The sequence below is a fragment of the Trifolium pratense genome, linkage group LG3, assembly GCF_020283565.1.
Source record: "Trifolium pratense cultivar HEN17-A07 linkage group LG3, ARS_RC_1.1, whole genome shotgun sequence".
In the NCBI taxonomy this organism is placed as follows: Eukaryota; Viridiplantae; Streptophyta; class Magnoliopsida; order Fabales; family Fabaceae; genus Trifolium; species Trifolium pratense.
In genome coordinates, this window is record NC_060061.1 from 49,061,438 (window position 1) to 49,122,385 (window position 60,948).

General features: G+C 35.0%; 2 protein-coding genes and 2 long non-coding RNA genes across 5 annotated transcripts; all 4 read right to left on the reverse strand.

Annotated features, from left to right (window-relative positions):
* Positions 1-13,577: 13,577 nt before the first annotated feature.
* On the reverse strand, positions 13,578-17,216 carry LOC123917321. The gene is made up of 3 exons (XM_045969012.1): positions 17,189-17,216; positions 14,539-14,770; positions 13,578-14,415 (listed from the first exon to the last, which is right to left on the reverse strand). The coding sequence occupies exons 2-3, from the start codon at positions 14,611-14,613 to the stop codon at positions 13,924-13,926; spliced, it is 567 nt and encodes a 188-aa protein (XP_045824968.1). The 5' UTR covers positions 14,614-14,770; positions 17,189-17,216; the 3' UTR covers positions 13,578-13,923.
* A 5,624-nt stretch (positions 17,217-22,840) lies between these two features.
* LOC123917322 lies at positions 22,841-25,150 on the reverse strand. Of its 2 annotated transcripts, none has more exons than XM_045969013.1 (2): positions 24,957-25,128; positions 22,841-23,611 (listed from the first exon to the last, which is right to left on the reverse strand). In XM_045969013.1, the coding sequence occupies exons 1-2, from the start codon at positions 24,957-24,959 to the stop codon at positions 23,228-23,230; spliced, it is 387 nt and encodes a 128-aa protein (XP_045824969.1). In that variant the 5' UTR covers positions 24,960-25,128; the 3' UTR covers positions 22,841-23,227. The 2 variants fall into 2 exon arrangements, 1 of the variants encoding a protein (XP_045824969.1); XR_006812432.1 differs by lacking the exon at positions 22,841-23,611 and adding an exon at positions 24,321-24,854 and having other exon boundaries at positions 24,957-25,150.
* Positions 25,151-35,839: 10,689 nt separating this feature from the next.
* On the reverse strand, positions 35,840-36,464 carry LOC123917103. The gene is made up of 2 exons (XR_006812358.1): positions 36,320-36,464; positions 35,840-36,219 (listed from the first exon to the last, which is right to left on the reverse strand). It is a non-coding gene; the product is annotated as an uncharacterized LOC123917103 (long non-coding RNA).
* Positions 36,465-49,970: 13,506 nt separating this feature from the next.
* Positions 49,971-50,723, reverse strand: LOC123917075. Its single transcript, XR_006812351.1, has 2 exons — positions 50,523-50,723; positions 49,971-50,418 (listed from the first exon to the last, which is right to left on the reverse strand). It is a non-coding gene; the product is annotated as an uncharacterized LOC123917075 (long non-coding RNA).
* Positions 50,724-60,948: the final 10,225 nt, after the last annotated feature.

A 60,948-nucleotide genomic window follows, 5' to 3' on the forward strand; every position in this document is an offset into this window, starting at 1 on the left:
AAATTCTGGAAACCATTATGTTGGTTAAATGGTTTCAGATAGTTATACACTGAAACCATTTGTATTGTAAAATGGTTTTATGTGTGTTTATATGGTTTTAAAAATTCTGGAAACCATTATGTTGGTTAAATGGTTTCAAATCACAATTATTGTTTGTATTCTAATTATAGGGTTGTACTCTAAAACCATCTTATACACTTAATGGTTTTGGAGTGCATATCTCTGAAACCATTCCCACAACAAAATGGTTTAGGCTAGAAATGTGGAGGGGACCAAAAAAATAAAATTGGGGGGCAAAAGTCATATTGGGGGTGCATGAGAAATTTGGGGGTGCATGAGAAATTTGGGGGTGCACAAGTAATTTGGGGGGTGCATGAGAAATTTGGGGGTGTGCTAGTAATTTGGGGGGTGCACTAAGTAACTTATGCATGGTGCATAAGGATAGCTTATGTATAATAACCAATCACATGTGAAGAGAGATCAGAAAGAAATTACAATCACACACACCACAACCAGTACACAATCATCACGCCACCACCAATGCACCAAAAACTACCTTGACTAATTAATGGTAAAAACAGGGTTGGTTATAATCCTCTTGTTTGGAAGTTTGACACAACAATTCTTTATGTCATTTCCTACCCCTTAATTAATGGATCTCTAACGTTCCTTCATGTGGTACTAGTGGTTGTTTTGCACCGGAAGATTATTTACAAGGGTAGTTTTCATGCTCCTAAAATTTTAACCAAGTTGAAGAATTGCCTTCCAAAGCATGGATCTCGTAAGCTTGTTGCTAATGTTGATTTTGTTGTGGCTATTTTGCATAGAAAACTGATACTTCGAGGAAAGTTGCCACCATTAAAGTCCTTTCCAATATTCAGTTTTGATACTGAAAATTCTTGTCATGAATATGTTACTACTAAGTTCAGATATTATTACAGGCGAAGTCTAACGTGCAACAGTTCCTAATGTCTTGCACCATGAAAGACCAAAATTCGCAATTGGATTAAAATGTTGCTAAAATATTATCCTGATCTGTCACACACCTGATTTTTTTTTTTTGCCATCACCACATTTTTTAAATTTTTTAATAAAAGATAAAAGATAATAATTATTTACTAGTTTCCATTTCACTTTCTCCTAATCGGAGCTCCGCCGCTGCCGGTGTCGATTGCCAGAACCCTTTCGTCGAAGACAATCTTTTTGGGACAAACTTTGACTCCTTCAAAGTTCAAACTTTGACAAGTGTTTCAACACAAAGATCAGGCTAGCAGATAGCAATTCCATTGCAGCTGAAGGCATTGGAAATGTAGTGATACAGAGAAATAATGGAAGGAAAGCAGTGATTGAAAAAGTTCTATATGTGCCTGGTATGAAATGTAACTTGATGAGTGTAGGTCAGTTACTTGAGAAAAGGTTCAGGGTAGTGCTAGAAGATGAAGCACTGAAACTCTTTGATTCAAAGAACAGATTAATTCTGAAAACAGCACAAAGCAGGAATAGAACCTTCAAGAGTCAAATCAAAGCAATTGAAGCTGAATGCTTAGTTGCAACTGCTGAAAGTAAAGACAGTGACTTATGGCACAAGAGGTATGGTCATTTGAATTTCAAAAGCTTGTCTATGCTTAATTCAAAGAACATGGTGTTAGGACTGCCTAGTGTTATACCTCCAGTCGATACATGCACTGTATGTTTGTTAGGAAAACATCCTAGATCATCTTTTAAAAGTAATTTGCCTATGAGATCTAGTGAAGTGCTAAATGTTGTACATTCTGATATTTGTGGACCAATTGATGTGTAATCAACTGGTGGAAACAAATATTTTATCACATTTGTTGATGAGTATTCAAGGATGATATGGCTATATCATATAAAGGCTAAAAGTGATGCATTTGAAGTGTTTAAGAAATTTAAAACACTGGTTGAAAAACAAAGTGACAAGTCAATAAAAGTGTTGAGAACTGATGGTGGAGGAGAATATACATCAAAGGAGTTTGAGAATTATTGCAAAGAGCAAGGCATAATTCATGAAATTACAGCACCATACACTCCTCAACACAATGGTCTTGCTGAGAGAAGGAATAGAACTATCCTGGATATGGCTAGAAGCATGGTAAAGCAGAAGGGTTTGCCACGTAGATTTTGGGATGAGGCAGTTTCTACTGCAGTATATATCCTAAACAGATGTCCTACTAAATGCTTAGACAAAGTGCCAGAAGCTATATGGAGTGGTTCAATTCCATCTGTGAAACACCTGAAGGTGTTTGGTTCCTTGAGTTACAAGCATGTGCCAGATGCAAAGAGAAAGAAGCTAGATGACAAAAGTGAACCTGTGATATTTGTTGGATATCATAGAACTGGTGCATATAGACTGTATAATCCCACATCAGACAAGATAGAGATCAGCAGAGATGTGAAAGTACTTGAGAATGAAAGCTGGGATTGGAAACAGAAATCTGTATCTAAGAAAACTTGTGAAGTGGACTTAGATGATGGATTAAGCAACATAGATGAACCAGTTACTTTTGTTAATCCAAATCAAGGTACTAATCATGAAGAAGATATGCACACCTCAAGTGATGATGATGATAGAGTTCATCCGACACCAAGACCTCACAGAGTTACTCAGATTCCAAGAAGGTTAGCAGATTGTGAAATGGTTCCAGATAATGCTGTAGACAATGAGGGTGACATTGTGCATTATGCTATGCTTGCAGACACTGAACCTTTAGATGTCAAGAGTGCACTAAAGAGTAAAGTGTGGTTAGAAGCAATGATTGATGAGCTGAAGTCAATTGAAAAGAATAAGACATGGGACCTGTGCAAGCTACCTTCAGAGAAAAGAGCAATTGATGTGAAGTGGGTGTACAAAGTGAAGCAAAATCCTGAGGGCCAAGTAGTCAAGTACAAAGCAAGACTTGTGGCCAAAGGTTTTCTGCAAAAGCAAGGCCTAGACTATGATGAAGTATTCTCTCCTGTGGCAAGGCATGAAACTATAAGGCTGGTTATTGCACTAGCTTGTAGCAGAAGATGGCCTTTATTCCATTTAGATGTAAAGTCAGCATTCTTAAATGGACCATTGGAAGAAGATGTATATGTCAAGCAACCACCTGGTTTTGAATTGAAAGGTAAAGAAGATAAAGTGCTGAAACTGAACAAAGCCTTGTATGGTCTGAAACAAGCTCCAAGAGCTTGGAACAAGAGAATTGACCAATTCTTTGTTGTACAAGGATTTGTGAAATGTAGTGTGGAATATGGTGTGTATGTTAAACACAGTGAGAACAAGCATATGCTAATCATATGTTTGTATGTTGATGACTTGTTAGTGACTGGTAGCTCACTAGCATAGATTGAAGATTTCAAATCACAGATGAAGAGTGAATTTGAAATGACCGACTTGGGAAAGCTCACCTATTTCTTAGGAATGGAGCTGTTATATACTGCAAAGGGGGTGATACTACATCAAGCAAAATATGCCACTGAGATTTTGAGAAAGTTTGAAATGCTTGATTGCAATTCATCAGTCACACCTGCAGACACAAGACTTAAGCTGGAAATAGATGAAAACAGTGATACTGTGGACCCTACTATATTCAGACAATTGATTGGTTCACTAAGGTACTTGTGTCAAACTAGACCTGATATTAGCTATGCAGTTGGCTATGTAAGCAGGTTTATGAGCAAACCACTGAAGCCTCATCTACTGGCTGCTAAGAGGATACTCAGATACATCAATGGCACAATACACTATGGTGTGTTATTTCCATATTCAAAAGATAGTGTGAAACTTGAATTAAATGGATTCTCTGATGCTGATTGGTGTGGAGACAAAGTAGACAGGAGGAGTACTAGTGGTTATTTGTTTAAATTCCAAAATGCACCAGTCTCATGGTGTTCTAAGAAGCAGTCAGTGATTGCTCTCTCTAGCTGTGAAGCAGAATACGTTGCAGGATCCTTGGCTGCTTGTCAAGCTAATTGGCTACAATCACTTCTCAATGAAATAAAGATCATTGACAACATCACGGTAATGCTGAAGATTGACAACAAATCAGCAATTAACTTGGCTAAAAATCCTGTTAGTCATGGTAAAAGTAAACACATTGAGACAAGATTTCACTTCCTTAGGGACCAAGTCAACAAAGGAAAGTTAAGCTTGGAGTATTGTTCCACTGACAATCAACAAGCTGATATAATGACTAAGGCTGTGAAGAGAGATCAGTTCCTCAAGCTCAGGAGGGAAATAGGGATTGTATGCTTCGATAGCTTGTCTTAAGGAGGAGTATTGGTTTGACTGGTAATTCAAGCTCTGAAGCACTTCAGAGTCTGAAGCAACATAGCCTCTGAACCTCACAACCTCTGAAGCTGATACAGGCTGTTGGATATTTGTGTGTTGGCCTCATTTTGCTAAAACAAATATACAAGCAAGATGTTGGACCAAATGTTTCAACATGTTAGGTACAAAAGATGTTGGACCAAATGTTGTAACATGTTTGGGTACGACAGTCAGATTGCCCAAATCTCGCGCATTTATTACACGTATCTGCTATATATGGAAATCCACTCTACGAACGTGTATATCAAGATTTGATCTGATCAAGACGTTATTAGTGCAGATATGTTCTTATCAAGACTTAATAGAATGATTCAACACATTGTTTATTTCCTAAAGAGGATAAACTATTTTAGGAAAGTTTTTATTAAGGTCTGATTTGCTTAGCTGGACGTGACTCAAAGACCAGCTGTGTTCTGAAGCTTATCTTGGAAGATCAGGAGCGTGCTAGCTCTGTCTATATAAAGAAGACTCAAGACCAAGATTTTATTGAACCGAAACCATTGTTCATCAAAGATGTAGTCTTTAGGGTTTCGTGTTTTTGAGCCACTCTCTAGGAGAGTTGGTGTAAGTGAACCACTCGGGTTGTGAGATGGTCACTATGTCCTCACTCAAAAACCTTTAGGTAATGAGTTGAGTATTGTAATATCTCTGAAGCTTTTAAGCAAGGAGATAGTGTTTGTATTTTTTAATTGTGATTCTTACTTGTGGATTCTATAACACGAGTTAAGAACTGAGTTTGTTATTGTGTAAGGTTACTCCTAAGCTTTGAAGTACGGAGTTAACTGTGTGTGATTTACTCGAAGCTTTTAAGCAAGAGTAAAGTTTGTCACGGGGATTGTCACCACATTTTATTCAACATTATATGAACAACACAGGTTGTGTTGGTTGTGTGGAAGTGAGATGGGATCTCATGTCTAGGAGTTCCTAGGCAGAAGTTGCATGAGTAGTGTCGAGGTCATAAGGCGTAAACCTAGGATTTGCTGGAGGTCTTAGTGTAAGACGTAAACCGAGGGTTTGCTGGAGGTCTTAGTGTAAGACGTAAATTCAAAGGGTTTGCTGGAGGTCTTAGTGACTAGAGCTATTAGTGGATTTCCTTCCTGGATTGGTATCCCCTAGAGTAGGCAGTTTGGCTGAACTGGGTTAACAATTTCCTGTGCAGTTTATTTACTTGTTGATTTTATTATGTTTCGTAAGATGTTCCAACATTAAGTATGTCATTCTCTTTAAGTTGAATGTTGGAACATCTGATCAAACATTATTCCTCAGTATCCGTTTTAATGTTATATGCCTTGCCGTGTTATTCATGTCAGACCAGATGTCTCGACATTTTGTACAACATCTGGTTCTGCTATACTAGAATTTCAATTGGTATCAGAGCAGGCATCCTGTTCTGTTTTCTGGATGAGATCTTAGGGAAGATACTTTCTGGTTATGGGCAAGTAAGGAATACTGAAAATTTGTTTGAACTTGGAGAAGTTCACATTGATTGAATGGTCCCTAGAAGTGGAGGATGGACTATTCATGATATGGTGTGTATTAGACCTATCTTTTGTTGTTCAGGCGTGTAGATCTTGTGATGAGTTGCTGTATGGTTTGATTTATTTTCAAACATGTGTTATTGTAGTGTGCCTGAAGTTTGTTGAGGAGTTTTGTGGTTTGAATTCCGCTGCATAAATATCTGATGGAAAACTCCTGGTGGTTTTGTTTGTTGAGGATGCACCACTCCGTTCAATGATGTAAGCCCTGGTGTGGTGATGCTCGAGGAGAGTTTTTTTTATTAACTTGTTAGAGATGCCAAAGATACTTGGGGGTGATCTTAAGTCCACTCATAAAGGCACTCATGTATGAGTTTGTTGAATAGGAATCTGAGGGAAGTTATGAGCAATTTATTTTTGCTTCCAACTCTCAAAAGCTAACCTCCATTGGCTTTGATAAAGGATTTCTTGGTGTGTTCCGTTAGAAGGGAACTGATGTCTTATCAGATGTTGGAACATCTGATGGAACATCTGAAGAGCAGATTCTACAGAATTTTGTTGGATGACAGTAGGGCATGGCAGATGCTTGGGTGCTAAACAAGTGTGTGTTGGTGACATATGTTTGGAACCTTCTCCTGACCTGGAAGAGGAGGCATCTGTGTCTGAGATGGTTTCTATGCTAGAAACATGTCTTAGATAAGTTTCTTGGGACACGATCAACATATGGTTGACCTCTTGGGTTAGTTCATGTCTGATCCAAGTAAGTGGTAGTTAAAGTTGTGTGCAGTGTTGATGTGTTATATGATGTTTTTAACCATGCATGTTATATTCTCGTGATAATATCTAGTTGCATGAATGCATGATTAAACAAGGAGGATTTATTTTTTGGGACTAAAGGATTATGGTTCTCTGGTATTTTTGGTGAAGTTAATTCTTTACCTTGTGCATTAAAGATATCTTTTGAATTAAGATTGACGAAGTTTTTACTTCCCTTCAAGATGTATGCTTGTGTTGAAGTGAAAGGAAGTATATGTTGCATCCCTCTCTCCATTGTCTGGTGCACACTAATCAAGGAAAATCCATCTGATGTATTTAATGCTTCCACTAAGGTTACAAGTGAGTTTGTTGATGAGTCTCTCAAAGAAACTGTTCCTGAAAAGGATGTTGTGCCAGACGTTGACACATCTGTGGTCCAACCTAAGGCTGATGTTACTATTATCCAGAAACCTGTTCAAGAAACTGCTGTGGTGAAAGTTGTTGGGACATCTGTTGACCCATCTGACTCATATGATGAAGAAACAGGATCTGATGAAGAAAATTCTACTGAGGTTGAAGAAGGGTCTCTCAGTCTAAAGAAAGTCATCAAACTGTGCCACTTAATGAAGAAGTGGTTGATTCTGAAAAGAATATGTATGAGGTTAATGTGCCTACTACTAAGAAGAAACAAAGTCTGAAAAGAAATGAAGCATCTTCAAGTGACTCTAAGTATAATGTTGAGGAGGATGTGCCAGACATCACACCCTTTGCCTCAAAGAAAAAGTCTGGTGGGAAAAAGATCCCTCAGAATGTGCTTGTTGCTCTCTGTGACAATGTTTCCTTTCATCGTGCTTCCTTTGCACAAAGATGGGATCATGTGTACAAGGGGAGTTTTTGTTAGATGGATGCTCCATGCCCTGATTGGAAGACCACGTGCTTTGATACCATGCTGGAAGAACCTGTGCTAGAAGCTGTGCTACCATATGTTGCAACATCTTTGCTAACATGTGACGTATTTTGTGATTGCTCTTATTCGCTCTGATACCACGCTAGATAAACATGATGAAACATCTTTGCTAACATGTGCTATGTGTTGTGCTATCATGTGATGAAACATCTTTGTTCTCAAAGCTCTGATACCATACCGGAGGAACCTGTGCTATCTGATGTGCTACTAGATGGTGAAACATCTTGGTCATCATGTTGAAAATTTTGTGCTGATGAAGTGTGGTCTGTTTTAGGCTATTTGATGATGACTCCACTGCTAATTTATATCTGATGAGGTATGTATCCCATGGTGTTGTCTTCGTTTGTAGTAGCTTTGTGCACTATGTTCCTGGATATCTCTACTATTGTACTCTTTGATTAATGCATGAAGACCCTATTTTGTCTAAACTTCTGACTAAAAAGAGAAGTAGTTTAGTAGTTGGTAGGCATGATATGTTTTGCTGATAATGTATGTTGTGCTACCTGATGTTGAAACATATGCATGCTCTTTTAGTTGTTGGATGTGTTATATTATATGATGTGGAGCATAATGTTGAGGACATTTGTCTTTTCTGTTGGTACGTGATGTAATGCTTCTGCTAATTCAAGACTATGGATTGCTAGATACTAATATATGGATCTGTTATGCTCTGATATTCTGCACTATGGATTTCTGTGATGTTCATTACTATTGCTCTTAATGCACGAAGTTTTTGGTTGGCATATTTTGTGGCTAAAAAGGGGGAGTAGTATGTTTGTTTGTGTTTTTCTGCTACTTTATAATGTTGTAGCCTGTCTATGAAGAAGTAGTAGTGTGTGTTGTGACATGCATGAATTCAGGGGGAGTAAGAACCGTTTTTTTTCTGATGGCCTGATGAGATGCACGAGCTGATGTATTCAGGGGGAGCCAAAGTAAAGTTTATCTGATCTGATATTAAGGGGGAGAGTAATGCAATATCAATTTCTCTGCCTATGTGTGCTTAATGTATGGATGTTATGATGCGCTACACAATGTTGAAACATCGTGATGCTGATGTGGGAATTTATTTTTCCCAAATGTGCTTGTGAGAGTTTATTTCTCTCTACTGAAGGATGAAGCTAAGTTGGTTATGATTCCGTTGCTGTGCATGCCTCTGATGGTTTATGGTAAAGTTTATTTCTTTACCCTGTGCGTTATTTTCATTTGAGGAAATCTTTTGGAAGTAACATAGAAGATGTTCTACCTTCCTTCATATTTGTGTGCTCACGTTGACTTGAAGGATTGTATGGTTTTTAAATCTCTCTGTGCTAATTAATGGGCTGAAGTTGTTTTAGCCAAAAATTGCCAAAGGGGGAGATTGTTGGATATTTGTGTGTTGGCCTCATTTTGCTAAAACAAATATACAAGCAAGATGTTGGACCAAATGTTTCAACATGTTAGGTACAAAAGATGTTGGACCAAATGTTGTAACATGTTTGGGTACGACAGTCAGATTGCCCAAATCTCGCACATTTATTACACGTATCTGCTATATATGGAAATCCACTCTACGAACGTGTATATCAAGATTTGATCTGATCAAGACGTTATTAGTGCAGATATGTTCTTATCAAGACTTAATAGAATGATTCAACACATTGTTTATTTCCTAAAGAGGATAAACTATTTTAGGAAAGTTTTTATTAAGGTCTGATTTGCTTAGCTGGACGTGACTCAAAGACCAGCTGTGTTCTGAAGCTTATCTTGGAAGATCAGGAGCGTGCTAGCTCTGTCTATATAAAGAAGACTCAAGACCAAGATTTTATTGAACCGAAACCATTGTTCATCAAAGATGTAGTCTTTAGGGTTTCGTGTTTTTGAGCCACTCTCTAGGAGAGTTGGTGTAAGTGAACCACTCGGGTTGTGAGATGGTCACTATGTCCTCACTCAGAAACCTTTAGGTAATGAGTTGAGTATTGTAATATCTCTGAAGCTTTTAAGCAAGGAGATAGTGTTTGTATTTTTTAATTGTGATTCTTACTTGTGGATTCTATAACACGAGTTAAGAACTGAGTTTGTTATTGTGTAAGGTTACTCCTAAGCTTTGAAGTACGGAGTTAACTGTGTGTGATTTACTCGAAGCTTTTAAGCAAGAGTAAAGTTTGTCACGGTGATTGTCACCACATTTTATTCAACATTATATGAACAACACAGGTTGTGTTGGTTGTGTGGAAGTGAGATGGGATCTCATGTCTAGGAGTTCCTAGGCAGAAGTTGCATGAGTAGTGTCGAGGTCATAAGGCGTAAACCTAGGATTTGCTGGAGGTCTTAGTGTAAGACGTAAACCGAGGGTTTGCTGGAGGTCTTAGTGTAAGACGTAAATTCAAAGGGTTTGCTGGAGGTCTTAGTGACTAGAGCTATTAGTGGATTTCCTTCCTGGATTGGTATCCCCCAGAGTAGGCAGTTTGGCTGAACTGGGTTAACAATTTCCTGTGCAGTTTATTTACTTGTTGATTTTATTATGTTTCGTAAGATGTTCCAACATTAAGTATGTCATTCTCTTTAAGTTGAATGTTGGAACATCTGATCAAACATTATTCCTCAGTATCCGTTTTAATGTTATATGCCTTGCCGTGTTATTCATGTCAGACCAGATGTCTCGACATTTTGTACAACATCTGGTTCTGCTATACCAGAATTTCACAGGCTCTGAAGCATAGGAGGCTCTGAAGCTCTGTTTCAAGTTCTGATACGCGTTTCTGTTGTACTTAGCCTTTTAGAGGCAGTTAGTTAGTTAGTTTGTACAGTTGTAATTCAGTTACGTTTTTGTTTGTCCTAGGTAGTTATGCAGTTACTTGCATTTTGAAGTAACCACCTATTGTATATAAACAATCAAGGCCCTTTGTGGAAGAATAAGATTTTTACTTTTCCTTTACTCAATTTCTCTGCTTATTCTAAATTCATTCTTCATTCATCTTTCATCCTTCAGTGCTCTTTGTTTTGGGTTAATCCCCAACACAAAATTCCATAACTCCAACTACCTATGCTCCGAAATGGGTTTTTTTTTCTCCTTCGCTTTGGATCTCGAGACCACCAAAGTTCTTTGCCGGCGGTTCATCGGAGCTGGAAAATTCATTGCCGGTCAGAACCCTCGTACAAGAAGTGCATGGCGAGTTAAAGAGAAGTGGCTTGGATTTTATTTTCACAAATCGAGAAGAAAAAAATGGTAAAGGAATTCTATAAGGGAATGGAAAATATTCAGTGTAGAGAGTGCATATTAAGTATGTTAGATCTCTTTAATCCAATGGTCAAAATTGTATTGTGCATGGTGAAAGACTTTGTTCACTATGTCATGTTAGACAAAGCCATTTACAAAGTCACAGTATCTGATTTTGGTCCAAGGGAGAGCCAGAAAACAATGATATACACGGCTATAAGCAGTGGCGACTCCAGGATTGTTAGGGAGCCTGGGCAAATTTTTGGAGGGAATTTTATCAACCCAAATTTCGAATATAGAAATATTTAAACTCTGTTTTTCAATATTTAATTTTGGAAGAAATTTTTAAACAAGAAATAACATGCAAGAGTATAGTCATGTTTCCAATATAATTAAGGCTCAACTAAATAAGAGACTACAATGAAAACTGAATCCACATCGACGTATATAATTATATTAAACTACTTATTTATACAATCAAAACAACTTAACAAATTTTAAAATTCAAAACACCATCAAGTCATCAAACAAAGATTATAGATTGAGAAGGTTTTATGTTGTTAAAAATTAGAATTAATTGCATATTTGATCTGTTATGTTTATTTTAGTTTTCAATTTGGTCCCTTATTTTTTAAAAGTTTCAAGTTGGTCATTTTCCTCAAATTTTAGTTTAAATCGTCGACTTTTCTAATGAATTTGTGTACGTAGACCACTTAGGAGAGTACTATGTGAATGTTTTAGAAAAATTAACTCAAAATTTAACAAAAAGTTAGAAAAAATTAACTCAAAATTTAACGAAAACGACCAACTTATGTTGAGGTCAATAACATAAGGAACCAACTTGAAACTTTTAAAAAATAAGGGACCAAATTAAAACCTAAAATAAACATTAGAGACTAAATATGTTTCGTACGGTACCTTTACGAAATGCGTTTCTTTCTTTTATTTTTATTTTTTCTTGTTTCTTATTATTACAAAAAAAAAAAAAAAAAAAACAGCCCAGGCATGTGCTGGGCTTGCCAGACGGCATAATCGCCACTGGCTATAAGGAATCTAAATCGGAATTCCAACTATATCATGCTTGCATTTCCAGTTTGTGTCAATAGAGAAAGTGTTCATGTTCCTTTACTTAAGCTTAAATGGAAGACTTTACCTCCTAAACACGGTACTTATATAATAGTTTATCTTATCTCTTTTTGGTACTGGATTCTATTCTAGATCGTTGGAATCCATACTTTAAGAACTCGATTCTACCGGTTTGTCCCTAGAATCTATTATTTATTGGTTACACCAAGCAACCGACGACGGCCAGCCACCAAGATTCAACGAGTGAAGCTCTCTGGTTGTTATTCCTTCCTCCTATTGCGAAGCTCTCTCTCTCTGGTTCAGAATAACCAAAACCGTCTAATCTAAAATAATATTTGTAATTTTCGTTTGTTTCTGTCAATACACCTTTTTATTTGTTAGCAAATGCATGTGGACTTAAACTGAGATTTCTATTGATTAATACTCCTTTTACTGTTAACAATGGAATGAAGTGGTTCTAGGTTTTTCGAGCGATGTTTTTTTGGTGAATACCTCATTTGTTTTGGTGGGTTACTATGTGTTTCTATAAAGGTTCAGTTTCTATATAACTAAATGTTGGAATCATCTTTAGTTATTAATTATTTTTATAAACTATCTTGTTTAGAGCCAATATAAGTTCGGTCTAAATTTTTATTCATTAACAGATGGGAATTCATGTGAAGCGGTGTACAAGATGTACAAGCGGTTCATCTTCACAAAGTCTAGTGAGAGCTGAACTAAACTTCCAAAAGTATATAAAAAAATGAAATGGTCTTCCTCTTGAAAGACAGATAGTAGTCTTGTAATGAATTAAACTAAAGAATTTGGTTTTGTACTATTGATGATATATATCTCAAGTAATTTTTAAATTGATTTTAAAATTATTTCGCAAGTAATTTTCTACTATTTAAGATATGTGCAGCTGCTGATGGGGATTATGATATATAGTTACAACTGTCAACCTATCCTTGTCTTCTTCTACTTTTCCAGCCCATAATTGTTTAGATGTCTTCTTTGCTATTTCTAATTGTTTATATGTTCAGTTTTGTGCAGGATATAGGGAGAAATTAGTTGAACTAAGACTACGATATTTAACTTTCTTCATATGTTGGTGAGTACTTTCACTACAAGAAAACATGCATTTACTGAGGGCCTTTGGCCCTCAGTAATGCACAAATTTCGTCTAAAATGCATGCATTACTGACGGCCTTGGGCCCTCTGTAATTAGCTCGCCAGTAATGGTTACTGACGGCCCAGGACCGTCAATAACGTTACTGACGGCCTGGAGCCGTCAATAATACACACCGGTCAATTCAAAAGGCCACGCATTTGTGACGGCCTGGAGCCGTCAGTATGCTTTGTTCTTTTCGCACATTGTGACGGCCTAGAGCCGTCAGTAATGGTGAACGATTAAAAAAAAAATTAATAATTTAATTATTTAAAAATCAGTATTTGATTTTTAAATAATTAAATTATTAATTTTTTTTTAAAAAAATTAATATTAATTTTTTAAAACAAAAAATATACTGCATAATAAATAATTAAAAAAATATTAAAATTAAAATTTAATAAAAAGCATAATAAAAATACTTAACATAAGCATAATTAAATATAATGATAATATTGTCATTACAAAAAGAAAACAATTAAACAAATAATAATCAACAACAGATTATTAAAATTACACATCAACGTTGGTCAGGCGGCTGATATAGTGGTCGCTTCCCCTTGCCAGTGTCTGTTGGCTGACGCGACCTTCCTCGGCTTCGGCCTCTACCTCCCTCGTGTATTACGACTCCGGGGAGTGACGTTCGCGAAGGAGGTCGTGCCACAGGCCTATGAACGAAGTTAATTGGGGCTTGATTTGGGAAGAAGTTGCCTTGGGGTTGATTTGGATGTGGGATTATGAAGTCTTGTTGTGGATTTAATGATCTCTGGTATTCGGTGAAAGCAGTTTGTTGATTATTTCTACCGCTTCCGTCACTACTGCTTCCACTTGTTTGCCCAGTAGGATCAAAAAATTGTAAATGAACTGGTTCATTAAGCATCTGACTCATATCCTCTATGCTCATACTCAGTACTGGATCACCCTCTCGGTACTCCGGCAGCTGATTCAAATTAACCATGCTACTCAAATCCGGTCGATATTCTTGTTCACCGGCATTTTGATTTTGTCGTGCCGAAGCCTGAGATGATGATCCAACCCCCCCCCCCCCGCCGGCGCCCTCTGCTGCGCAAAGAATTCCTGCAATATATGTTGGACCCGTAGGTCCACCCGGTCATCAAATGATGCTTCGAACTCATCGCGGAATTCTTCTCTATACGTGGCCCTCATTCGCGCTTCATACTCATCATCGGTTTCCTCTCTTTGAGTTGGACGAGAGCGTCCTGTACTCGATGAAGATGAAGATGTGTAAGTGACATCTCTCAAACCAGTTGGGTCACTTGCATATAGAGAAGATGTACACCCAGCAGCGAATTTGCGACCTCGAGTCGGACCACCAGCATTCTTAACAAAAGCCAACGACATCTTGTTTCGACGAACATCCTCATTATCTCGCCTATGAGGTGGTAGTCGTAGTTGGCTTGCATTATATTCTTCAACCCAAATTTGCGTCAACCTCTACAATAAATTAAAAAAAATTTATAATTAATTAATTATAATGTTTAGATATAATTATATAATGTTTAAAAAATAATGTTATACGAAATAAATAATAAATAATATATATAATTAAATACTTACCGACACTTCTTGCGCCCTTGCCCCCGTCCACTGACCGGAATCTGCATACCGGTGCATCATGTCATTCATCTCCATAAAGGTGGGTGGACGACCAAATTGTTGGATGAACTCAAGACGAAGCGTTCCGGCAGATTTAGACCCTCCAGAGTGTACGCACGCACGATTGGCTTCATCAGTATTTCTGTTGGCTTTGTTCTTTATACACTTTGCAATATACTCTTCCTCTTCCCATCTGCGGCACAGCATAGGGTATGAATTGCCAGCGAGCCAAAGTGGTGGTTTTGAAGGATCCTTTTTAATCTTTTTCCGCGCTTCAAAAAGTAAGGTCGACAGACGCTTGGTGGCTTTTTTGTTGAATATACGCTCAATAGCCGCTGTGTGGTGATTCAGCCAACAACAGTTCGTTACGTTTGCAATACAACCCTATGTCTCTCCTCGCGTTGTCATTATCTTTCGGTTTTCCTTTGACATTCATGACAGTGTTAAATATATTTTCAAACACATTTTTCTCAATATGCATAACATCAAGGTTGTGACGTAAAAGGTTGTCTTTCCAATACGGCAAATCCCAAAAGATACTTCTTTTTGTCCAGTTGTGTGTTTGTCCATAACCACGCGGTTTAGAGGCAACACCACCTACAACCTCAACCTTTGGAATATCTTTCACTTTGTTCCAGACTTGTCGGGATGTCAAATAATCTGGTGGATCACGAGTCTCGGTCTCACCATGAACAAAAGCATTTTTATTTCTTCTAAACGGATGATCAGTAGGCAAGAACCGACGATGACAGTCAAACCAAGTAGCCTTCCCACCGTTGTGTAACCAAAACGCTTTGGTGTCCATCATGCAAATAGGACATCCTAGTTTACCATGTGTCCCCCATCCAGACAACATCCCATATGCAGGAAAATCATTAATGGTCCACATCAAAGCTCCTCTCATATTGAAATTTCGTTTTTGGTTGATATCATACGTCGTAACACCGTTCCACAATCTCTTCAAATCATCAATCAAAGGTTGTAAATAGATATCAATACCAACAGTTGGACTAGATGGGCCTGGTATTACAGCGGCTAAAAACATGTAAGGTTTTGACATGCACATATCAGGAGGAAGATTGTACGGGGTAATCAGAACAGGCCAACATGAATATGGAGTGGCTGATACTTGAGTATATGGTGTAAATCCATCTGAGCATAACCCAAGTCGGACATTCCGTGGCTCCGAAGCAAAGTCGGGATAAACTTGATCAAAATGCTTCCAAGCCATTCCATCAGAAGGATGTCGCAACTCACCTGACATTTTTCTCCTTTCATAGTTTTCACGATGCCATGTCATTTTACTGGCAGTTTGCATCGATGCATACAACCTTTGCAACCTTGGTATTATGGGTAAATAGAACATCGCCTTTCTTGGGATTGGCTTCCTTCTGACTGACCGTGAATTTCTTGTTACACGATATCTTGGTTCTTGACAAAATTTACATTCAAGTAATGCACCGTCATCTACACCAAATTCGTTGCTATAGTACAACATACACCCGTTAACACAACAGTCAATTCTCTTCGCTCCGAGTCCTAACTTTGCAACCAATTGTCTTGCTTCGTAATAATTTTTTGGCAAATCAAGAGGACGGTCTATTGTTATATCCAACATCAGTTTCGTTATCAAGTCCATGGTGTATTCTGAAACAAGACATTCAGACTTGATACCCAAAAGTCTAATACACACCGTTAACTTTGAGTCTCGAGAGCCTTCACACAACGGTGTATTTGTCTCTTTCAAAAGATCAAAAAATCGTTGGGCTTCCTCATTTGGTCTCTCGACGTTAACATCAGCGTCATATTCATCATCAGCAGGGTCGTCGACATCATTTGGCACATAAATCGGCGTATTAAACCCAAGGGCATTAGTTATCATATTGTCCATCTCATTAAACGGATCATAATGCTGATGATAATATTCGGGAACAACAACGGGCTGAAAAACACTGCTTGAAGCACGATTTTGATTCACGGGAACAGTCGTGGAACATCCCTCGCCATGACTTGACCAAACCCAATAATTAGGTTGGAATCCCTTTTTATATAAATGAGACCTAATTTCATCTTCGCTCCGTATTCTTGTACATCGACAAAGTACACACGGACATCTAATTCCCCCTTCACGTATCACAATGTCATTATATTTTACTGTATTGATAAACATTTCGACCCCTATTTTAAATTCCTCTTTAACCCGGCCCCTCTTTCCAGGATTATGTCTATCGTACATCCAATTACGATTGGTAAAATCCATATCTGCGTATAGTTTAATTAATATATAATTAGATCAATATATGTATTAAATTTATTACTTTATTTTTCAAAAGTATTTTGGACATATATATATGTCTACTCAACAATAACATATAAACTTTTAACATTTTATTTTTAAAGTTTATGGTTTATTAAATCTAAAAAATACTAAGTTTTTTAGTTGACAAAACTACCGACTTTTTAACATATATATTATAATTTTTTAAAATATAATTGTTTTTCTTTTTTTAAATACATAGTAATAATAAAATGCTAGTAACTATTTCTAAGTGTACGGTAAAAATAAAACTATCACTAAATATTATAAATTAAAATTACATATATTACTTACTTGGGTGCCGGGTAGAGTCTTACTTGGCGCGCGCTCCTAACCACAAACTCCGCTCCTAACCCACGACCTCCGATGACCACGAGAATTTGCTAATAAAAATTGTAAATAACAAATTATTAGAACATATACATTTAAATAACAAAGTAAATACACAAACTGTTAAAAAATTTCTTTTATAAATTTTTTTTAAAAAAATTTCGTTTTTTTAAAAAATAATATAAATATACTGTTTTTTTGAAAAAAAAATACTTATTTAAAAAAAATAATTCTGTTTTCGAAATAAACAAAATTAAATATATTTTTTTAATTTTTTTTACAAAAACAATAACTTTTATACATAGTGATAAGAAAATATTAGTAATAAATTACAAAGTATTAATTAATAACTATTACTAAGTATACGATAAAAAAAAACTATCACTATATAAATTAAAATTACGTTACTTACTTGGGTGCCGAGTAGATTCTTACTTGGCGCGCACCTAGCCCACGAACTCCGCTCCTCACGAGAATAAGACTTGCTATTAAAAATGGTAAAACACAAATATTAGAACATATACATTTAAATAACAAAACAAAAATTTTAAATTCGTAAAAGTAAAACACAAACACTTACCACTTTTTGTATGGAGATTAAGTTGAAAGTATGAAATTAGAGAAAATTTAAGAGAGAAGTTAGATAAAATTTAGAGAGAGAATGGAAATGAAAAAATGAAGTGAAGGAGTAGTAATATATAGGAGTAGTCATAATTGACCGTTACAATTTAAAATTCAAAATCAAGCAATTACTGACGGCCATAAGCCGTCATAATTGTCCAACGGAAATGTGGTTACTGACGGCCTGGGACCGTCATAACTCACATGCGTTACTGACGGCCCAGGACCGTCATAATTGCTTAACGGCTAGTGCGATACTGACGGCCTGGGACCGTCTGAAATGGGCAGTGCAATACTGACGGCCCAGGACCGTCACTAATGCTTAATAGTTAATTTTTTAATTATTTCCGTTCTTCAAGACTACTTACTGACGGCCATAAGCCTTCAATATCCCACAAATGCATTACTGAGGGCTTTTAGCCCTCAATAAGTTTGGTCAGTAATATTATGTTTTCTTGTAGTGTTTAAATGATCATATTTAATACATTCATCACTTACTGTTGAGGAGTTTGATTGTTTGTGCAGCCTGATTCTAAGGAAGCATTGGATCATAGAAAAATTGCATTATATTGTCTTGTAAAGTGCTACATTGGCAAGAGATATGACATAGATAGCCTTCATAAATGTAGTGCAAATCTCAACTCTTAAGCTAGTCTTTGTGGTTGAGCACAGACCTCTCAAATTCTAATATGGTATTAAAGCCTATCCTAGATCCATTTGTTGTTTGTTGTGGAGACCTACCATACAAGGGTGTTCCGAGTTTTAGGAGGCTCTGTGCAAAATATAAAAGTGGTCTCTTAATAAAAAAATATAAATTTTTTTAAAAAATATTGTCGATTTAAATTGCATGTAATATAAAAAAAACTATTCTTATTTTTTTTCTTTTTGGCTTTCACCACCAGTTTCATCTGGTTCGGGAGTCAGTTCTGGCATCAAGTGGTTCCAGCACACTCCCGATCGCAGTTGCGTGGATCGAACTGTGGTCCTCCCTACCAAGTTCAGCGCCGATCACCACTAAATCACTAACGATTGGTAAAAAATCATTCTTATTCTTGTAAACATATAAATTATCAATATTAAACCAATTGCAGTAAATCAAATGAGACAAGAAATACAAAAGAATTATTTTTGTATATAACGTCAAAAAAGAAACATCCTAATCTAAAATTAAATTTTATGCAAAGACTAAAATGGACTAAAATTATATTTAGGAGTATAGATAACTAATCTATTGATACTCATATGATATTTTATGAACATTAATAATATATGTTGTTTCCGAGTTTAAAATTGTTAAAAATAATTTTCAGTCATCGAAGAGATTACTGGATTGAGTCGCGGGTCGATACGCTTTCTTTAAGACGTTTCGCGGTACTGCCCAAAATTGTGCAAGATAGACGATCAACCACAAAGTCCCCAAGATAAAACAGCCAAGTTCCACTGATACCGATAAATACTGCGATGTAGATATCGGGCAAGAATTAAACCCTCAATGATGGTACTTAAACCAGTGCGCTATGATTTTAAGTCCATTCTAATATGGTGCTATGATCATTCTAATATGGTACTGAGACCATTCTCTAGTAACTAAGATCATTCAAATCAAATGAAATATGAATATGGTACAATGACCATTCTTTTTTTTTTTGACTGGAAAATATCTCATTCATTGCACACAATAAGCTCAGAAAGTACAATAGATGAGACAGGATCAGGGACATTCCCAAACCATAAATGAGAACCTAAGTTCATAGCTACACCTACTAGGCTATGCGCAGCCATGTTCTTACATCTTTTAACAGCCAAAACACTAACATTTAACAAGCTAAATAAAATATCTAAGCAATCAGCCACAACAAGATCAATTTCAACAATGTTAATTTTTCCTAAAAAACAGTTAACAACATTCTCGGCATCCATTTCCACCACAACATTTTGAAAATTATGGTCTTTGATCCATTGAAGACACCACCTCAAGCCACGAGCTTCTGCCAACATTGGGGAGCAAGACATTCTTTCTCTTTTGGTTGCTGCAACCTGCACAACACCTTGATGATTCCTACCTATTAAACCCCAACAAGTGTAGTTGTTTTTAAAACATCCAGCATCAATGTTTATCTTAACAAAACCCACCGGAGGCGGTTCCCATTTGTTATCCACATCCGAACTGATAATCGGCTCACTGACAACATTAGTTATCAGATTACATGCTAAGTTAAATTCTTCAGCCATAATAGAAATATTTTGGACAACATTCATACAATTAGGGGACTTTTTGTTAAAGACACTATCATTCCTCATCTTCCAAATAGTCCACAGAGATAGACTAAACAATTGAGTTGCCATGAAGTTCGAATTAGACAACCAGTGCTCCATCCATTGGAAAAAATTCACATCTGTTGGAACATGCAATGCTAGAGGTGACAAAAACCAAAACCTTTGAATTACCTGACAGTGCATAAAAAGGTGTTCTTGTGTTTCTTCTCCATCATGACACAAAGGACAAATAGGATCCAAAACAACTCCTTTTTGTTCCAGCCTGCATCTAGTTGGAAGGATACGTTTAACAACTCTCCACAAGAAGTTCTTGACTCTTTGAGGCGCTTGAACTTTCCAAATTGACTTCCAAATTCCGGTGTTTCCCGCTGTTGAAGGCTCCGGAATATCTCTTAGAGTCTCCTCTTTAAGAAGATGGTAAGCTGATCGAACTGAGTAGTTACCATTTCTTTCCCAACTCCAGACCTTCTTATCATCAGGTAACCGCCAAGAGAGAGGAATATTGAGGATTTGGTTTGCCTCAAACTCATTGAAACTGTTCATAACGAGCTCTCTTTTCCATTTCTTTAAATCAACATCAATTAATTCTGCAACAACAGAATCTTCGTCTAGATTGCACACAGGGCTCCAAACTTTGAAACTTGATAACTCAGGAAGCCACGGATCTTTCCATATTTTCACTTGTTGCCCATTTCCAATTGTCCATCTCAGGCCCAGGTCAATCACAGACTTCGCATTATATAAACTTCGCCAAGCATAGCTGGGTTGGTAGCCACATTTGGATTTCAAAAAACATGATCTAGGGAAGTACTTACTCTTGAATACTCGAGATAGAAGAGAATCTTCATTTGACATCAGCCTCCAACATTGTTTACCCAAGAGAGCTTTGTTAAAATCGCTGAATCCTCTAAATCCGAGTCCACCTTTGTTTTTAGCTCTCCCTAAAGGATCCCAGCTCATCCAGTGAATTTTATTTTTCTGATCTGAGGAGCCCCACCATAACTTAGAGAGCATGGATTCAATATTTGCACAGCTTCCCTCGGGAATCTTATAGCAGCTCATGATGTAACTAGGAATGGCTTGGGCAACAGCCTTGATTAGAGTTTATTTCCCTGCCTTGGATAAACATTTTTCTTTCCAACCCTTGACTTTCTTCCAAATCCTGTCTTGAACAAAAGCAAACACTTCTTTTTTGGATCTTCCAAAAATCACCGGAAGCCCCAAGTATCTAGAATGAGATGTCACAGCCTTTACTTCAATCTTGTTACAAATAATGTTTTTCTCTATATCAGGCACATTTCGGCTAAAAGACACTTCAGACTTTTCATAGCTAACCATCTGACCTGAGGCTAACTGATACTTGTTAAGAACTTGGATAATAGTATTGGCTTCATTTTGGTTGGCTCTTGCAAATAGGAGACTATCATCCGCAAACAGGAGATGTGTGATTTTGGGAGCATTCCTAGCCACTTGGATACCGTGAATGGCTTGGCTTTGAGCCTCTTTATGCAGCAAACCAGACAAGACATTAGCACACAAAATAAAAATATATGGAGAAAGTGGGTCACCTTGGCGGATCCCCCGATTAGGAGAAAAACTCGAGCTAGGTTGGCCATTGATGAGAATTTGGTAAGACACGGTAGAGATACAAGACATGATAAGTTGCAAAAACCTTTCAGGGAATCCCATGTTATGGAGAACACCTCTGATGAGAGCCCACTCCATTCTATCATATGCCTTCGCCATATCCAGCTTCAGCGCCATAGTCCCTCTTTTCCCCTTAACTTTCTTCTTCAACCAGTGGAAACATTCCATATTCTTAAATTTGAAGGAACTAGTGATACTTTGACCACTCTCAAAACAAAATTGATACTTATACTATAATTAGTATTGCACAACACATGAAATAAACATATTCATCTCTAATTAGCAATTAGGAACAAAGTTAATACGACTCTTCCTAACTCGCATAACCAAATAGAGAAACCAATTAATTTGTCTTATTGGTTCAGTATAATTCTAATTTATAAATCTGTCTAACTGGTTCATTCTAAATTTTGATAAATATCGCATAATTTCATGTTAATATATAGTAATTGATTATGCTAGTGCACTTGGTAAAATTTTATCAAAATTGAAATTACGTGATAAACCACCATGATTAATATTCCACTACAACAATCATGGCTATGATGATCTACTCTAAAGGAATATGAAACTTGAGTGAATATGATAAATATACTTAGGCTTAAATATCAAATTGATCCTTGTATGTTTCAGTTTTTTGGTTTTAGTCCCTGTATTGTTTTTTAGTTTAAAAAAGTCCCTGCATGTACAAATCATGTTGGTTTTCGTCCCTCTCGTCAACTGCCTTCCTAAAAATACTGACGTGGCTAACGACTTGACATGTGGCTACTATGGTGTGACAAATGAAGGACCAAAACCAAAAATTTTAAATTAATAAAGGACCCAAATAAAAAAAAATCAAATTTTTTCTTAAAAAATATATTTAAAATCCATATATATATATATATATATATATATATATATATATATAAAAGAGGTTCATGTTTTTTACTTTTTTTTTAATTAAAAAAAAAATTCTATTTTTACTTTACTTAAACAGATCTATACATCTATATCTATAGACTATACTATATATAGAGAGAATACATGAGTTTTTGTGTGGACTTTTCATAATACCAACAACACCCTTATTTTTTTTAATAGAAACAATTTTTTTTTTGAAGAAGCCAAAATGAGATATATTAACACAAGCAGCCTCCCCAGCACAAGACGTACCGAGGTAGACTATACCAGTTTACAAAAGAGTCAAAAATATACAGTCGTAATCAAATCATACAAGGCCCAAACACAACAATCGAGTAGACCACCAGCTATGGTAGTTTGAAGCTAACGTGATACTCGTTGTCTTCAACCACCGAAATGAGAAAAGCTTGATCTTGTCCAACAAAAGATGAGGTGTGCATGTTGAGCCTTTGAACAAACGATGACTTCTCTCTGTCCATATCACCCAAACAAAAGTAAGCCAAATAAGCTGCAAAAGGACCGACACGCTCGAGATCCACCTGCTGAGGCTGTAAACTAGACAAAATGATCACGCAAAGTAGTGAAATCCACCAAAGAAATGCCAATCCATGCACGAACTAAGTCCCAAAGAGATCCAGCAATACTACAGGAGAGAAATAAATGATGGGCCGATTCGGCCGCTCCACATCCAAAAACACAAGTGCCAGCTGTAAAAGGCAAAACACCCCGAGTGACCAGGTTTACTCTCGTTGGCAACCTGTCATGCAATAAACGCCACACAAAGATGAAAACCTTCAAAGGAACCTGAGAGTGCCATATAAGGTTTTCCGCATCACCTAAAGTAACAAAGGCATGAGAAGTCAAAAGCTGATAAGCTCCCTCGACAGTGTAGCCTATGTCAGGGTCTGGATGCCACTGCCACCTATCAATAGTCTGATCCTGCAAAAAAATGTCAAGAAGTAAAGACTGACATAGAAACAAAATTTTTTTATTAACAAACTCACTATAACTTAAGTCACATCGAAAAACCAACACGATTTACACATGCAGGGACTTTTTTAAACAAAAATACAATACAGGGACTAAAACCAAAAAAACGAAAACATACAGGGACCAATGTAATATTTAAGCCTTAAATATCACATTGGTCCCTGTATGTACGCACTTTTTTGGTTTTAGACCCTGTATCATATTTTTTTGGTTTTAGTCCCTGTATGTCTAACTCTTGTTGATTTTCGTCCCTCCCGTTTGCGTTTGTAGCTAATTCGTAGCTAATTGGCTATCAATTAGCTACAAACGCAACCGTTTTTTAACGGGAGGGACGAAAATCAACAAGATTTACACATACAGGGACTAAAACCCAAAAAATATAATGCAATGACTAAAACAAAAAAAACACATACATACAGGGACCAATGTCATATTTAAACCAATAAAAAATTGAAAAGTAAGAGAAATATAAATCGTTGTGTGATAAAAATAACATGTGTAAATTATGATATAGTCTTAGAAGTAACATTAAATTATTTTTAAACTTAAATATTAAATATATTCTGATTGGCGTTAGCGTAGGAAAATAAATTATATGCCTGAATTGATAACATATATCTCTTTTTTTTTTTTTAATAATGGAAATATATTTCTCTAATTAAAATTGAAAGAGAAGAACATATATAACGTATATAATACTATCTTATTTTATTTCATTTCATTACAACCAATTTAAAATACAAAGTTCTTGAAATTAGAAAGAAAAAAAAAAACTATTTCACAATAAAAAAAAATGACGCACATCCTAAATATAGAATTATTTGGGTACATTACCTAAAACATCATAATGTGCTCTACATCTAGGATTTGGATTCTTTCTGTTGTCAGTTTTGCACTAATTAAAATCAAAATCGATAACAAAATACATTAGAGTAGAAGAGAATCTAATTCTCTGATGTAGCTATAACTTATATATATCAACCCACTTGATTGATCTGGTGATATTGACTTGAAATCTGAGAATGTGCTTCTTCTTAATGCCTCATGTTTGATTATCTCTATTATCAATTTGGATGAACTAATTTATTTTCTTAAAAATAAGCACATTTACAACGGTGTTTGACACACATCGGTTGATAAGGCGGGTTACAACGCAGGCCTAGACAATCAAAATTTGATGTACATCTAATACCTGTTGTAATTTAGAAAGAGAAAAGACAAATGTAATAAAATTGGAATAGTATATTGTGTAAGAAGTAAGCAATAGAATTTGAAAAGGAAAAATATGACTTACCATTTACATTCGTTGAAACAAGAAATATGAAAAGAAAGATAAACATAATATAGATAAATTTGACAATTTTAAACATTTTTTTTTCTTTGCATGCGACAAATTACTTTATTATTACTTTCTAATTATAGATCTTATTATCTCCTTACGGCAATTATATAGATTTTAACTCTTGCGAGTTCTACCCTTTCGTAAATAAAAAAAAAAAAAACTCTTGTGAGTTCTAACTATAAAAAAAAAAAAAAAAAAAACTCTTACGAGTTCTAAAAAATCATTTTTATGATTATAAATAATTGTGATTAAATGACTCTTAAATACTTTAATACGTTTTGTTTGTCTTTTACTATACTTCCTCTGACCTTATTTATAAGCAAAAATTGCTTTTTAGATTTATTGAAAAATCAATATATCTAACTTAATTATAGGCTAGATACATTGATTTTTCAATGAATCTAAAAAATAACTTTTGCTTATAAATAAGGTCGGAGGGAGTACTAATAAAGAAGTTGTATAAATCTTTTATCAATCATATAAGTTCATTATTATTTTTACTGAATTTTTATTATTTTATAACCTTTCAAGATAGAAAAAAAAACATATGATACAAATATTGCTTACTTCTGGTATTGATATTGTCAACGTTGATGAATATATGGTCTTGAATACTAATACAAGTATTATACAAGTATTTATTTTTTACTAGGGTAAAAGCCTGCCATGTGAAAAATAATAATTGTGATAAATATAATTACATATAGTTAAATGATAGATACTAATTTAAAATATTATTATATTTAATATTAGTATATGTATAAAAATATAAATAAAAAGTCGTTTAGGAATTAGATTTTTTATTGATTTATATCGTAGTTTTATATTTTAATTTAATAGATCTCTTATAATATTTTATAAGTTCGAAGTGTTAAATATGTTTGGATCTCATCCCCAAAAGCTAGCTCAAAAGGTGGGGTTGCCCTCATATATATATATATATAGCGAAGCGCCTTTCACGAAATCATCACGAAGCGCCTTTTTTTTTTTGGAAATTGAAAAATTGCTTTTAACACTTCATTGTGTTTTGAGAAATGAACTATGCTCCAAACTCCATCGCTTCACCCTCAAAATCAACTTTGCAGTTTCAATTTTGCAATTCTGAAAATGAGTTTTCTGAAACTCTGAATCTCTTAGAGCTTTGGATGTCAGATTTTCCGGCTTATATATTCAGCGAGATAGATTATCTCTTCCATAGCAAACAATTCCTCAATGATCTATATGGATACACCCTTAAAATAAAGACTTTCTAAACCCAATTTGTTATCAAAATCAACAATTTAAAAACACAATCTTGACAGTTCTTTCAAGGAAAAAACAAAACCTAATGAGAAATTGGCTTGTCTTGAGAGGTATTGGGAAGAGACCTCAACTGGTTACAAAAGCTTGACAAAGAAATTATGGAAGAGAGAGAAACGATCGGGCAAGAAAATTTTGGAAGAGGAAATTGCATAGAAAAAACAGGGTGTTGTGTTGTTGGGTGGAAGATGAGATGAGAGACAATAAAAAAAGTGAAGTTTGGTAAAGCTTTAAAATTGCTAGAAACATAATTAAAGCTATTCCCTTTTTCAGGACAAATCGAAAATAAGAGAGCAATTTTATGATGGAGCTTTTTTTTTATAAAAAAAGCGCCATAGCCGTGAGTTCAGGAAAAGGAGAAGAAGAGATGTGATTTCTTTTATCCACTAAGGTGTCTTCACCTGAACAACTAAAATGAATAAATGTCAGCCGTTAATATGAAAAAAAAGGACGGATAGGATTTCAAATAGTGCTATGGAAGAGATAATCTATCTCGCTGAATAGTGCTTACTTTTATGAGTATATAAGCCAAATTTCTTTTATCATATAAACTTCCACTTTTTTTGTGGTAAGAAAGATGAAATAGATTAGAGATACTTTTCTTTTTAGTCTTTGATACTTTCAATTTGAAATTTGAGTTTCTTTTGTTTTTGTATGCTTAATTACTCTTTGGCAAATAGACATATGAAAATAATGCATTATGGTGCATTGGTAATAATGATGTTCAAAAGCTTGGAACAAGTGTTTTTCCTAAAAATTTGAAGGCTACTACTATAAGTAAGACAATATATATAGATTTATTGATATATCCTTATGTACTGTTTGACCTAACTTTTTTATGACTTATTTCTAACTAGAATATCTACCTGTGCAGTTCACAGGTCTGATTAGCTGTAAGATATATAATGATTAAATAAGATATGATAATTCCAATAATGTAAGTGATGACGTATCGTCACACTCTCATATCCATGCTTATTTAAGGAACATTAGACTTGTTTAGAGGTTTTTAGTGAATAAAACCAAGAGAAATCAACTCAGAAGCAAGATTACTTGGGTTACAAGAAAGCAGGAAATTATGTTTTTACACTACGCTGGGGGCGTGAAGCATCACGCGCAGCGTAGCCAGCTTATCAGAGAAGATCTCTGGGGACCTGTCCACGCGCGGCGTAATACCTGCACCAGAAGATGGTTTGCCTCTGTCAACATCACGCGTGGCGTGATAGGAGAAATGAACTACGCCGGGGGCGTGGAACCTATTGTGTCGACTATTGAATTTTTAAGAGGTAGTATAGCTCTATTTTGGAAATACGTTATATCGTTCATGTTTTGTAAAAGTTGGGGATATGTGCTTTCAACGATAGAAGCAAGAGGATCACCTGAATTTGGAATCAATAAATCTGATGGAATGTCAAGTTCTAAATCATCGTCGTTGTCATCTCCAATTTCTCCATCGCCAACACCCAAAACTCATTCAGAAAACAATCTTCTTTGTTCAATGTCTGCACTTGAAGCACCACCGAGAAGCCTCATGTTTTTACTCAATGTTAAAACTTCGCAAAAATTCCAAAATACCGAATAATTAATAGTAGCATGAACAACTTCTGGCCTTGTACCTTTGGGTATTACTGGTAGAATTTGTCTAAAATCTCCGACAAAAACAACAACTTTTCCACCGAAGGGAATGTGTTTATTTTTTTTATCAACAGACTTTAGAATATCTTTTAAAGTTCGATCAACAACTTCGAAATAGTGTTTGTGCATCATTGGTGCTTCATCCCATATAACGAGCTTTGCTTTTTGTATTAATAGCGCCAAATGACTTTTAGGAACTATGATACATGTTGAAAACTCGTCAACATTTAGAGGAATACAAAACCTTGAATGTGATGTTCTACCGCCAGGTATAAGCGATGCAACGTTCCCACTTGAGGTAACTGTTAAAACTATCTCACCTTTTGAGCGTAATGCGGCAGACATGGCCCTCCAGATAAATGTCTTCCCTGTACCGCAATAACCATAAAGAAAAAACACACCAGGTTTGTTTTCGTTAACTCTTGTCATGATTGTGTAATATACTTTACGTTACTCTGAAGTCATTGTTGACATCAATATAACATGTTCCTCAGCTAATGATTGTCTGTTATAATTCAATTCGTCGTGTATTAAACTATTTTGTATATCAGGAACTAATGATGTGTCTGCTCTAGGCATTGGAGGATAATCTTTTAAACTCTTCCCACAACTACGTAACATCATCTCAATATCTGCTAGTGCATATTGTATCAATTGATCATCGGTTAATATTACATCTGCAATGTTAAAATCAAAATAATGAATGTGATTAGTGACATGACTATGGTTGTGTTTGGTTGTATTGCAAAAAAAAAATATTAGTTTAGCAGAATTGAGTTTGATAGATTTGATTTTGGTTAAAAGTGAGTTAAACAAAATTGATTTATGTTTGGATACATTAACGTAAAAATAAAGAGTATTTATAAAAAATATCAATTCTTTTTCCTTTTTTTTTGACAAAATTCTTTTTCCAATTTTAAAAAACGAAAATTTAATAAACTGCATAATAAATAATTTAAAAAGTGATATAAGCAAGGTTATATGAGTAAAAAAATAAACAACTAATAAATATGGTTTTATAGAAATAGGTGAAAATATTTTATACCTAGAGCACCAAACAAGCGTCTCTGTTTGTGCAAAATGTCATCAATCAAAAGATGTGAAGTACTTGTCCAAACTATTTCAGGCCTGGTCAGCTGATCTGACACCAATAATGTTGCAAACATTATCCTTAAAAAAAATCTTTGAACCCCAGTGGCTTGTCTCTTTTATTGCCTCTATATACTCCTTATCATCATCCAACAAACCCCTTGTAAAACAGGCTTCCTTGAAACTATCATATTTGAAATTATCCACTGTTTTTAATTCATCAAAAGAAGTAGGACCTTTGCTGTAGTTTAACAACGTCCTCAAATAAAACCTTTCACCCGCACCAAGTAACATCAAAGTGAACTCTTCCAATTGAAAAACCTCTTTGTCTTGGAGCCCACTACTGATGCAAATTTTCTTTCCACACAAACTTAGTTGAGAATTGACTATATGTTAAATTTTTTGCATCTGGAAATTTCTTGTTTGAATCCATCCATGCCAAAAATTTTGATGTACGACTCTTTGGTTTGTTTAGAAAGTCTTCAATACGCTCGTTATCTTCAAATAAAACAGTGTGTTCATCTTCAAGATGATAATTAAGCCGCTCAACCGTAGGCTCTCTATAGTGTATATCAAAAGAAAATATCCTCCAAGCAGCTTCACATGCCGACAAATATCTAGTCATAATACATCTTTATTTCATCAAAACCTTGTGACTTGTCGCTTCCATTGTCAGATGTATAGAAATTTATTGTAACACAATCATTGTGACTTGTCACTAAATGCAAAATTGTGTCGTGTGTGAAAATCCTAATATCAATACTCGGTATCATAGTTTTAATAGAAATAACAAATAAAATAAAATTAAATATAAATAATTGAGAATTTTGGTGTAAAAAACAATCTATTAAAAAATTTGGAACTATACTAACTTCGGTTACGCAAAACTCAACGCAGTAGGTCCGATATCTAATTTGCAATTCATTAACCAACTTCTCCCGATCAGATAAAGGATTGGAATTCAAAGGATATTTTTAAAGTTAACATAAAGTTAACTTTATATATATATATATATATATATATATATATATATATATATAAAGTTAACATAAAGTTTTAAAATAATATCGATTTCAAGAATAAAGATAATAAACCACAAAACAGAATGAAAGTTTATACACACCTCTAAGTAAATTAAGTCGAATTGTGGTGAAATTGTTAACATGAGACATTGAAATGTGAAAGATGTTTTTTTTTTAATAGATTTCAATATTGTTGAAGGTGTTATAGTATGAGAATATATATATATATATATATATATATATATATATATATATATATATATAACTTTCCAAATCACACGTGATAATAACTTTCCAAATCTCACATGATAATTATTCTCTAAATTTATGATCCGGTAGAAAAAAATCATTGATCAGGAAAGACATAAAAATATTTCGTGATGAATAATATAGTCAACAATAATTTTGATATGATATACTTTTAAAATTGATGGTGCTTATAAATTATTGCACATAATTTTGATTACAATTGGTATACTTGTCATAGTGGTTTGAAATATTGCCTTGCATTGAATGGTTGTGGGTTCGAATCCTAGTCAAGACAAAATTGTATTATTTTTTAATAAAAATTGCATGATAAAATGGAGGGAAAACAGGAAAAACAAATTAGGGTTTAGAGTTTGCTTGTATATACAAGCTTATAATATAAAAGATTTTAAGGAGAAGTTCGAACAAACACAAATTATCATAAGTTCTTTTTAAAAATAAGAACTTTTTTTAGTAAAGAAAACAATGGATAACGAGCCAAAACAAAAAGCTACAAATATCAACTTTTTTTTTTTTTTTTTTTTTTGATAAGCGCTACAAATATCAACTTAATTGTACTTCGCCTCCTTTTTTTATTGGTTTCTCCTTCGAAACCCAGCAGCATCCATTTTATATTTTCATTTTACTAATATTTTGCATGTTGGAATTTTGGAAACGCCACAACCATTAGCTAATGATATCTTACTTTATCATTACAATTTTTATTTAATCTAATGTTTTTAATATCTATTCTAATGTTATAGTAATGGATAAATATCAAAAAGAAAAAGAAAAAAAAGTTAAATGTTACAAAATAATTATTAATATTTTTTTTAAGAGTAACTGATAACTATTAAAAATATTATCAAAGAGATCGAAGTTCGAACTCTGAATTTCTCACTTCTTCATATTTATAATGTGTAAATTTAGCCTCTAAGCTACCGAACTAAACAAAATATTTAATAATACTATACTTTATGAAGGCTTTGTCTAACATGCACCACTTAATCAAGTGGTGCATGATGCACAAGTTTTCGATATTTTTATAACGAATACGAATTTTATAAAATCTACCGTTTGATGGAAAGTTTATAACGTTTAGATCATTCATAAATTTTTTTAAATTTTTTTGAAAATCATTTGATATGTTTTTGAGACTCATCAAAATTAACGGTTTATGGATTTTTATTGAATACCGTTAATCTTGATGTGTCTCAACAACATATCAAATGATTTTGAATTTTTTTTAAAAAAATTATGGATGATCTATACGATATAAACTTTCAATCTAACGATAGATTTTGTAAAATTCGTATTCGTTATAGTGTTTTCGATGACTTGTGCATGGTGCACAATTTGGTAGACTTATGCACATTAGACTTTTCCCTTTATGAATATCTTTAAAGTAGCTTTTATGTTTTATTTTTTTATAAAATCCAAACAAATCTTTAAAAGTAACTTACAAATTGAAAAAAAGTCAGGCCAAACACAACCATATTAAGGGAGAATGCACTTTGCCGCCTAAACATGCAGCCCAATTGCTTTCATTTTTTAAATTTTTTAATTTCCACAAATTAAGGATAGTATTAGTAAACGTCGTTGCTATGTTAATTTCCAACATTAAATTTCCACTATAACACTATGTTTGTTTTGATAGATTTATGAGAGAGAGAAATAAAGAAGAGAGAAATAGTAAAGAAATAAGGTATTTCTTTAGTTTGGATAAAGGGAGAAATAAGGAGAGAGAGAAATTTTTTAGGTGGGTCCCATGCCAAAAGAAATCTCTCCTCAATAGGTGAGATTTGTGAATTGAAGGAGTGGAGAGATGCATTTTCCCACAATGTCCTTCTCCTTATTTTATTTTTTTTAGTTTTAATATTCAACTTTATTTTTTATTTTTTTAAATATGAAGGATAAATTAGTCTTTTTCATTTTTATTAATTTCTCTCTATTCATATTTCTACTCATCCTCTTCTCTATTTCTATTCATCCAAACAATATAGAATTTCCACTCAACTTCTCTCTTATTTCTATCGTTTTTATTTCTCTCTTCACTATTTCTTTCTTTCCTATTTCTTTGAACATCCAAACACAGTGTAACCGTTCTTCTTCGAGACTAGCAGAAGAGAAGAGGAAGAGACAACCAAAGATTCGAACCATTAAAACAACAGATTTATATAAATGGAAAGAAACTGGAGAACCATAGACAGAGAAAGAACAACAAGAACCGGAAGAAATAGGGGAAGATGAAAATTGCACAAAGAAAAAAATGGGTATTTTTCTAATGTATCAATCAAAGATACGAGAGAATATAGAAGATCTGATTTGGTGGCTGCTGTGCTGTTTGTTGTGATGAATACTCTCTTTTTTGTTTAGCACTTTAGGGTTAGGATAAGTGGGTTTGGAATTGGGCCTAAGTAAAAAAAATGCAATTGACTAAAAACAGCCCACTTATCTTCTTTATAAAAGCTATTGTTTTATTTTCAATAAAATATCAAAATATATATTTTTTTTTTTATGCTTTTATAAATGTGAAAAATGAAACTAAAAAAGTATTTAAATATGAAAAATGAAACTAAAAAAGTATATAAATATGAAAATATTTTATTTTTATATATTATTATTATTATTTTATATACTGTTTAAATATTTATAAATATAAAAATTATATTTAATTAATACCGGTTGAACCCCGGTCCAACCCCGGTCCGACCTTTGAACCTTGAACCAGTGCCTTCACCGGTTCAATGTCCGGTCCGGTTCTGACAACCTTGGATACAGTACTTACAAGATGCCTAAAGGAAAAAGTCATTAGAACAAAACTTAATTCCCATTTAGGGAATAGTTCCAGTTCTTGAAGGTAGAGTTGGACTGCATATTCTAAATTGTTTCTAATATTAACTACAAATAATCAATGCTTAAGTATCCTCTGATGGACTTTTGAAGGTAGCGTTATCTCACTAGTTTTCAATCTAGACTTTCAGAATTTGCCTCTTGTTTCATTAAGTATGCATTATGGTTCATTTTCACTGATTAACATAATCTCTGTAAAAATTAGTCAGTTTTAGTAGTGATGTTCATTAAATGATTCAAGGTTGCTAGGGAAAGGTGTATAAGTTGAAGTTAATAAGTTTTTAATACCAATCAGATTAAGTTAATAAGTCTCTGTAAAAATTTCTTTAGCACCCATCATAAGTATTGTTTTGTGATATATTGTGCATGCAGATTTGCCCTGATGCAAGAAAAGGTACTAATTATGGTGGTTGTTAAATTACTTGTGCTACTTTATTGACTAGTGACATGTTCTGGTGATGCTTTTAGCATCTTGCAAAACTGTATTGAATGACCTTTAAGAACATCCAAATTGTTTGATGGACCCTTAGGGTATTGGTGTAGTTATCTTTCAAATATTATTTCCGTTTGGTCCATCATCATTTACTTGTTTTTTACAGTTTTTTTTAAGGGTAATTTAGTTTATCTTTTTACTATGTTTAAAAAAAAATTGGATCAGAAGGATATTGTGGTTTATGATATTGTAGTTTATCTTTTTACTATGTTTAAAAAAAATTGGATGTGTTTTTTCTATTTGTATGAAATTTTTTATGTGTTGTCTTGGTCAACTTGAATGTGTTTTATGTGAATTGTTCTTTACAAACTAGCCTATCACATATATCTCTCCATTATACAAAACTATAGTAAACCAATTAGCTATAAAACATCTACAAAATTTAGTTTTAGGACCCTTCACAATAGAACAATATCTTTTAGGACCTTTTGTAACTAATAAATTCCACATTTTAGAATCAAGAGAATCCTAAATACCTTAATCCCACAATCTCTCATTTTGAGACCTATAATATCTCATTTTGTATACCCCATTTTATGGATTCCCTTGGGATCAAGGTATTTATGTGGCCTCATTTATGTCCCTCAAAAAGATTTTGGATCAGGTCATAGAAAGGATACAAATTTTACGAAATTCATCGTTGGATTGAAAATTTATACCTTGTTTTCAAATCTTTTTTAAGGATCATAATTTCTCATTTTGTACCCCAAATCTTTTTTAAGGCTATAATTAATATCTCCTTTCTTCTTCTGATTTTGAGGTCCACAATATCTCATTTTGTATACCCCATTTTTTTTTTTTGGTACAATGAGGGAAAAGAAAGGAAAAGATACAAAAAGAAAACTTTTTAGGAAATAATGTTCCACTGCCATCAGCTAGTAGGAAAAGACTCATTCCAGTAGGCATAGTAGCTATGGGAGAATAAGTTTCAAGATTGTGAACACTAAGCTTGGCTAAATAATCTTTACAAGCATTACCCTCACGACAGGTATGAACAACTCTTACCATCCAATTTCTCCAAAGGAGTTCCATTATATTGTGAATGATATCCGCATAGTGGTTCCAGGCAAGGATCATAGCATAGTCTTAGAAGTAATATTAAATTGATATCCCTGAATTGAAAACATATATTTCAAAAAGTGTAAATAGGTTTTTACCATTGGAAAGTAGGCTAATTTTGGTTTACCCCTTGCAAAAAAAATTGGATTACCCCCTGTAATAATGTGAAGATTCTCTGGTTTACCTCCCTCAAGGAAAATGTTGACTTAAGATTCCGTCTTTTTTGTCCCTGTAATGTTAGTGAGTTTTTGTTTACCCCCAGACTGACTGTAACAGCCCAGGGCCCTATCTTAGGCGGTCCCGACACTACCGCCTCACAACGATCTTCTCCAACCCCCTCTCTAATTGCCTTCCGTGGGAATCGATCATGTACTTGGTGATAAATTACATGTTCAATCCATTCTGATCCCCCATCTTAGGAGGTCCCAATACTACCACCTTACAATCTTCTTCACCTTCCTCTCTAATAGAGTTTTTGTCTTCCGTGAAAATTGAACCATGTACCCTGAGTTTAAAATACATGTTGAATTCCACATTTTAGAATTAAGAGAATCCTAAATACTTACATCCCACAATCACTCATTTCATATACACCATTTACTATTGCTACTATTCTATAATAGGACCTTATTTTCATGTGGCCATATGCCATGACCTCCTAAGTAGCACAAGCATATAGGTTCCGATAGAAAAAATATAAGACTCTACAAACACACCCTAGCTAATCTCCTCTGAATGGGAAAGATAGGGTAGAAAAACACAAGTACCTATAAGAATATATTTAATATTTAAGTTTAAAAAATAAACTGAAGGATTAGCGACGGTTTATGACAGTCGGAAAAAATGCGACGCTTTGCTGGGAAATTAGCAACGGCTCCAAAATCACCGGAAATTTTATGCAGGAAATTCAAATTTCAAAAAGCCGCCAGAAATTCAAGTGAATCACACATTAGTATAAACTGAGCATGGTTCTCCAAATGTTTTTGACTTGAAGATGACACACAAAAATAAAAAATTATAAAGGTAAGAGGAATATAAATTGAGGTGTGATAAAAATAAAATGTGTAACAACTTTATGACAACTATAAAATCATATAGTCTTATAAGTATGCCTGAATTGAAAACATATATCTCTAAAATTAAAAGAGAAGAAGATAAGATACTATTTGCTGTCTTATTTCATTTCACTACCAGTGATTTAAAGTACAAATCCTAAAATACAAGTTTCTTGGAATTAGGAAAAAGAAGAAAAAAAATTATTTTATACGCAATAAATAAATGATGTACAACCCATAAAATATTGAAGCATGACATTCATATACACATGGATCGATCTTAGGAGTAGTTTAAATACTGAATTATTTTGGTACATGACCTAAAACATCATAATGTGCTCCATCCACATCTTGCCAATACCTCAAGTCAACACAGTTACAACGGGTTTTGATACACCTCGGTACTTTAGGCTCGTAACAGTGCTTGTCTACACAAGCTGCATGTGAATTACATCTATAACCAGCTGTAATTTAGAAAGAGAAAAGAAAAATGTAATAAAATTGGAATAATATGTTGCGTAAGAAGCAAGGAATAGAATTTGAAAAGGAAAAAAAATGGTTTACCATTTACGTTCGTTGAAACAAGAAATATGGAAAGAAAAGTAAATATAACATGAATAAATTTGACAATTTCAAACATGTTTTTCTGTTTTAATTGCATGTAAAAAATAACTTTAACACTTTATAATTTATAGATCTTATTTCTTGAACAAGAATTTATAGATCTTATTATCTCATTATATCAATTATTATATAGTTTTTTTTTTTGAGCAATTATTATATAGTTTTTAGCTCTTCAGGAGTTGTAAAATATCTTTTTTTAAATTATAATTGTGATTAAATGACTCTTAAATACATCAATGCCTTTTGTTTGTTTTTTATTTTTATTTTTATCAAGTAGTATAATAATGGACTAGAAATTTCACTCTTAAAGTGAATAACAAGGATGAGCGGGGTTCGAACTCCCGCCCCTATATATATAATGTAATATCCTTGCGAGCTGAGCTAAACTCACACGGAACGTTCATATAATTAAATTTATTTATTTACTAAATTTTTATTATTTTTTAACCTTTCAAGATAGAAAACGTAAATCAGAAGGAAAAAAAATTATTATACACTCAAAGAGAAACGCTATAGTCACACTCTCTATCACACTCCACTAGCACATAGAGTTAGATGCGACATCAACTTTTTTCTCCTCTTTAACTTGCTACCGGTTCTATTACCAGTAATTATTATTTGGATTAAAAAAAAAAAAGAAAAAAGAATGTTTTTGATCTTAACTGTTGATCAGAACAGGTAGGAGGCCAGCTGGAAGTCCGTTGAGCGGGTGGTAGGAAGCAATCCGAGCAGATGATCCACGGAGGGGGGGGTTGTACCTGCAGGTGCTCCGATGCCAAAGTCAGACAAGGAATATAGAGAGCAAAGAGGTACTTAGAGAGAGGTTAGAGAGAGAGAGTAATTGCAATAATGAATAGTGTCTACCTTGCTCTCCCAAGAGGGAGAGTATTTATAGCCCCCAGCTCTGGGCCAAAGGTCCTCTTAGTGGGCTGGACTAGCCAAGGCCCATTAAGAGGGACTGCCAAGATATCACCCTTAGATAGTGGGTAGAGTAGTAATTTTACCCTATCTTGGTGGAGAGGTTGTGCCATGCTGACATGGAGGTGGCTGAGCAAGCCATGTGGACTTTGTGAGGGTCTAGGTGGACTAGCATTAGTCTAGTCCAGAACAGGAGCCCCCCAAGTCGTTGCTCCTAGGCATAGGAGTGATGACTTTAGATGTGTGCCCAAGTGCAGAAAGAAATCTCCTTGCAACCTCTCTTGAACAAAAGTGGACGAGGAAGTTGCTCGTCAAAGACTTGCTCGTAGCAAGTATCTGCAGTGTTTTGCTCGAATCGATTTTTCGAGGGTGTTTAATATCCTGCTCGTAATTATGGTTACGAGGAAGTATGTGTTGCTCGTATCTCCTGCGAGGAGATATTGCACAAGATGGAACAGTTGCTCGTTGCTATAGCGAAGAGATAACAACGAGAAGTTTTGTTGCTCGCAATGATGACGAGGAGACGATTTTTCAAGAAAGAATTGTTGCTCGTTGCTATGACGAGGAAGTTAGCAACGAGGAGGTTTTCTGCAAAGCGCAGCCTTTTGCTTGAGGAGTTGCTCGGGTGAAATTCGAGCATCCTTTTTTTATTGGGGATGTGAAAGGGTGCATTTACTGCTTTGATTTTTACGAGGGAGTGTAAGGACCATTGGATCAAAGCGTCTCTTCACTCCCCTGGCCTGATCTATATAATAGAGGAGAGTGAATTTTACTTTTCACTCTCTCTCTTCAATTGCGAATCTCTCTGAAGTTCCAATTCACAAGTCAAATCGTTCTTCAGGTTTTCTTCATATTCAAGGTAATTCTTTCAAATTTTCCTCTTTAGATCCATTTTTTGTCATTTCTGCCCAGTTTTGGGCGTTTTTTCATGAAGATTGTATGAATTTATGAACATTAGGATGAATGTGCCGGGCACCATATGAACTTGGTACCGGGGAGATTTCCTCCCCTTTGAAACTCTAGGTTAGATAACTAGTGACGGGGAGCCTATCTCCCCGTTTCAAACTTTAGATAGTTTATTTTAAGATCCGGGGAGCCTATCTCCCCGTTTGAAACTTTTAGATAGTTTGTTTGGGTGACGGGGAGCCTACCTCCCCGTTTGAAACTTTAGATAGTTTAACTTCGTGACGGGGAGCCTATCTCCCCCTTTTTTGACTTAGCGATTTTTGCATGAAATTTGCTGTTTAAACTTCATGCCGGGGAGCTTATCTCCCCGTCTTTCACCTGGACTACCCTCCTCGGTTTGATTTTGTTTGCCATTTGAAAAGGGCTTTGGTCGGGGACAGCGTCCTCGTCCTATCCTGCGCCCTTTCACTTGATTTGCGGTGAAAGGGTGGATTTGATCATCGAATTCACTTTGTTTTTGCTGCATTTCAGGTTGTAAAATGTCAGAATCCGAGGAGGTTGTGGAAAGCCAAGGTGCGGAGAAGTATACATTGGTCGACTGCATAACCGATCCTGCGCTGGATTGGGTTGCTCCAGAACCCCGGGGGATAGCCTCGGCGCTTACTTCCCAGGACCCAAGATTACATATGATCGTCGAGCAGCAGAGAGCAGACGGGCTTCAGAATTGGTCGACCCGTATACCCGGGGAGGGTGAACGGGTGTGCTCGTCCTTTGCCGGGCACGACTTTGCTATGTACGAGTTTGTTTTTAAGGAGATGGGGCTCAGGCTGCCGTTCAGCCCCTTTGCGGCCAGCGTGCTTAAAGCCTTGCAGGTGGCTCCGTCGCAGCTGCATCCGAATTCATGGTCTTTTATCATGGGGTTCGAGCACCTCTGCACGTATAGGAGTGTTCGTCCCACTCTTCCTCTTTTCTTTAGAATTTTCAAGATTCAACGTAAGCCGACGAGGGAGGTTGGGCGTGCCCCTCGTCAGAATTGGGTTTCCTTAAAGCATCACGAGGATGTCAAATTGTTTAAAATGTTTGTGGATTCTATCAAGGACTTCAAGGAGAGGTATTTCATCATCCGGCCAGAGTCTCCAGCTGCTCGGGAGAGTTTGTTGGAACTGGAAGAAGATAGGGACGAGCAGGGTGTTGTTCGTAAAGATGACAACGGGCAAGTTATCTTCCGAGCAGTTCCTAAGTTCCCCCTTAGTTGGTCGTATGATCACTTCCGGAAGGAACCTAAGGAGTATACTACCGGGGACGCAGACTTGTCTCCCGAGGAGATGGCTGCCTTTGAAAATTTGAAGGCCTTTGTGGCCGGTTTTACTCCGGGCATCTGGACGACTCGTAAGGGAGTCACACTAAGGGACGAGCATGGGAAGGCGAAGGTCTCTCCCCGCTTTATAAATACTAGGAACCTCCTCAAGTGTAAGAATGCCGGGGAGGTTAGGCTGTGTTTGGGTATTGCTTCTTTTCTATTTTTAACTTAGAAAAATTTCTGCTATTGTTGTGTGTATTCCTCGTGCTTTACTAACGTGTTCGTCATTTATTTGCAGACGAAATGGAAACCATTGCCGAGCGTATGCTGAAGGCCAAGCAGGATGAGAAGGCGAGCAGGTCTGGCCGAGGAAAAAAGAAGATTGTTGCCAGAGCTTCGCAAGAAGTGAGGCCGGGGACCCCTTCCGTGCAGGTGATTGGGACCTCGGGTGTTGGTTCGGGCACCCCTACCTCAGCTCCCCGGCCTCCTCCAGCGAAGAGGACAAGAGAAGAAGATTCCCCGGTTGAAGATGCGGGCATGGGAGGATGCAGAAATTTTCCAGTTCCTCGGTGCTTTACCGTGGATAGATTTTTTGAGAAGTATCCTCCGGAGGTCTTTGAAACTGAACGGGCTGCTATTCTTGACCAGGAACCAGAGGTTCGTCGGCAGCAGCATGCTCGTGACATGGCTGCTATGGTGCGAATGGTCTCGAGCAGCCTTGTCCTTGGTGACGAGCGGGAAACGTTAGTCAAGCAGCTGGACACTGCCCGGACCAAGCACGAGCGGGCCAAAGGTCGGATCAACCAGCTCGAACTTGTTGTGGATGACCTCAGGGAGAAGCAAAAACATTGGGGTGACCAGCTGGACGAGCACCGTAAAAGGGGAGAGGATTTGGATGCTGCTCGGGCTGAAATTGAAAGGCTTAATGCTGTCATGGCTCCGGGCGAGAACGAGCATAAGGCTGCCGAGGGGTTGACCACCCGAGCAGACTTGGTCAAGGTGATTGCTCAGCTGTCCCATGACTTTGTAGAGGGTACTGAGTACGCCTTCGAGAATGCCGTGCAGCAAATCAAGTGTCTCAATCCTGATGTGGAGCTGGTGACCCGAGGAATGCATGTGAACGGGCAGGTCCAGGATGGCCAGATTGTTATCCCTGCTGGCCTGGCCGACTCTGACGAAGAGGAGGATGATGCTGAAGCGGTGTTCGAGGAGGGTCATGAAGACGGGCAGGATGACGTGAATGAGCAGGAAGATAGGTGCGAGGAGTAGATGTCCCCGGCCTTTGTAATTTATTTTTGTCTCTTTGATTTTTGGGGCCTTTGAGCCATGGTTTGTAATTCTTGAACAAGTGGGCTTTTGTCCCCGTATGATTTTTATGACAATTCCAGGCAGATGCCCTTTTTATTTATCTAAGCTTGTTTATAATTGCTCGTCTATATCTGCTCGTATGTACGTTTACATTTTCTGCTCGAGGAGGGTCATAACTTGGAAAAAATTTCATGAAATTTGTTGTTTAAAATTTCAACCGGGGAGCCTCCCCGTCTCATAACTTAGAAAATTTTTCATGAAATTTGTTGTTTAAAATTTCAACCGGGGAGTCTCCCCGTCTCATAACTTGGAAAAAATTTCATGAAATTTGTTGTTAAAAATTTCAACCGGGGAGGTTTGTTTCCTCCTTTTTAACTTAGCCAAATTTTATGCTAGTTTATTGCTCAAAACCTGAACCGGGGAGCTTGTCCCCATTTTTAACTTAACGAAATGTGTTGTTTAAATTTCGTGCCGGGGAGATTACCTCCCCGTTATTGAGGTGCTCGTCTGGCATGCTGGTATGCTCATTCGAGCAAGTTGGTGTGCTAAGTTTTGCCTGTTTATTTTTATGCCTATTTTGTATACTTATCATATTTTTGCATGTATGAATGCTGCGCTCGTTGTTATTTCGCCGGGGAGGTCTCCCCTGCTAGATACTGAGCATGTTTTATTGAGGGTAGTCTCCTCTGTTTTGACTTAAACAGTTTGGGGAACTGTATAAGCACTTAGAGTTGTTTCTAAGTTACGCGAATACAAGCACGCTAGTGTACCCTTCTTCGCAACCTGAACCTCCCATCGCGAGCTGGGTGTTAGGTCGTGGCACGGGGACGATGGGCTCGTTTCGAGAGTTATCCTCGTCTAGCAGGAGTTCCATTTCCCTTATGGTGAATTAGTTCCCCTGCTATGGTTTTAGATGAGCACGTGTGCCATGGTGCCCTCCGTTGTCTAAGGTGCTCGGTTCGTTGTGTTCTGAAGTGCGAGCAGCCTTTTAGTGTGGCAATAACTTAGCTGTAATATTGTTTCAATTTCTGGGCATTCCAAGGTCGAGGAAGTTTCTTCCCTCGAAGGTCCTCGAGATAGTATGCACCATTTTCTGTTTTGTCAATGACGCGGTATGGTCCTTCCCAATTGGGTGCAAGTTTGCCATCCTGGGAGTCTGCACTGCGTCTTAGGACGAGGCTGCCCACCTCGAATTCTCTTTTGATGACTTTGGTGTCATGACGGGCAGCTATTTTCTGCTTCAGGGTGGCCTCCTTTAAAGAAGCTCCTGTTCGAATTTCTTCGACGAGGTCAAGCTCCTCTCGAAGTGCTTCGTCATTTTGCTCCTCGTCAAGAGGCTGCTCAGTCCGACGAGATGGTTCCCCAATCTCTACGGGGATAACTGCTTCCGTTCCATATACCAATCGGAAGGGGGTCTCTCCAGTTGTGGAGTGTGGGGTTGTTCGATAGGCCCAGAGTACACTGTCAAGCTCTTCGACCCATTTCTTTTTGTTTTGGTCAAGTCTTCTTCGTAACCCTCTCAGGATTACTCTGTTGGCTGCTTCAGCTTGCCCGTTGGTTTGGGGGTGCTCGACCGATGTGAAGTGCTGCTTGGTGCCCAGGGCAACAAGGAATGCTTGAAAGTCTTTGTCTGTAAATTGTGTTCCGTTGTCTGTGACTACCACCTGTGGTATTCCGAATCTAGCTAGTACGTTTCTTTTGAAGAAGCGCAGGACTCTGAGTGATGTGATGTCGGAGAGGGGTTCGGCTTCCACCCATTTTGTGAAGTAGTCCACTGCTACTATTAGGTAGCGATTTTGATAAAGTCCTTTGGTAAAAGGACCAAGTAAGTCCATGCCCCACCAGGCGAAGGGCCAGGGGGAAGACAAAGATTTTAGTTCTCGAGGGGGAGCTAAGTGCATATCCCCATGCCTTTGGCATTTGTCACATTTTCTTACGTGGTCTTTGGCGTCCTGTTGCATGGTAGGCCAATAGTACCCTGCTCGTAGAGCTTTCCTGGCAAGTGACCTTCCTCCCAGGTGTTGGGCGTTAATGCCCTCATGGACTTCGCGCAGGATGTAATCTGCTGTGTCCTCGTCCACACATTTTAGGAGAGGAATGGAGAATCCTCTCCTGTATAATTTTCCATCAAGGATGACATAGGAGCAGGCTCTTCGTCTGACTATAGCTGCTTGTTTCTGGTCGTCAGGGAGAGTTCCGTGCTCGAGGAAGTTGTATACTGGAGTCATCCAGCAGTCTTTGTCGCCAATGACGTTTATGTCCACAACCTTGCTTGGTTTTTCTATGCTTGGACGAGGGAGTATCTCTTGGATGACAGATTTGTTTCCGCCCTTCCTTTTTGTGCTTGCCAGCTTGGACAGGATATCTGCCCTTTTGTTATGCTCGCGGGGAACATGTAATATTTCAACAGAGTTGAACTTGGTGATTTTTTCCTTTACTAGCACCAGGTATTCAGAGAGGTTATCATTCTTGGTCTGATACTCTCCTAGCACCTGTGAGGCGACCAGTTGCGAATCTGTGTAGATTTTTATCTCCTTGGCTTGCAAGTCCTCGGCCAAACGTAGTCCGACGAGGAATGCTTCATACTCTGCTTGGTTGTTTGAAGTTGGGAAGGATAGTGCTAGGGAGACCTCGATTAGTAAGCCATTCTCATTTTCAAGAATGATACCTGCCCCTGCTCCTGTGGCGCTTGATGCTCCGTCCACAAAGATTGTCCATTTATCTGCCCCGTCCACTGTAGGGGAGGAGCTCGTCATCTCTGCGACGAAGTCAGCTAGGATTTGGGCTTTTAGAGCTTTTCTGCTCTCGTAACGAATGTCGAATTCTGAGAGTTCGAGGGACCATTTTAGCATCCTGCCCGCCATATCTGGTCGGCCAAGCAAGGATTTAATTGGTTGGTCTGTTCGGACCACAATTGTATGAGCCAAGAAGTAATGTCTTAGTCTCCTCGCAGCGTAAACTAGTGCAAGAGCTATTTTTTCAATTTGTTGGTACCTTAGTTCAGGACCTTGCAAGGCTTTGCTTGTAAAGTATACTGGTTTCTGCCCTTCGTTTGTCTCACGAATGAGAGCTGCACTTACAGCCTCTGAGGCGACGGAAAGGTACAGGTATAATACCTCCTCGTCACTTGGTCGTGAGAGGACAGGTGGCTCTGATAAGGCCTTTTTCAGATGTTGGAGGGCTTGCTCGCACTCATCTGTCCATTCGAAGACCGCTTCTTTCTTTAGTAATTTGAAAAAGGGAAGTGCATGTTGTGCTGATTTGGATACAAATCTGGAAAGCGATGTTAGCATTCCGTTAAGAGTTTGTATGGACTTCTTATCGCTCGGGGTGGGGAGCTCGGCAAAAGCTCTGCACTTGTCAGGGTTGGCTTCAATTCCTCGCTCGGTTAGGTAAAATCCCAGGAATTTACCTGCTCGGATCCCGAAGGTGCACTTCTCTGGGTTGAATCTCATGTTGTGTTTCCTGGCCTGCTCGAACACCTTTCGAAGGTGCACGACATGGTCGAGTTCCTCGGGGGATTTTACGATCATGTCGTCCATGTATACCTCGAGCATGTCTCCTATTTGTCCTCGGAAGACTTTGTTCATCATTCGCTGGTATGTAGCTCCTGCATTTTTGAGACCGAAGGGCATTACTTTGTAGTAATAGTTGCCCGACTCGGTCATGAAAGCTGTTTTTTCTCTATCTGCTACTGCCATTGGAATTTGGTTATAACCTGAATAAGCATCCATAAAAGACAATAATTTAAAGCCAGAAGAATTATCAACAAGTCTATCAATGCAAGGTAAGGGATAAGAGTCTTTAGGGCAAGCCCTGTTAAGATCGGTATAGTCGCAACACATCCTCCACTTTCCATTAGATTTTTTGACGAGTACAACGTTGGACAGCCAGGTTGTATACCTGGCCTCCGAAATAAAATTTGCCTCTAGGAGGTCTTTTACACATTTTTCTGCAGCCTCCGATTTCTCAGGAGACTGCCTACGCCTACGTTGTACAACGGGAAGTGCAGTGGGATCAATAGTCAGCTGGTGACATGCTATGTTGGGGTCCAAGCCGGGCATCTCGGAAGCGTGCCAGGCGAACAGATCAGCATTTTCCTTCAAGCAGGCTTCAAGTTGTTTCCTAGCAAGCTCGGGGAGCCCAGTCCCAATTTTCACTGCCCTGTTCGGGTCTTCTCCGAAGGGCATCAGCTCAAACTCTCCATCCGGCACTGGACGACGGTGCTCTTGGCTCGCCTCGTCGTCTTCCTTCATCTCCTTGCGGAGCTTCTTTTCATCCTTGCTTTCCTGCTTGGAAAAGCGGCTGTCGAGGTCAATAGAGCTGATTTCTGGCAAGGGCAGTGAAGCTGCTGCCTTGGACTTCTTTGGTTCGGGGAGCTGCCCGATGTACTCGTTTCCCTTGGAGGAGGCATTGAAGACTCTCCTTGCTGCTTCAATGTCTCCATGTAAGGTTGCAACTTGGCCTTTATGCGTGTAGTACTTCATTTTGAGATGGGCGGTTGATGGGACAGCCATTAAGTCAGCAATGGCTGTCCGGCCCAGGATGCATTGGTAGAGAGACGGGCAGTCCACTACCAGGAATTTCACCTTGATTGTTTTTGCAGTTTCTTCGGAGCCAACGGTGACTAGCAAGTCTACGTAGCCCCATGGCTTGGTTGTTGCCCCATTGAATCCAGAAAGATCGGATCCAAAATAGGGAGTGAGGTAGGTTTCATCCAATTGCAGAGTTTTAAAGAGTTGGGAATACATGATGTCGCAGGAGCTTCCTTGGTCGACCAGTACCCTGCGGACGTCCATGTTTGCCATGTCCGCTCTGATGAGCAGGGGTATCTGGGAGTTTGCAGCTCCTCCGGGCAGCTCTTCCATATAGAAAGATATGGGCCTTGACTGCCCTTTTGGTTTGTCTAAGGTTGCACTCATGTTAGAGGAGCCATCCAGTAATTCTTCAAATTTCCTTTTGATTGATCCCACAGTCTGTTTGTCAAAACCCCCAGCGGAGATCACCATAGCGTGTGCAAGTGCGTCCCATTTGCTCAGCGTGGGAGCAACATAGGTATCGTCCAAGTAGTCAGGGACAAAGAAGTCTTCAGTTCTGGAGATGGCAAGGGCAACTGGCTTGTGCCCGGATTTTTCTGGTGCAGCTTCTTCATTGTTGCTGGTCTCAGCAGCTTCTGCCCGGGGAGCATTGCCCCTCTTCACGTACTGTTTGATTTGCCCATTTCTGATCAAAATTTCTATGGCGTCTTTCAGTTGGATGCAGTCGTCAGTCAGATGGCCGTAACCTTTGTGATACTTGCAGTACCTGCTCTTGTCTTGGCCAGGCTTTGTGGGTTGTTGTCTTGGAAATTTAATTCCTGCTTTAGTGAACTCAGCTGAGTTGCACTCTTTCCAAATTTCTTCCTGGGATTTGCTAAGGGGAGTATAATTGCTGAACGTGCTAGGAGGTCCACGGGATTCTCTAGGCCTTTCGCCTCTTCGTCTTCCTCCTCCTCGGCTGAACTGTTCAGCATTTGAACGAGGAGGAGGTTGACTGTTTCCTGCTCGCCCATAACGGGCAGCATCTGCAGCTTGTTGCTCTTCATATTGGATGTAGGGTTGAGATTTGAGGAGGAGGTCGCTAAAGGTGCGCGGCTTTTCGATTCCAACGGCTTTTGCAAAGTCAGAGTTTGGTCTAAGGCCCCTTTGGAGCAGGTATTTCTTCATGTCATCAGTTGTTTCAACTTGGACGGCTTCTTTGTTGAACCTTTCTATGAAACTGCGGAGAGATTCATTATCAGCTTGGAAGATGGCGTCCAGGACTGCTTCGGTCTTCGGTTGCTTGCGGGAAGCGGTGAAGTGCCTGCGGAATTGGTCGGACAGATCCATCCATGAGGTTATGGAGCGAGGAGCTAGGCTGTGGTACCAAGCCATAGCTCCCTTTCTCAGAGTAGTTGGAAATATTCTGCATCTAATTGCTCCACTGACCCTCAAGAAGTTCAGGGTAGCATTGACTGATGCAATGTGTTCATCTGGGTCAGAAAGTCCATCATAAGCTGGGAGAGGAGGTGGTCGCTCACATCCCTTTGGAACGGGTGCTTGAAGTATGTCGTGAGATAAAGGGCAGCGGGGGTCATCCTCGTCACTCTCATGTGAGTTTAGGGGAGGTGAGCCCTCACGATCAGGAGTTGGGCTCCTAGAGAATTGGTCAGTGTGATGGCTGCGGCTAGCTGGCTGCCCTTGTTTGGTCATCAAGCTGAGTCCCTGGGGAGAATGACGACGAGGAGGTGTTCGGTCCACAATTTTTCCTTTTTTCATATTCGGAGAAGATATACCCTCGCGGGGAGGGGAGACATGGTCTCTTTTCCTGCCAGGTTGCTCGATCCTCTCAAGGGCAGGTCGTCGTTGTCTGACAGTTTCCTGACGAGGAGGGGATGGAGAAGTAGGAGCTCTCCTCGGGGGAGAGTTATTCCTTGAGAATCGCTGGTTCCTTTCTAAGCGATCAAGTCTCATATTCTGCTCGTCCATTCGGCGATTCTGGCCTTGGAGAGCTTCGGTGGTTTGCTTTAGGGCAGCTATGAGTGCTGCTAGTTCAGCATTGGTAACTGAAGCTGTGGACACGTCGGTTTCTGCTGATCTGCCCTGCTCGGACTGAGGGCGCTTCCCTGCCTGCTTCTCAGTCAAGACGACCAGGTCGCCGTCCTCAGAAGTCCAGGAAGTTTCCTGCCCGTCTCTAGGGTCAGACTCGGGGAGGGCCTGGAGGTCAGTGATGAGAACAGGAGGCAGACGGGGAGAAGAAGGAGGAGCAGCGTCCTCAACGTCATTGTTGAAATGAGATGCACTGGCCATGATGAAAAAGTGATTGATTGGTTTTGTTCTTTGGTTTACTTGCTCGAAACAAAGAAGGGGAGAACTCAGATCCCCACAGTCGGCGCCACTGATCTTAACTGTTGATCAGAACAGGTAGGAGGCCAGCTGGAAGTCCGTTGAGCGGGTGGTAGGAAGCAATCCGAGCAGATGATCCACGGAGGGGGGGGTTGTACCTGCAGGTGCTCCGATGCCAAAGTCAGACAAGGAATATAGAGAGCAAAGAGGTACTTAGAGAGAGGTTAGAGAGAGAGAGTAATTGCAATAATGAATAGTGTCTACCTTGCTCTCCCAAGAGGGAGAGTATTTATAGCCCCCAGCTCTGGGCCAAAGGTCCTCTTAGTGGGCTGGACTAGCCAAGGCCCATTAAGAGGGACTGCCAAGATATCACCCTTAGATAGTGGGTAGAGTAGTAATTTTACCCTATCTTGGTGGAGAGGTTGTGCCATGCTGACATGGAGGTGGCTGAGCAAGCCATGTGGACTTTGTGAGGGTCTAGGTGGACTAGCATTAGTCTAGTCCAGAACAGTTTTCTTCTACGACCTCTCTCTCTCTGTACTTCAAACCATATCTTCATTCTTCAAGTTCAACAATAGAACCTGTTAAAAATTACCATCGATAATATTTTCCATGACAAACATTCCTTTTAATTTGCTAATAAATTGTATAGAACAAATTTTTTTGTTGAACGGCAAAATTTTATTAATAACGCATTTGAGCGCTAGACGAGCACAGTGCACAAAACAAACACATTACAATCACATCACTAGATAAAAAGTAAACTAAAACGGCACCTAAATTTACTGACACCCGTAGCGAACCTTACACCAAAAATCATCAACCCCACCCATCCAACTCAACTTCCATCACCACAATAACAATTTTAAAAGTTCAATTTTCAATCCCCCACAATTTATCTTCACACATTTTTCTTCAATTCATACATTAAAGTTTGAATCTCTTCCATTAAACCCATTAAAGGGTTCTGATATGGGATCTGGCGGTGTCTTATTTGCATATGGGATTTTGGTAAAAGTTTAAATTTTGCTTCCAATTTGATGAGTAAATGGGTTCTGTAAAATCAACAATGGTGGCTAAGGATGTTTTAGAAAACAACCATAAGAGTTGACAAAAACAATGGCGGAATCAGGGTGTGTATGGATTGCAAGGAGCATGGAGTCAAGAGTGCAAAGTGTTGTAGTTTTTTTTTTTTTTTTTTTTGCGTGTAGATATCTCAACCTAGACACCAGGTAAGTAGGTGAAAGAATAAAAAAAAGGGACGTGGTTAACTATGATTGGTGTGTGTTAGTTGAGTGTGATAGAGAGCATGACCATAATATTTTTCTACGCTCAAATATTGCTTACATGTGATCATGTGGTGTAGCATGCACCGGTGTAAAATCTAGAATGTCATCAGTAACTAAGTTACATTTTCATTCAATTGTCAAAAAAAAAAAAGTTTCAAATATTGTAACCGATCATGTATCACAATTTTGTAATATTATTTTCATTGGCAAAGAGGTGCAGATTGGATTTCAATTTTCAAGTGTTATGGTTAGCTTGTTCCGGATATCTTTGGAAAGAAAGAAATAATAGTTGTTTGTCCATAAAACATTATATGTTGAAGTATTGGTAGAGAAAGTGAAAATTGCTTCTTGGTGGTGGCTAAAGACCCGTAAGCATGGCTTCGATTATGATTTCAACTTGTGGCGGTCTAGCCCTTTAGCTTGTTTAGGGGTTAGAAATTGACTTGTTTAAGCCTTGAGCCTTTTTTATCTCTTTATTTTTTGTGTAAATTATTTTGATATATATATATATATATATATATATATATATATATATATATATATATATATATATATATATATATATATATATATATATATATGGCTTTTTTAGTATGATATATTGCATTCACATATTACTTGTTGGTTTTAAATTTTCTCAATTATACTTATTAGTTCAATTTCAAATATTTCTTTTTACTATTTCATAGGTTTCAAATATATTTGATAATTGTCATTGGAAAATATTAATTTTTAACATGTTATGTGTTATATTTTACATCAAATATATTATTTTACCATGTATTTATAATATTAATATTTAATTAAAAAAATTATTTTGTAATTTGAATATCCAAAAACCGATTCAAATTAAACCGCATAAAATTGGATCTGATTGGATCAAGCTTTTTTAAATTAGCCATCCAAAACCGAACCGAATCACGAGTAATTTTAACTTTAGATCGGATGATTTTTGCCACAAAACCGATCTAAACCGAACCGCGAACACCTCTGAGGGAGTATAAAACTATTTGAAGCCTTATTTCATTTAATTACAATCAATTTAAAGTACAAATTAAAAAATACAAGGTTCTTGAAATTAGAAAAAAAGTAGAGAAAACATTAATTATTTGATACCAACGCAATAAATAAATGACGTACACCCATAGAATATTCTAGCAAGACATTCATAGGAGTACACTTTGAATGAAAGAAAGTAGAAGGAAAGAAAATTACGAAAACCGATAAATGAACTTGAATTAGAGTTAGTCTAAGTTCATCCATCGATGATTATAATTTTTTTCCTTCCACTTTCTTTTCACAAAACCAAACATACGCTAAATATAAATTATTTGGGTACAGGACCTATGTGCAATATCAGTTAAGCACATTTACAATGGCCATTGACACACCTCGGTCCTTCAGGCTTGATACAACGCTTGTTTAGACACTCATAATGTGTTCTGCAGGTATAGCCTGTTATAATTTGAGGAAAAAAAAAAAGGAAAATGTAATAAAAATAGGATAATATACTGTGTAAGAAGTAAATTATAGAATTTAAAAAATAAAAAATGGTTTACCATTTACGTTCGTTGGAACTAAAATTATGAAATAAAAGATAAATATAGCATAAATAAATTTGACAATTTTTAACATATTTCTCTCCTTTGTATAATAAATGACTTTATCACTTTGTAAATTTTATTATCTCCTTAAATTAATTATATAGTTTTTTGCTCTTACACAGTTGTAAGACATCCTTTTTAAAATTATAATTGTAAGTAAATGGCTCTTAAATACTCCCTCCGTCCCAAAAAGAATGACCCATTTTGAATATATGCACTATTCATATATATTGTTTTGACCATATTTTTCTACTAATAAATAAAAATAAATATTAACATATAAGATGTTGTTAGATTCGTCTCGATGAGTATTTTCAAAATATCAATTTTTTATAATTTTTACTATTATACAATTAAAAATATTAGTCGCCAAAGTTATGCATTGGCATGCGTGTTTCGGTCAACTGAGTCATTCTTTTTGGGACGGAGGGAGTACATCAAAGTGTTTTTTTTGTCCTACATTAATAACGAAGTCATATAAAAAAGGTATCAGTCATATAAATTCATTCTTTTTTAACTACATTTTAATTATTTTATAACCATTCAAGATAGGAAAAGGTAAATCAGAAGGGAAAAAAACTTATTACCATTATTGCTTATTAATGTCAAGGTTGATGAATGTCTAGTCTTGAGTATTAAGTTTATCCACTAATGCCCACATGAGATCATGTTGTAGCATGACATGGAAGATACAATTTTGACTTAATTAGTCAAAATTTGATTTTATGTTCATCCCATTTAATAAAGGTGAATTCTTCGGTACACTTATTATGTGGATGTGTACCGGTACATCGCTGATGTGGTTAACAAGTGGCAGACATTTAATGCAGATTTTGTTTCTTTATTAAATTTTCTATATTAAACACTATTTTATAATATTTGCAAATATATCCTTAACATAAATATAACAATCAATTTTGTTCCACAATATAAATCAAATCTTTTAACCAAGATTTTCACGTTTTTTAAAACAATTATTTTAACAAGATTAAAATATTTTGATATTATTATAATATCCTATCAAATAATATGATATTAGTATTTTAACAACATATGGTATTATTTTCTTTTCAAAAACATGTAAGATTTTAACAACTTATTATTATTATTATTATTATTATTATTATTATTATTATTATTATTATTATTATTATTATTGTTGTTGTTGTTGTTGTTGTTGTGGTTGTTGTTGTTGGATCCAACTATGATTTTAATATATTTCAATATTATTAACTTTCAATTTTTGTTTTAATGTTATTGGTTATTAATACATATAATTATTAAAATGCATTTATTTATTTATTTTGCACAAAAAAATTTATAATTTATAATGTGTATATATTTTATTGTAATACTATTAATACTAGTATAACTTACCCGTGCTATCGCCCGGGTTAATGTTCTATGAAAAATATAGATCATTTTTTTTCACACATGAAAAATATGGATTATTAAAATTTTAATATTGTGATTTTTTTTAATTATTTGTAAAATTAATTTTATATTTAATGTAATAATTTATTTAAATATGATAAATGATCCAAATTTTGGAGATTTTAAGGAGAAATGGTAGAACGGAGAGTGATACTCCACTCCTCGTTCCCAACCCACATGTTCGTATATTTGTTCTTTTATTTTCATAAAAAAAAGTCATTAAGCAAAAACTAATCTAACGGTTAATATATATTAGTTTTTAATCGTCATCTCTCTCCTTTAGACATTTGTTTTCTTCTGGAGTATTTTAGTCCATGCCCCCGTGTGAAAAAATTTCACATTTGTGTAATGAACAGTAGAATTATTTGTCATTTGTTTGACACAAAAAAATTTTATATCATTTTTTTTATGCATATCTCATTTGTTAATGATGCAAATTTTTAAAAATTTATCTATTTGTTTATCTTACAATGATGTTTGGAAAATAAAAACAAAGTAATACATGATATTATTACTTTTAATTCTTTCTTTTTTTATATATAAAATCATTGTTACTTTCCTTACTTTCAATTGATATTTATCGTATTTTTTATATAATAAAATCTACAAATGTATGTCCCACCCCGTGTAAGTTATTTTTTGCTTAATACCTCCAAGTAGATTATTTTTTTATCAATACCCCCTATTGTAATATTATGTTTGGTATAAATCACTATGTAACTTTTTTTTATTAATAAAATAATAAAATAAAATAGAAAAATAATCTATGAAGTCAATTACTTCATTCATTTTATATTTCAGACAATCACACCATTTTCTCTGTTCGATAAGTATGAAGTTTAAGAATAACTTTTTTTGTGAACAATTAAATTACTATTTTTATTTTTTTTATATTCCTTTTAAGGTAAGTATTTTTGTTCAGTGAAGGTGAGAAGAGAAAATAGAGAAGGGGCGCTGAGACACTAAATGACCCTCACTCTTACATGTTGACCCGTATATATAGAAACTATAGTAGATTTTTGGTCCTTAATTTTTGAAATTTCCATACATTTCAGCATTGATTTAATTTAATCAATATATATTCCAAAAATGAGTTGGTCAATAATCAAAAGTTTCCATATGTAAAATTTCAATTGTATCAAAATATTAATATATAGACATTTGTTCATAAAACCTGATTGAACAATTTCTATATTTATAATTGAGCACTAATGACTAAAGGAAAAAACATAGAAGAATGACATATCAGCAAAATGAATTGAGGATTGTCACGTGAGATTTTGACCGGTAAATGAAATGAGAGGACGCCACCTAAGAGAATGATGAATGAGAGGATGCCACATTGGATTAATAAAAATTAAAGTTCATAAGAAAGTGACACGTAGATTTGTTTCCTTGAGAAAAAACTCTTAAACATATAAATAATAGATTTAGTCATTTGTAATACTCTATATGGGCATCAAATTCGGATTAGCAGGTATATAATTGTTTTTTGTCTCTGCAAAATTACTAAATTTAATTTGTCTTCTTCATAAATGAATATCATGTTTTTATCCCTACAAAATATCTATGCATGCAATTTTAGTCATGTTGTTAAGTTGATGTATAGTTATGATAATTTTGCAAATTTATATATAGAGTATTATAAAAAGTTTGTCCAAAAATAAGGAGCTCAAAATTTGATTTTTAGGTCAAATTAAATATTCTTTACTTTTATTTTGATATTTTGATTTAGAAAATTCATATTTAATTCATCTCATTTTGAAAAATACAAAAGTTTTGTAAATGAACTTTTTGTATTATTTCAATTAGGTCAAGTTGAACCACTTACGCAAATAAATAAACTCTTATGTATTATTCACAAGCTTGTCAAAGTATTTATGAAAAAATAACTTATGAAGATACAATTTTTGTTAGGTAAAACTTATAAATTAATATAAAAGTTTACTTATTTGTATAAAATATTTGTTATAAGCTAAAAAATAAAAGCAAAATAAAATTTGGTCCATGAGGTATTCTTAAGTAATGGTTAGTTCAGTTGGTTGAGATTTGACCATTATTTATTTGTACAAGTTATTTTTTATTTTGTTTCAAAAACAAACAAAAAAAAGAGTTATTTTTTATAAACTAAAAAATAAGTTAATTTAAATAGGCCCTTAAAAGATCGAAATTTTCTAAAGATTAAAAATTTATGAAAAAATAAAAAGTAAAATAAAAATTGGCCCATGAGTATTAGAAACCATGGTCATACATTAACAAAGCATACATCTTACCAACAAGAAAAATGATCATCTTGTTAATCACATATGTTTGTCTTTATATTATATTAATGTTTTGTTTTATATTGTTTAATAAAACATAAAACCTAATATTAAAACAACGTCCTAACTTTATTCCCTAATGTCATTTATGTATGCGCTGTTTTGTTTGAAGCTACTCACGAGCTAGACTCATCAAGACCCAATTTGGTCTGATATACTTGAAAGGATTAGGTACGTAGATACCCCATGTTTATGGTAGTAGTTGTTGGTGTTTTTGGTCTTTCCTATGCTTGTGGGACTCGGCCCCATTGACTGATCATCCTTTGATCCGGCGTTCAATTAGTTCTGGGTTACTTTAACAATATTTGATTTGTCAGAGGTTGATGCAAAGTTCCCACTTTGTCGGGTCTATCTCAATAATTGTATCATTTCATGATTTCAAACTATTTAGTTTGAAATAGTCATCATCACTTGTTGCTTGTAGTAGGGAGTAGTTGGTACGTGTGTCGTTCCATGCTGACGGTTGGTTCATCGCCTTAATAGATACTAGGGACTTCTATTTTGTCTTATAGGATTAGATAAGAGTTTGTATGCTTCATTGTTCTACGTTTATTTACTTAGGGTAAGACCTAGTCCCCACTTGTAATTATCTTATTTTTCTTCTTTTTAATAATAAAATGAGCTATAAGTGGAAGACAGAAAATGATAGGGGTGCCAACATTGTTGGGATATCTATTCCTACCTTGATATATAGAATCATTTAATTTATAACAAAAAAAAAAGAAAAAAAGAAGAAGTTCTTAGTGATTATAAATATAAAAAAACACACAAGACAAATATTTATCACTGATACATAAAAAAATTGAATAAATATTTATCATTAATAATTATAATTTATTAACAAAATCAAACACGAGACATATAATTATCAAAAATCAATAAGTTAAATTTATTAACATATTAAAATCATAGTAAAAATCAAAAAGTTCATACGAATGCACGAACTTTTAAACAAGTTAAAATATTAAAATCATATTTTATTTATAGAATATTAAAACATTAGTTAGATCCAATAATAATAATACTTGACAAAAAAAAATCATACGTTATTTTTTTTAAAGAAAATACCATATGTTTTTAAAATACTAAAATCATATTATAATATTATTATAATATTACATTATTTGTATCTTGTTAAAAAAAAGTTGAAAAATCTAGGTTGAAAGATTTGATGCATACTTTGATTTATTGTGGAAGATGATTGATGATTATATTTATGTGAATGATACATTTGTAAATATTAAAAAGTAATGTTTAATATAGAAATTTTGTGTAAAAAAAATATATGTAGAAAACCTAATAAAGAAATAAAATCTGCAATAAATGATTGCCATTTGTTAACCACATCAGCGGTGTATCGGTACACATCCACATAATATGTGTACCGAAGTGTTCACCTATTTACAAATGTATCATTCACATAAATATAATCATCAATCATCTTCCACAATAAATCAAAGTATGCATCAAATCTTTCAACCTAGATTTTTCAACTTTTTTTTAACAAGATACAAATAATGTAATATTATAATAATATTATAATATGATTTTAGTATTTTAAAAACATATGGTATTTTCTTTAAAAAAAATAACGTATGATTTTTTTTTGTCAAGTATTATTATTATTGGATCTAACTAATGTTTTAATATTCTATAAATAAAATATGATTTTAATATTTTAACTTGTTTAAAAGTTCGTGCATTCGTATGAACTTTTTGATTTTTACTATGATTTTAATATGTTAATAAATTTAACTTATTGATTTTTGATAATTATATGTCTCGTGTTTGATTTTGTTAATAAATTATAATTATTAATGATAAATATTTATTCAATTTTTTTATGTATCAGTGATAAATATTTGTCTTGTGTGTTTTTTTATATTTATAATCACTAAGAACTTCTTCTTTTTTTCTTTTTTTTTTGTTATAAATTAAATGATTCTATATATCAAGGTAGGAATAGATATCCCAACAATGTTGGCACCCCTATCATTTTCTGTCTTCCACTTATAGCTCATTTTATTATTAAAAAGAAGAAAAATAAGATAATTACAAGTGGGGACTAGGTCTTACCCTAAGTAAATAAACGTAGAACAATGAAGCATACAAACTCTTATCTAATCCTATAAGACAAAATAGAAGTCCCTAGTATCTATTAAGGCGATGAACCAACCGTCAGCATGGAACGACACACGTACCAACTACTCCCTACTACAAGCAACAAGTGATGATGACTATTTCAAACTAAATAGTTTGAAATCATGAAATGATACAATTATTGAGATAGACCCGACAAAGTGGGAACTTTGCATCAACCTCTGACAAATCAAATATTGTTAAAGTAACCCAGAACTAATTGAACGCCGGATCAAAGGATGATCAGTCAATGGGGCCGAGTCCCACAAGCATAGGAAAGACCAAAAACACCAACAACTACTACCATAAACATGGGGTATCTACGTACCTAATCCTTTCAAGTATATCAGACCAAATTGGGTCTTGATGAGTCTAGCTCGTGAGTAGCTTCAAACAAAACAGCGCATACATAAATGACATTAGGGAATAAAGTTAGGACGTTGTTTTAATATTAGGTTTTATGTTTTATTAAACAATATAAAACAAAACATTAATATAATATAAAGACAAACATATGTGATTAACAAGATGATCATTTTTCTTGTTGGTAAGATGTATGCTTTGTTAATGTATGACCATGGTTTCTAATACTCATGGGCCAATTTTTATTTTACTTTTTATTTTTTCATAAATTTTTAATCTTTAGAAAATTTCGATCTTTTAAGGGCCTATTTAAATTAACTTATTTTTTAGTTTATAAAAAATAACTCTTTTTTTTGTTTGTTTTTGAAACAAAATAAAAAATAACTTGTACAAATAAATAATGGTCAAATCTCAACCAACTGAACTAACCATTACTTAAGAATACCTCATGGACCAAATTTTATTTTGCTTTTATTTTTTAGCTTATAACAAATATTTTATACAAATAAGTAAACTTTTATATTAATTTATAAGTTTTACCTAACAAAAATTGTATCTTCATAAGTTATTTTTTCATAAATACTTTGACAAGCTTGTGAATAATACATAAGAGTTTATTTATTTGCGTAAGTGGTTCAACTTGACCTAATTGAAATAATACAAAAAGTTCATTTACAAAACTTTTGTATTTTTCAAAATGAGATGAATTAAATATGAATTTTCTAAATCAAAATATCAAAATAAAAGTAAAGAATATTTAATTTGACCTAAAAATCAAATTTTGAGCTCCTTATTTTTGGACAAACTTTTTATAATACTCTATATATAAATTTGCAAAATTATCATAACTATACATCAACTTAACAACATGACTAAAATTGCATGCATAGATATTTTGTAGGGATAAAAACATGATATTCATTTATGAAGAAGACAAATTAAATTTAGTAATTTTGCAGAGACAAAAAACAATTATATACCTGCTAATCCGAATTTGATGCCCATATAGAGTATTACAAATGACTAAATCTATTATTTATATGTTTAAGAGTTTTTTCTCAAGGAAACAAATCTACGTGTCACTTTCTTATGAACTTTAATTTTTATTAATCCAATGTGGCATCCTCTCATTCATCATTCTCTTAGGTGGCGTCCTCTCATTTCATTTACCGGTCAAAATCTCACGTGACAATCCTCAATTCATTTTGCTGATATGTCATTCTTCTATGTTTTTTCCTTTAGTCATTAGTGCTCAATTATAAATATAGAAATTGTTCAATCAGGTTTTATGAACAAATGTCTATATATTAATATTTTGATACAATTGAAATTTTACATATGGAAACTTTTGATTATTGACCAACTCATTTTTGGAATATATATTGATTAAATTAAATCAATGCTGAAATGTATGGAAATTTCAAAAATTAAGGACCAAAAATCTACTATAGTTTCTATATATACGGGTCAACATGTAAGAGTGAGGGTCATTTAGTGTCTCAGCGCCCCTTCTCTATTTTCTCTTCTCACCTTCACTGAACAAAAATACTTACCTTAAAAGGAATATAAAAAAAATAAAAATAGTAATTTAATTGTTCACAAAAAAAGTTATTCTTAAACTTCATACTTATCGAACAGAGAAAATGGTGTGATTGTCTGAAATATAAAATGAATGAAGTAATTGACTTCATAGATTATTTTTCTATTTTATTTTATTATTTTATTAATAAAAAAAAGTTACATAGTGATTTATACCAAACATAATATTACAATAGGGGGTATTGATAAAAAAATAATCTACTTGGAGGTATTAAGCAAAAAATAACTTACACGGGGTGGGACATACATTTGTAGATTTTATTATATAAAAAATACGATAAATATCAATTGAAAGTAAGGAAAGTAACAATGATTTTATATATAAAAAAAGAAAGAATTAAAAGTAATAATATCATGTATTACTTTGTTTTTATTTTCCAAACATCATTGTAAGATAAACAAATAGATAAATTTTTAAAAATTTGCATCATTAACAAATGAGATATGCATAAAAAAAATGATATAAAATTTTTTTGTGTCAAACAAATGACAAATAATTCTACTGTTCATTACACAAATGTGAAATTTTTTCACACGGGGGCATGGACTAAAATACTCCAGAAGAAAACAAATGTCTAAAGGAGAGAGATGACGATTAAAAACTAATATATATTAACCGTTAGATTAGTTTTTGCTTAATGACTTTTTTTTATGAAAATAAAAGAACAAATATACGAACATGTGGGTTGGGAACGAGGAGTGGAGTATCACTCTCCGTTCTACCATTTCTCCTTAAAATCTCCAAAATTTGGATCATTTATCATATTTAAATAAATTATTACATTAAATATAAAATTAATTTTACAAATAATTAAAAAAAATCACAATATTAAAATTTTAATAATCCATATTTTTCATGTGTGAAAAAAAATGATCTATATTTTTCATAGAACATTAACCCGGGCGATAGCACGGGTAAGTTATACTAGTATTAATAGTATTACAATAAAATATATACACATTATAAATTATAAATTTTTTTGTGCAAAATAAATAAATAAATGCATTTTAATAATTATATGTATTAATAACCAATAACATTAAAACAAAAATTGAAAGTTAATAATATTGAAATATATTAAAATCATAGTTGGATCCAACAACAACAACCACAACAACAACAACAACAACAACAATAATAATAATAATAATAATAATAATAATAATAATAATAATAATAATAATAATAAGTTGTTAAAATCTTACATGTTTTTGAAAAGAAAATAATACCATATGTTGTTAAAATACTAATATCATATTATTTGATAGGATATTATAATAATATCAAAATATTTTAATCTTGTTAAAATAATTGTTTTAAAAAACGTGAAAATCTTGGTTAAAAGATTTGATTTATATTGTGGAACAAAATTGATTGTTATATTTATGTTAAGGATATATTTGCAAATATTATAAAATAGTGTTTAATATAGAAAATTTAATAAAGAAACAAAATCTGCATTAAATGTCTGCCACTTGTTAACCACATCAGCGATGTACCGGTACACATCCACATAATAAGTGTACCGAAGAATTCACCTTGTAAATATTAAAAAGTAATGTTTAATATAGAAATTTTGTGTAAAAAAAATATATGTAGAAAACCTAATAAAGAAATAAAATCTGCAATAAATGATTGCCATTTGTTAACCACATCAGCGGTGTATCGGTACACATCCACATAATATGTGTACCGAAGTGTTCACCTTTAATAAATTAAAAAAAAAATATTTCAAAAATGTAAGAGTTACTGAAATAATTTAAATAACCAATAGCTTTTTTTTTTACGAAAAATAACCAATAATATAACTTGTCAAATACTAAAAACAAACAATTAATATAAAATTAGTTCCTCAAATTTTTAATATATAAATAAATAATCAAAATGTTAATGCATGTGTCTCAATCTATGATATATCGGTACTACATTTGAGGGAGAGTACCAGTATCGGGTACGTACCCGTACCAGTACCGAGTATATATCGTTACCTTAATTTATGCCCATACACGCAGGGGCGTCTCTGAGTTTTAGGAGACTCTGTGCAAAATTTAAAAGTGGCCCCTTAATATTTTTTTTTTTTTAAAAAAATTACCGATTTAAATTGTATATAATATAAAAAAAAATCATTTTTATTCTTGTAATCATATAAATTATCAATATTAAACCAATTGCATTAAATCAAATAGAACAAGAAATACAAAATAATTATCTTTGTATATAACGTCAAAAAGGAACATCTTAATCTAAGATTAAATTTTATGCAAAGATTAAAATGGACTAGAACTATATTTCCGAGTATAGATAACTAATCTATTGACACTCATATGATATTTTATGAACATTAATAATATATAACTATTATTTTAGGACCTAAAATTTAACCTATTAATATACATCTGATATTTTATGGGTATAAATAATATATAAGTAATATTATAGGACATCAAAATTTTGAGTTGAGACCCTCAAAATTTTGAGGCCTGATGCCGTCGCACTTGCCGCACATGTGTGCAGGCCGGCTCTG

Excerpts from the sequence above, each read along its gene's own strand:
- LOC123917321 (XM_045969012.1), bottom strand. The coding sequence starts at position 14,613 with ATGGAGATGAATGACATGATGCACCGGTATGCAGATTCCGGTCAGTGG. Across the intron at positions 14,416-14,538 it reads CAAGGGCGCAAGAAGTGTCG|AGGTTGACGCAAATTTGGGT; the intron begins GTAAGTATTTAA and ends AATTTATTGTAG.